At 43.0% G+C, this 72,089-nt stretch overlaps 1 protein-coding gene and 1 long non-coding RNA gene across 2 annotated transcripts; one reads left to right on the top strand and one right to left on the bottom strand.

The window, feature by feature from the left end:
* Positions 1 to 14,999: 14,999 nt before the first annotated feature.
* On the top strand, positions 15,000 to 44,915 carry LOC130387481 (F-box-like/WD repeat-containing protein TBL1XR1). The gene is made up of 16 exons (XM_056596584.1): positions 15,000 to 15,213; positions 16,465 to 16,531; positions 28,439 to 28,541; positions 28,777 to 28,922; positions 31,265 to 31,517; positions 32,327 to 32,459; positions 32,653 to 32,794; positions 36,238 to 36,301; positions 36,388 to 36,485; positions 36,755 to 36,815; positions 39,105 to 39,226; positions 40,418 to 40,492; positions 40,878 to 41,005; positions 42,559 to 42,724; positions 43,208 to 43,309; positions 44,697 to 44,915. Exons 3-16 carry the CDS (start codon positions 28,484 to 28,486, stop codon positions 44,721 to 44,723), a joined length of 1,575 nt encoding a protein of 524 aa, XP_056452559.1. The 5' UTR covers positions 15,000 to 15,213; positions 16,465 to 16,531; positions 28,439 to 28,483; the 3' UTR covers positions 44,724 to 44,915.
* A 6,796-nt stretch (positions 44,916 to 51,711) lies between these two features.
* On the bottom strand, positions 51,712 to 53,916 carry LOC130387485 (uncharacterized). Its single transcript, XR_008896297.1, has 4 exons — positions 53,779 to 53,916; positions 53,387 to 53,456; positions 53,205 to 53,245; positions 51,712 to 52,922 (listed from the first exon to the last, which is right to left on the bottom strand). It is a non-coding gene; the product is annotated as an uncharacterized LOC130387485 (long non-coding RNA).
* Positions 53,917 to 72,089: the final 18,173 nt, after the last annotated feature.

Below are 72,089 nucleotides of genomic sequence, written 5' to 3'. Positions count from 1 at the left end.
ATGAAAACTACAAGTCTCTGCCTGAAAGTAATCCTGCCGACAACGCCAAGATGTGACGGGGCTCAGGGGCTACAGTCAATATTAACGAGGGGAGGGGGAAATAACTAAAGAGGGACCGACAACGCCACCTGGGGAATTACACCCCAGGAAATAGAGAACAAAGAAAGTTAAACTATGATATTACAGAAATAATAAGGACACAGGTCCAAGAACTAAAGAGGCAGAGACAATAACTATATTAACCGTTTCTTTTATTACAATAACTAAATAAAGAAAACAGGATCAAAACCAAACCAAACTGCAAAACAGGGGTTAAGTAACCCAGCAAACCAAAGGTCAAACAATGAAACAGAAAAGGGAAAATAACACAAAAGCAAACTTAAGCAAAGCAACCAAAACAAAATAGCAAACGGAACCAAAACAAAACAAAACAGCTAACCAGAACAACTAAAACCATACAAAACAGCAGCAGGGGATCCTAAAAACAAGAGACACTAATTAATAAAAGTTCAAATGGGAACTCACAACTATTAAAAAGCGGGGACCCTACTCACCACCCTAGGAGGAAACCAACAGAGGCTGACTTTAGCCATCTTGGCCCTTTTATCTGCACCTGGGTGCAGGAGGAGGAGCTTAGATGGGGTTGCATTCACAACCCCTACTGAGGTTCACCACACAAGCAAGCCAAGACAATCGATCTATATCTATAGCCTACATGACAACACGCAGACACACACACACACACACACACACACACACACACACACACACACACACACACACACACACACACACACACACACACACACACACATTAAGCACACATTAAGCACACTGGTAAAGCAATAGGAGCCTGCATTGGCTAAAGTTGTTGGGATGCACCTTATTTTATAACAGGGAGGGGCAAAGTTGTGCATTACAATGCAAACACGACAATAATTGGCACCGTTCTTGCGCACTCAGAAGAACATGCAGTAGGACCGATCTTGTGACATTATTTAACCATCCATCTACAGCTAATACGATCAGACAGATACATCATCGATCACATAAAAGCCCACAACAAGCCCAACATCACCACGGCAGGTGCGCTCTCTCTCGCACATTCACACAATCACTCCAACTTCTCCAACTCCAAGGCAAGGCTGTTTCACTAAGACCACAAACAACCACAACTAACCAGCCTACATATCCACAATAATGCACAACAATCAGTTCTATACATTGCGTCTATCTTCTGTTTGGTGCACATGGCTAATTTGCATAGTTTGCACCGGACTGTCGGCTCCGCTTGTCAAAAAAATAGAACGTATTTGTGAATAAATGCTTTGAATTCTGAATACTGGACTTGGTGAGCTTGAATAGGCTAAATCTAAGTGACCTTTAGTGAGATGGCCTAAAACGGAATACAAATGAATTATTCTAGGACATATAGGCTTTCAGGATCAATTCAGAGGTTCAACTGTTCGTGATTAATTTTGCTTAGCCAGTGAAAGTGACCAGCTGTAGATTCCGCACTGTTAAAAAATACTTCACTACAAGTAGGCTATAAGTCCTCCAAATAATTCAGCAGAATTGCATTACTGCTTCACGCATAGGCAGCAGTAGTCATTATGCGCTGAAATGGTCCCTGCCAGTGTTTTTCTATTCTGATGTTTGTGGATGAATCTTTCAGCTACAGCTTTGTTACATTTCCTTGCGATGGTTTGCTGGTTTAACTATACAGCAATAAATCAAATGATGCAAGATGATGTGTCCGTTGCGTGGCTGTCATGTGAGAGCCGTATACGCATTTTAAAAACACCTGTAATCAGCGTGACTATGACTTTCCGAGCGGATCATGGGGGGCTCTTCAATCATTTATTTTTCAGGATTTTCTCCCGTCATCCTCCAGTTTATTGCAAACATCTGGAGATAAGTCGGTTTAATTAAATACTCAAGTGAAATACAAGTGTACCTCCAAATTGCACTTATTGTACAGTACTTCGGTAAGGGCATTTACAATCCATCACTAAAGTTTTAATAGAATATTCTGATTCAGCGGATTTAAAATGTATTTGTATAATCTTCACAAATCTTGCAGCAATGCAATGTTAATATATCATCATGGGAAATGAGTATTCTGATTCAGCACATTTACTATTTATTTGTATAATCTTCACAACTCACAGCAATGAAATGTTAATTTATCATCATGGGAAATAGCATATAAACAAGCTTCATAAAAATTCATTTCTAAGCAGTAGGCCTACTACATATTTCTCAACGTAAGCATCATGACCATAAGCTATCCCAACGTTTCACACCTTTCACACAGTAGGGCAGCATTAGTCATACATGATTAACAACACATCAAATAAACGTTATTGAGGGATAACAGTGAATAAAACATCTGCGTCTTGGGTAAAGATGGGCTATGCTTAATGTGAGGAGCAGAGCCCGATTGGAAGGAAGCCCATTCAGGACGAATTTTACCCGGAGAAGGCAGCTTCCAGGCAGATGAAGATGGGGGGCTGTAGATGGATGGTTAAATAATGTCACAAGATCGGTCCTACTGCATGTTCTTCTGAGTGCGCAAGAACGGTGCCAATTATTGTCGTGTTTGCATTGTAATGCACAACTTTGCCCCTCCCTGTTATAAAATAAGGTGCATCCCAACAACTTTAGCCAATGCAGGCTCCTATTGCTTTACCAGTGTGCTTAATGTGTGCTTAATGTGTGCTTAATGTGTGTGTGTGTGTGTGTGTGTGTGTGTGTGTGTGTGTGTGTGTGTGTGTGTGTGTGTGTGTGTGTGTGTGTGTGTGTGTGTGTGTGTGTGTGTGTGTGTGTGTGTGTGTGTCTGCGTGTTGTCATGTAGGCTATAGATATAGATCGATTGTCTTGGCTTGCTTGCATCCATGAAATATTGTAATGTTATGGCCGAGCTGGCTACTGCATATCGCGAACAATCTGGGGATGAGGGCATCCCCGAATAATGATGGGTATTTCGCACACTGCCATCTCAATATATAGCCTAACATATACAAATATATCACTGTACTAGACACAAATATATTTTCCACTAGCTAGTGGTGGTCATTACATTGTAGTGAAACTAGTAAAGACAACACAGCCTTATGTTACGGCGAAACATGGAGGCACTGACAGACTGCCGCTCTAGTTTCGACAATGCGTTACTTTAGTCTGGTCTTTCTCTTCACTGATTGGTTAGACAGCCTTCAAACTTAGTAGTCAAGCAAAGAAGGGGAGGGGCTCGTTCTGCATACCTAATAGCCGGAGTGAATAACTAATAGCCGGAGTGAATGACTAATAGCCGCGGCTATTAGTCATTCAAAACCGTACGGAATCCGTACGGAAACCGTACGGAAACCGTACGGATTCCGTACGGAATTCTTGCAAAACCGTACGGAAACCGTACGGAATCCGTACGGTTTCCGTACGGTTTTGCACTTTTACCGCGCCAATCTAGGTCCGGATTGTGGCCTTCTTGGCTTTCCATAATAGAATGGCGCGGTAAAAGTGCAAAACCGCACGGAATCCGTACGGAATCCGTACAGAAACCGTACGGAAACCGTACGGCTTCCGTATGGATTCCGTACGGTTTGGCAAGAATTCCGTACGGAATCCGTACGGTTTCCGTACGGTTTCCGTACGGATTCCGTACGGTTTTGAATGACTAATAGCCGCGGCTATTAGTCATTCACTCCGGCTATTAGTTATTCACTCCGGCTATTAGGTATACAGAACGAGCCCCTCCCTCTTCTTTGCTTGACCACTAAGTTTGAAGGCTGTCTAACCAATCAGAGCTGCAGTGCCTCGATGTTTCGCTGTAACATAAAGCTGTGTTGTCTTTACTAGTTTCACTACAATGTAATGACCACCATTAGCTAGCGGAAAATACATTTGTGACTAGTACAGTGATATATTTGTGTATGTTAGGCTATATATTGAGATGGCAGTGTGCGAAATACCCGACAATATTCGGGGATGTCCTCATCCCCAGATTGTTCTCGATATGCAGTAGCCAGGTCATAACATTACATAACATGAGCATGAACTGAATAAATGCCAGGTATATAGCATATCGGAGACGGGCACACAATCAGTGCATTTGCAAATGAGAGCCTGCAGTATGACCGATCTTGTGACATGTGGTCGGAGAGAGTCGTGTGTGTGTGTGTGTGTGTGTGTGTGTGTGTGTGTGTGTGTGTGTGTGTGTGTGTGTGTGTGTGTGTGTGTGTGTGTGTGTGTGTGTGTGTGTGTGTGTGTGTGTGTGTGTGTGTGTGTGTGTGTGTGTGTGTGTGTAGAGCAAGTTGTTGAAGGAAGTGTTTCTACTTGACGTTACAATATTTCATGGATGCAAGCAAGCCAAGACAATCAATCTATATCTATAGCCTACATGACAACACACACACACACACGCACACACTTTAAACACACTGGTAAAGCAATAGGAGCCTGCATTGGCTAAAGTTGTTGCGATGCACGTTATTTTATAACAGGGAGGGGCAAAGTTGTGCATTACAATGCAAACACGACAATAATTGGCACAGTTCTTGCGCACTCAGAAGAACATGAACTGAATAAATGCCAGGTATATAGCATATCGGAGACGGGCACCCAATCAGTGCATTTGCAAATGAGAGCCTGCAGTATGACCGATCTTGTGACATTATTTAACCATCCATCTACAGCTAATACGATCAGACAGATACATCATTGATCACATATAAGCCCCCATTACAAGCCCAACATCACCACGGCAGGTGCGCTCTCTCTCGCAGCCACATTCACACAATCACTCCAACTTCTCCAACTCCAAGGCAAGACTGTTTCACTAAGACCACAAACAACCACAAACAGCCTACATATCCAACACAATGCACAACAATCAGTTCATTGCGTCTATTCTGTTTTGCGCACATGGCTAATTTGCATACTTGCACATGACTGTCGGCTCCGCTTGTCAAAAAAATAGAACGTATTTGTGAATAAATGCTTTTCATTCTGAATACTGGACTTGGTGAGCTTAAATAGGCTACATTTAAGTGACCTTTAGTGAGATGGCCTAAAACGGAATACAAATTAATTATTCTAGGACATAGGCTTTCAGGATCAATGTAATGCACAACTTCGCCCCTCCCTGTTATAAAATAACGCGCATCGCAAAAACTTTAGCCAATGCAGGCTCCTATTGCTTTACCAGTGTGTTTAAAGTGTGTGCGTGTGTGTGTGTGTGTGTGTGTGTGTGTGTGTGTGTGTGTGTGTGTGTGTGTGTGTGTGTGTGTGTGTGTGTGTGTGTGTGTGTGTGTGTGTGTGTGTGTGTGTGTGTGTGTGTGTTGTCATGTAGGCTATAGATATAGATTGATTGTCTTGGCTTGCTTGCATCCATGAAATATTGTAACGTCAAGTAGAAACACTTCCTTCAACAACTTGCTACACACACACACACACACACACACACACACACACACACACACACACACACACACACACACACACACACACACACACACACACACACACACACACACACACACACACGACTCTCTCCGACCACATGCCACAAGATCGGTCATACTGCAGGCTCTCATTTGCAAATGCACTGATTGTGTGCCCGTCTCCGATATGCTATATACCTGGCATTTATTCAGTTCATGTTCACGTTATTTAATGTTATGGCCTAGCTGGCTACTGCATATCGAGAACAATCTGGGGATGAGGACATCCCCGAATATTGTCGGGTATTTCGCACACTGCCATCTCAATATATAGCCTAACATATACAAATATATCACTGTACTAGACACAAATGTATTTTCCACTAGCTAATGGTGGTCATTACATTGTAGTGAAACTAGTAAAGACAACACAGCTTTATGTTACAGCGAAACATCGAGGCACTGCAGCTCTGATTGGTTAGACAGCCTTCAAACTTAGTGGTCAAGCAAAGAAGAGGGAGGGGCTCGTTCTGCATACCTAATAGCCGGAGTGAATAACTAATAGCCGGAGTGAATGACTAATAGCCGGAGTGAATGACTAATAGCCGCGGCTATTAGTCATTCAAAACCGTACGGAATCCGTACGGAATTCTTGCCAAACCGTACGGAATCCATACGGAATCCGTACGGTTTCCGTACGGATTCCGTACGGATTCCGTACGGATTCCGTGCGGATTCCGTGCGGTTTTGCACTTTTACCGCGCCAATCTAGGTCCGGATTGTGGCCTTCTTGGCTTTCCATACATTCCTACCGGGCGCGTAACGGCAGCGTAGCGCTGCCTTGCGAGCCAGCCGTATTCACGCGAGATCTCAAGATCACGCGATAATCCTAAACCTAATGTACTCACCTTCCACTCCCAAAACGATTGCAATTAAATGCCACGCTTTGTCCTTTCTGATATTTTCCTTATAAAAAGGATGATTTGGTACATAAATGACTTCATGTTGCTGAACTTCGACAATGAGTCTCTCGTCGTCCATGTTGCCGACCCTCTGAGACCCTTTGATTGATTGACTGCTGACCTGAGCCCTGTTTCAGGTAGCTGGTTTTGAGGCAACCCCGAGTTTGTTCGCTCTGAGTTAGTGGAAACTCTGGGTTTTCCGTTTCAGGTAGCAGGTTCAGCGCAACCGAGAGTTAAGGCTGGTTTATGCTCGGTTACGTAAGCGTAAGCGCAAGCGCAAGAGGCCCTTGCGCGCCCTTGCGCCCCCCTTGCGCGACTTCTCACGTCTTGCGTGCATCGGGCGATTTTTCTAGACTTGCGTCATTTTTTACGTAAGCTTTTACGCGAGCCGCCCAGCCTGCAAGGCTGTGATTGGTTTGCTGGTCTGGTTACTACTTCCTGTCTGGAGTATCACCCGGCAGGCTCATATACAAAATCATTAACCTGAAGTGAAGTTAACTTTGCTGCCAACACATTATGTCGTTTTAAAATGTAGAGAGATATGCACATTTATACAACCCCAATGATCAACAACTTCATCACCCCTGTTCCTCTGTCTGTTGCCATCATTCACTGTGTATGGGGAGAACACGATCTGGCACATAAACAAACCAACGACTCCCACAGACAAAGACGTCATTCTCGAGGTCGTCTTCAACGAAAAACTTTCCTCCACATATTACTCCACCTACTGTTCTGGCGGTAAATTGCTTGGCAACACGCGCAACACGCGCAACCTAAAAGGGAGCATGAATTGCTTTGAGTAAATTTTGCGCAACAAAGTAACACCAACGCTGAAGCATGCAGCCGCCTTTAGTTGCTGCGGCAACATACGCCGTGGACCTAACCTGCTCGGGAGGTGGTTGGTTTATGCTCGGTTACGTAAGCGTAAGCGCAAGCGCAAGAGGCCCTTGCGCGCCCTTGCGCCCCCCTTGCGCGACTTCTCACGTCTTGCGTGCGTCGGGCGATTTTTCTAGACTTGCGTCATTTTTTACGTAAGCTTTTACGCGAGCCGCCCAGCCTGCAAGGCTGTGATTGGTTTGCTGGTCTGGTTACTACTTCCTGTCTGGAGTATCACCCGGCAGGCTCATATACAAAAGCATTAACCTGAAGTGAAGTTAACTTTGCTGCCAACACATTATGTCGTTTTAAAATGTAGAGAGATATGCACATTTATACAACCCCAATGATCAACAACTTCATCACCCCTGTTCCTCTGTCTGTTGCCATCATTCACTGTGTATGGGGAGAACACGATCTGGCACATAAACAAACCAACGACTCCCACAGACAAAGACGTCATTCTCGAGGTCGTCTTCAACGAAAAACTTTCCTCCACATATTACTCCACCTACTGTTCTGGCGGTAAATTGCTTGGCAACACGCGCAACACGCGCAACCTAAAAGGGAGCATGAATTGCTTTGAGTAAATTTTGCGCAACAACGTAACACCAACGCTGAAGCATGCAGCCGCCTTAAGGCTGGTTTATGCTCGGTTACGTAAGCGTAAGCGCAAGCGCAAGAGGCCCTTGCGCGCCCTTGCGCCCCCCTTGCGCGACTTCTCACGTCTTGCGTGCGTCGGGCGATTTTTCTAGACTTGCGTAATTTTTTACGTAAGCTTTTACGCGAGCCGCCCAGCCTGCAAGGCTGTGATTGGTTTGCTGGTCTGGTTACTACTTCCTGTCTGGAGTATCACCCGGCAGGCTCATATACAAAAGCATTAACCTGAAGTGAAGTTAACTTTGCTGCCAACACATTATGTCATTTTAAAATGTAGAGAGATATGCACATTTACACAACCCCAATGATCAACAACTTCATCACCCCTGTTCCTCTGTCTGTTGCCATCATTCACTGTGTATGGGGAGAACACGATCTGGCACATAAACAAACCAACGACTCCCACAGACAAAGACGTCATTCTCGAGGTCGTCTTCAACGAAAAACTTTCCTCCACATATTACTCCACCTACTGTTCTGGCGGTAAATTGCTTGGCAACACGCGCAACACGCGCAACCTAAAAGGGAGCATGAATTGCTTTGAGTAAATTTTGCTCAACAACGTAACACCAACGCTGAAGCATGCAGCCGCCTTTAGACCTACTCTGAGTTTGTTGTCGCTGAAGGCAGCTCTCCGACAGAAGGAAGTGTTAGAAATGGCATGTCCTTTTCTACGAGAGCCTGTGGACGTAGAGGCTGCGATCCTCAGAAGGAATCTCCGTGAGGAACGATTATTAAGACCCCGGTTGGATATACTTTATTTTCCTGATAATTTTCTTCACGAGCGCTATCGTTTTTCAGCGCAATCTATCATTTATTTAGACCACCTTCTCAGCCCCCATGTTAACTGTCAAACGCACCGGGGGCATGCTTTAAGTTTATTTTTTTATTTTTTATCGCAATTAACGCATGTGCAGAATGATCCGCCCCGTGCATCCCACCCGCTCTGTACTACAGTCACTTCAACGTTGTGGCTTTCCCATGATCAGAGTAGCTGACTAACCACGGACCTATAACTGCTGCAAGTCAAGAAACTCATTTTAAGAATGCAAGGCAGAAAAGACCCTGGTACTGCTTTTAACCAGATGCTGTTCTTCTCTACATGCACATGCTCAGCATAATCGTCTGCATTGTTCACTGAAGTAAAACCCTTTGAGTAAACTGTTCAACAAAATAACTTGTCCCACCACAGCCCGTGTTCTAATAAAGACAATCTACTTATGAGGATTTTTTTATTTCCTGAAATCACAAAAAAAAAAAAGTCATTTATATTGGGTATGTTTTTAGAGCAGGGAACAGTAGCCTATCCCAGTTTGCACCTCACCCACCTATAACTTATGTTCCAAAATGTGGATCTCCAAAGCATCCTTTTGCATCTTTTGAATTGTTACAATTGCATGGAGGTTGGTGAGGGCATCTGGTACAAGTAGGGCGATGACGCCATCAGTAACTGGAAGAAGATGATTAGTCAGTGCAATTATTACTTGAGCCAGAATATTGCCCCATCTAATTTGCAACGCGCTGGGTTGCGTGTACATATTTAATTATTTTGAATAACCAACCTCTTATACTGTAAAGGCACTTCTATCCTGGGGGGTGGGGGGGGATCAGAGGAGCTCCCCCCAGGGATGCCCTCAGCCACAGGACGCATACTCTGTTCGCTGAGGGCCATCCCCTCAGCCTCTGTGAGGGCCTCTGCTTTTTTTTCGATTTGCTAACATGGAGGAAAATGTTACCCTAAAATTCAGTAAGCGCTATTTTGAAGACATATATATATATATATATGTAATGCATTTTGCCTAGGTGTAGCCTTCTAATATATCTAAATCCTATTAACTATTGGCAGTGTTGGGGTGGCTGGGAAATGTACTACTTACATTTACTGCTTAAATATAGGCCCATCACATGTTGAAAATAGCTGTTAAATTAGGTAGAGCAGGCAAAACAGCACAATTGATTTGATTTCAATTAAACATTAGTTTACATTTTTGAACTATATTTTTGTACTTCATCTTCATTTGCTGCCAAGTCCTCTTGCGGCAACTTGGGGTTGCGTAAATTGACACACACACACACACACACACACACACACACACACACACACACACACACACACACACACACACACACACACACACACACACACACACACATACACACAATTTACATATTGAATGAGTGGAAGATATTAAACTATCCTCTTATTTTATTTTACTAATTTATTTTACACAGGCATTGACTTGTTCAGCTATTTCCTGCCAAGCAATCTCTCACGCTCTCGCTGCCGCGGCGGTATTGTTTTTTTTTGTTTAAAGGGGTAACTGCTCGGCATACGCGTTCATTAGAATTTCCACTTCCGTGGGGAAAAGTAAGTGGATCTCCGCTTTTGGTCCATGTTTGATCATGTTATCAGAGATCCATTGATGATGGCTCTTTATAGTCAACAGGCACGCCCCCAACCCAGCGTGAACACACTCCGAGTTGATTGAGCCAACGCTGATCGCCTGTTCTGAAACCGAAAACCCAGAGTTGCTTTTCAACTCTGAACTCTGAGTCAACCAACTCAGAGCGCAGGATTAAACTCAGAGTATGTTAAACCAGCTACCTGAAACAGGCCTCTGGTGCCACCGGTCATGACGTAATAATGTTGATGTGAAGTTACATGAGCTGAGTATTGTGTTTTATTTTTTTTATAAAATTGACGCGGTTTAGCAGCGGCTCGCGGCAAAAATTGAATTGGACGGAAAGATAGCGCCGCGGCGCGGCACGCCGCTCCTGGGACGCTGCTGAAACGTTCCGCGGCGCGCCCGGTGGTAATGGTCTCATTGATTAGAGTGGAAGCGATCAGCAGCGGTGACCGCGGCGCAGCCGTCCCGCGGCGCGTACGCCTCCGGTGGAATCAGGCCTTTAGCATTGTAGCATCATAAGCGAGAGGTCTGAGCGAGCCCAGTCGCATTGTTTACCGACCATGGAAGTACTAACCCCTCTGATGATTCTATTTGTCATCTTTAAATTACACTCCTCCGGCCATCTGGGCAACAATTATTATTCAACAATTATTATTTAATTTATTATTTTTGATTAGTTTGTGCCTTTTTGACCTGATAGAGAAAAACCTATTAGAAAAACCTTGTATATACATTTAATTTTTGTATTTTAAAACAAAAATCATAATTGCCACTCAAGAATTACACAAGAAATTAACGGAGCCGTGCACTGAGCCCTCTCGGATGCCGGGCTAAAACAACATTTGATTCACTAAGACTCCGCTGCCCACCCCTCCTTCTCCTGCAAACAACGCTAATAAAACGCTTGAGGAGGCGTTTTGAAAAGAGAAAACTTACATTTTATTAGTAGGCTACATGGTATAAAGATAATTATGAGCTTTTGAGTGATATCCAGAATTTTTTTGCGGAGACACACTCCTGTTCCCCACTTGTATTGGAGTGAACGGAGAATGAATCGAGTGACCCGTCCACAGCCCGCTAAAACAGCTGCAATACCAGGCTTGGCCGCTGAGCACTGGTGGATCACGGAAGTATGCAATGTTCCTGGGGCTTGGGGCCGTTTCTCAATTCGCGTACTTGTGCGTGCTCGTGTGCTCGTGGACTCGTGAAACGTCATCAGTCGTTGCCCGAGCACTGTTCTATGGCAAGCCATCCCCGCCAGAAAGCGGCATCATTTAGACGCGTATCACCTTCATTACGCCGTAAAATACGCCGTAAAATGTAGAAAAACTGCGTATTTTACGCCGTCATGCGCAATGCGTCATGGTGCTATTTCACTTCATTAATGTACCGAGTTTTAACACAAATCATATTTAATTGACATATCACTATAGTTAATAATTAAATCTTAATATAAATGCTTTTCTAACTTCTTAGGGGTTAGGGGCTAACGAGTCAGTTGTAACAGCAATGTAGTAGTCGTATGGCAAAGGTAGGTTTTTCCCTATCCAAGCAGTGGCACGCCAACCAGCAAACATTTCCTCGACCTGCGTCGAGGTGTATAAGTCAAGTAGATGTCGAGTCACAACCTGACTTTATTTCGAGCATTTGACGACATGAAAACATAATTTTGGAATTGGAGTGTTGAAACTGAATAGACACTGCCAGCAAGCATTTCTGCATTTAACAAGTCTAATATACGCCGGGTCACAACGTTACTTTATTTCAACCATTTGTCGGCATGAAAACATATAGGCCTAGGGAAATGGTGATTTAGAGGACAGCTTGTTTTACACTTTTGTAACTGTGGCTCCCTCTCACTCCTTTCCACTGTGTATTTATATCGATTGAACGAGAGGATGTAACGATAACTCCACGAAAATAAAGGCTCGATGGCTATAATAATTTAAATATAATTAACTTATAAAGCGTGTTACAAGACACCAAGATGATCTGGCTGGCTGACTAAAAAGGCACTGTCTTTGGAACTTATAACACAGGAGGTCTGGCTTGCCGACGAAAAAGCATTGCGATCATAAAAGCGTGACCATCTGACAAAAGCAGAAATACGGTAATAATTGGATTCGATCCGACAACCTCCTACCTACAGGTCAAGCGTCTCTATCAAATGGGCCACGGGAACCACACCGTTGCAATTGCATTTACTAATATATGTATCTAATTGACGCTACAACTAATGCCAAATGAGAGGAGAAATTCTCAAAGCAGATCTGTGCTGAACTGATTTTGTCTGCTTGTCTTGGTCAGGATTGGGCGCAAACACTTAAAATGCATTGGCTGAGAGAAAAGAAGGGCGGAGATTATTAGCATACTAGATGAACGCCGTATTTTACGCCCGTTTTGATGTTCAAAACGCGCGTATTTTACGCGCGTTTTGGTGTTCAAAACGCGCGTATTTTACGCGCGCTCTTGAAAGGCTTAATTGCGGCGTAAAAAGCGGCGCTTTTTTGCGCATGACGGCGTAAAATACGCCGTTTTTCTACATTTTACGGCGTATTTTACGGCGTAATGAAGGTGATACGCGTCTAAATGATGCCGCTTTCTGGCGGGGATGGCTTGCCATACTCCTGTATGTTACCATGCGCCACTGAGCAGTTTGCATAGGAATGAATGGGCGGCCATTTTCCAGTCCGTGGTCCGTCCTTTATTATAGCCGTTTCTCAATTCGCGTACTTGTGCGTGCTCGTGTGCTCGTGGACTCGTGAAACGTCATCAGTCGTTGCCCGAGCACTGTTCCAATTCGAAGCACGCATCAAGCGAGTACTGTCGTAAAACCCGGAAGTGTTCTGGATGCGTGCTCGATATCGCCGTTTCACCGAGCATGCATCGGAGGTGGCTCGTGTGTGCTTGCTCCCGCTATAAATCCCAGGATGCATTTCGCACTCGCAGCAGTACGAGGGCGGACAATACGGAGAAGACGCACAAGTTACAACTGTAGCTTAAGTTACTCTTAACTTATATATATATTTATATAATATATCATATATAGGCCTAATATAATAATAATAATATATAAATATATATATGTAAGGTCGTGTGTGTGTATAGCTTATACACATGACAGGACACTCATATCTTTTCAATTGTTATTCATTCAGAATATTTACATACTATTTGAAAATGAAAGAGGCTGGGATTTTGTTTTATATCATTTGTTTATATTGTTCAGTAGTATATGCCTAAATGAGGCCGTAGCACAGTTAACGGACGAGCAGAGGTGGTGACGTCATTGAGTCCGCTGCTGTTCCAATTGCAGGTACGTACTCGCGTGCTCGCAAGTATGTGCTTGAAGTACAGACTTGCCAAGTACGTGCTAGCAAGTCATCGAGTCCGTAGTATGCGTGCTACGAATTGAGAAACGGCCTATGTCCATGGCCACCTCCGATGCATGCTCGGTGAAACGGCGAGATCGAGCACGCATCAAGAACACTTCCGGGTTTTACGACAGTACTCGCTTGATGCGTGCTTCGAATTGGAACAGTGCTCGGGCAACGACTGATGACGTTTCACGAGTCCACGAGCACGCACAAGTACGCGAATTGAGAAACGGCCTATATTACATAACAAAATAGAGAAATACGCCTACAACCATATTTGGGTATATCCTTTAAGTAAAGGATGGATTTTCTTGATATGCTTCATTGTGTGATCTGAACATTTAGTTGTCAGAATGAATTAATATGTGTGACATTAATATGTCAAAGTAAAACATTGATCGCAAAAAATAAATTCCGCCAGTTTTGTCTGTCCAAGGGTGAAAGAGCCGCACAGGATTGGGGTGGAGTGTAGTGAGGATGACCAGTAAGGCAGAAATTAGCTCTAGTGGGGGATGGGCACGTTGTTATGACTGGTGCTTGGCTGGAGAAAAGCTCAAAAGGCCTGAGGCATGCATACATTTACATTGGATTTGTCAAGTTCGCTTAGACCATGGGACACAATTTGTATTACTTTCACGTGCAATCGAACAGGGTAAAAAACGGACTATACAAAGATAGTCGTTTTTATTTTTTATTTTATATTTCAGCTGGAATGCATTTGCAACGCAATGTCAGAGTAGATTCCTCTTTGGTAGAGGCCATGCATAACATATTTGGTCATTGCGCATCGATATATTGAAATCACATAAAATAAAATAAAATCATAACTATGGCAACCAGTTGGAACACCAATTGTGTTTTGGTGAGCTAATATCCCAATTGGTAAAAAAATGGAATCACTGTCAACCTCCATACAGTAGCCTACTGTCACTGCCAACCCCAATAGAGTAGGCTACTGTCACAGACAACCCCAATACATTAGGTTACTGTCACAGACAACCTCAATCCAATAGGCTACTGTCACAGACATCTCAATCCAGTAGGTTACTGTCAAAGAACACCTCAATACAGTAGGGTACCGTCACTGACAACCTCAATCCAGTAGGCTACCGTCACTACAAACCTCAAATCAGTAGGCTACTGTCACAGACAATCTTAATCCAGTAGGATACTGTCACAGACAACCTCAATCCAGTAGGCTACTGTCACAGACAAGCGCCATATAGTGTGTTACTGTAACAGACAACCTCAATACAGTAGGCTACTGTCAACTGGCAGCCCATTTCTGCGGGTTAGGTCACTCCTCTGTGCCGAGCATCTGAAGCCGTCGTTAGCTTCTTACCGCCTGGCTCTTTAGCTTTAATATTATCAATAGTTTTTATGAGAATACAATTAATTTCGCGATCGAACGAAATGGATAACATGGTTTGATGTAATAAAAAGGAGCACAGAAGAAATCGTCAATTTAAAGATCTTATGCAAGCAGGTAGGGGATATCAAAAACACTGTCGTTAGCTTAACTCGCTAGTATTCCCGTGCACGCTAGCTGTAAGCGGGCTTTGAAGGCTGACTAGTTAGTGGAGGATATTGTAGTTGAATATGTTGATGTCTTTGCCACCTTTTATTCTGAGTTTATCGCCTTAGAGAAGCGCGAATGGGCATAGCTCAGGTTTGTTAAAGGGTAGCGGTAAACGAGGTGTTTTGATGACGGGCGGCCTCTAGCTAGCAGCTAGCTGAGAACACGGGGCTACGGGATAAAGATACCCCGGACCCCGACAGTATCTGGCCAAACATCAATCATACATCGGTGTTCTTAGAAAGCATCCGAAACAATTTCTGTTAAATAAGTTTTCTTTGGATATAATAATTAATGAATTTGGTGTTTTAGTCAAACTGTTTTCCGGTGTAAGTTCCTCAGTCATTGACTCATCATATAGACTAAGTCTTATGACGTTAAGGCACATGTTTGTATCCATTGGCTGAATTTAAGATCTCTACCTCTCCATACGGCCGTTTCTACGACATGTTTCAATAAGAGACAGCTAACATAAACCTTCATCTCATCCGTCTATACAGGCTGGGAGAGCACGCTGGTTCTCTCCATTCACTCAGCCTTGTGCGGGGGATGGGCATTCGATTCGCTACTGTTAGCTCCATGCCACTGTTAGCTCCATGCCACTGTCAGCTCCATGCCACTGTGGGCAAAATAATGATAATTGGATGTTGGTGGTTATTAGTATGTTGATTACATCGTGGATGAATAAACTGCGCTTCAGTAAGATGGAACTAAAGCTCTTTTATTCTAAAACGCCGAATACTCATTCAAATCCCGACCTCAGTTATTAGATATGCTCCTGTAGTAGATATGAATCCTACTGTCCCTAGACGTTTTATTTGTTTTTAGCTTGTGCGCGGCATAGTAGACTTTGCACAACATACCATTGCCTTCATTTGAATCACCGCGTACCAAATCGGCTTTAACTTGAAGTTTGGATGACAGTCCAAACTTCATCCAAACTTCAAGGTACCCATAATAAACACAACATACAATGTAAATGGTATTTATTGCTAAATTGTATATGTTAATGTTTTGAACCGTCTAGAGTGCAAAATAGGGGATAGGCTACATATAACGGAATGTTATATCCTGACATATAGATAATAATGTACTATTGATAAGATTAACCTGCATAGGTGATCCAAAATAGTATACTTTATTTGAATTTATTTCTTCCAGGGCTCCAGAATTCCCGCACAGGACCACATGACACAAGATGGACCTCTGAAGAACTCTGATCACATGGGTAGCTTATTATCATTTCACGTCTTTGTTGAATTAATAATTCCAATGGGTCATAATATGCCGTGTTCCATGGTCTGTTATTTCAGAATAGCAGACGAATAACATTAGCTGTGAATAACAGATCGTTGCTATGGACACTAAAACCCAATATTTTTGCGGAACCAATGCAATACTTCTTAAATCCAGAGGCGGGCCGTCAGGGCCATTAAAGCCTTCTCTCACTTTCAGAACAATACATTATTTTTATTTTTATAAAATATATAATCTTTCTATCTATTTTAATAATTTTGTTCACATAAGTCTAAATACGTATTTATTTGTTTTTCCTTCAGTTGCGTTACCTCCAGCGCGATAATATATATATTAGAGCCCTTATCCAATCAGATTATTTCCCTGCGCTGTCTCCGGGTAAAAAATAATCTAGCCGAGGCCTTCAGAATCCTGAGAGAATCCCCTCGCTGTTGACGCTAATGGGGACTATGTTGTTGATTGACATGTTCTTCAACCAATCAGATTTCGAGTATGCCGAGTTGGGCGTATCTTTTTACACGTCTAGGCCTTCTGGCTGGCCTTGTTGTTTGGCGCCATCAGGAGGAAAACAATAGGAATTACAACTAGCTAGCAGCGAAATTATATAGATCAGTGGTTCTCAAACTTTGAGTACCACCTTAGAAATGATTTGGCTCTCCAAGTACCACCGGAATTAAAATAAAGTGTGTAGGCCTATAACTACATAGAGTTTACACAGAAGGCATTAATATTAATAATACGATTTATTATTCACATGACTTTACTTGACTGAAGCAGCCAACTGTCTATAACTCATGTATTATATTTAAACACTTGCAACGGGATAATACTAACAATTGAACAACTGCTTCAATAGGGCTACCCAATAAATGGGGATATCATCTGGCATATAACATACCAGTCTATCTAGTGAGGTTATTAACAAGTATACTGCATTAAAGCATTCACAGCACTGAATATTAATTTTAACAACTGCAGTCAACCAATCATGTGAGGTAAATTGTACTGCATCAAAACATTCAAAGAATTGAACATGAATATTTAAATACTGGAGTCAAACAATCCTGTTATAAGCAATCATGCACAGCAAAGAGAGAAATCATGTGTACTGCGAAAACACTGTAATCAAACTATCATGAGTAAGAACAAGCATATCATACAAAAACAACGTATTCAGTATTAAAAAATACTGCAGTAAGTGCCATAAGGTCAGAATATAAACTATGTTTAGGTTTGAAGGAGAATGTACTCAGGCACACATTGAAAATTAGGCCTATCATGCTTAGTGAGAGGGGTGTGATGTCTGGGTCGATTGAGGTTAGCTTTAGCCTCAGACTTGGTTCAGTATCCAACCTGTTTCCAGCACTCGAGATGAGGGGGGATGGCATCCCCCTTTGGAATTAATATGATCAAAATCATCCCCCTTCTGAAACAGCCATCCCCCCTTCCCATCCCCTGTTATTTTATCAATTAATGTGGAAATATTACCGCTATTTCATTATAGCGGTTTCCTTTTTCAATTCGGCGCAAGCAACGTTACTTTTCCCAGGGACAGATTTTACAGCGATACTGCATTCTCGGGCAGTATGCTATTGCGCAAGCACGCAGGCGTACTTGCGCAATAGTGCCTTTCACGAGCTCTCATTCCCCACCGTACGAAACTGACACTGGTAGCGTGAAGCAGTCTCTGCATCTCAGACATCGCTTCCGCAGGCAACTCTGTCCACTTTTCTCCCTTTCATTCCAACCCTCGAGCAACGCTAGTCTCCCTTCTCTTCCGAATGCATTTTAGAAAAAAAAGAATAAGAATCAGTTTTTAAAATCCTTAAATGTGATGCATGCCTCCGAATCGTGTGATGCGTCCGATCAGCTGCGTTTTTGGGGATAAAATAAGAGCGATGACATGACAGTAGTCATCGCTCTTATTTGCGACCATTTGCGACCAAGAGAAGCCTTGTCGCAAATGAAATGAGAATGCGCACAGCCTTGTCTGAAAGCGCAGGATATTCGCTGCGTCGCTGCATCCAAAAGACCAGAAATGTCTGGCCTCTGAAGGCAGACTTCAACGTCTCGTCACAGGACGATTTTGCAAAATATTTGCTTCCCCTACTCGTCGTCACAGCAGTTAGTCAATGCAGGTTTAAGATCATGCTTATGATGGGTACATGCACTTTTATTTTTTAACGCTTGCTTCAACTTCAAAAAATTGCTTCAAAAAATCGTTCATACTCCGCGTACCACTAGAGGGCGCTCGCGTACAACCAGTGGTACGCGTACCACAGATTGAGAACGGCTGATATAAATCATTAAGTTCGATTTTTTTAGATTAGATTCACTTTACAATGGATGACAGAGGAGGAGGACTGGATATAGCGGCCGACTTGTTGAAAAAGTCTTTTTCGAGAAAGAATTTCTCAGAAAAGCTAGAAATTGTGAAACAGGGACGACCAACACCGCAGCTAGCTGCTCTGACCCAGCCGGGCAAAGGATTTGTGCGGCACTTTCATCAGGCAACTACGAGAGGTATAGTTGGCTGACAGTGTCAAGTGGTCATTGTAATCTGTATTGCTGGGAATGCTTGCTATTTGCAACGGATCAGTGCGAATTATAAATATGTGCACTTTATTTTGGAAGTATAGACCGTCGCTATTCCCATTGAAACAAATGGCGCGGTGCTTATTCTTCAAAACGAAAGCTTGTAAATTGTAAAAAATGATTTAAACTGTAATCAGACAACGGTTTTCGTTTACAAATTTTTCCTAAACGTTTATGATTTACTAACCGGTTACACGTGTACCCCTAGTTTGTCTAGTGAAGAAACGAACGAGTCCGGTAGAATAAACTACCCATCCTGTCAATAATCGGTGGCCGCTTCATTCCGACCTGTAAGCAGACCAACTGCCGGTCAAAGCACACAAAACACTAGAGACAGGAGTCACACAGGCTATTTTTGCGCGCTTGGCCCACTCTGGATAAATGTCGTTCATATTCATATCGCATATGAGGACTTCGCAGGCTGTGGAGAAATGCAATCCTCCGTAGCCACGGAGAGCTGTCATCACAGAGCGGGCATCTCGTTGCAGATTTACGGCATCGAAAAGAGGAGCGGAGTCAGCAGACTATTATTAAAACAGATTATTAGCAAATTTCAATCTGACAATTTGACCGAAGGGATACAATTTTGTCTGACATTTAATTTTTCTATTACCGGACAAAGCAAACCCTGGCACTAACAGCTCATATCACGTGGCTGGATCTGGACTGGAAGGATAATGGGAGTTAGAAAGGGCATGTCGCGCTTCTGCCTTCTCACACCGCGAGACAGGTTCGTGGCTTGAGTGTTGCGATTTCGGTTTCGATACGCATATCGTTACAGCCCTAATATATATATATATTTTTTTTATATATATTGGTAGTCAAGGTGGGGCCCTATTGTTGTTAAGGCGGCCGCTGTGTGTTTGGAAATAGAAAAGCAGCCTAGTCCCTGGTGAGAGCCTCAATGCATGAAGTCACACGTTGCTGTGCGTGACTGGTCTTACTCGTGAAAGTCAAGCTGGGGTCAAGTTTGTCCTTACAATAATAGGAGAAGGGGAAGGGGAATACGCTGAATTGATGGCCTCTTAGATACTACTTATATATCCATTTCTTATTTTTATTTTATTTATTATGTGGACCAGGCTGCCCTGTTTTCTCACTGTTCGGGCTATTGTTGCTCGTGATGGTTGAGTGAATGGATGCATTCACCCTTTTACAAACACCTAAGGTATAGAACCGGTCTCATAAAAGTTGGCACTGGTCAACTGCCAACTGCTGATGGCTGATTTTGCCTTAGCTCTTGAGCAATGTGCTTGGGGTCTTCTTTCATGGATTTGTGTTCTTGGACTTACACTTTAGCAGTCAACAAGATGCTAATTAGAAGGAAGAATTAGAAGGAAGATAGCAGAGAGAGAGGTCATGTTTCCCGAAGCTCCGCTAGGCATTGGAAAAAACTACTTAATTCATCGTTCAGATCTACTTTATCTTATTTTATTTACCTAACAGTATATAGTTTGTTTCCGTCGTCCTCAATCGCTCGATTCAACAATACATTTTGGCACTTTTTACTCCCGGATCAGACCGAAGAAAAAGCCTTGGACTTTCCTATCGCCAACATGCCTCTGTATTCGGATATCTCAGGCACGGAGACTTGGAAATGCACAGACTGCGCCAAACTGAAACAGTCATTGGCTTTAATTGAAACGAGACTAGCAGCAGTAGAAAAATGCAAAGGACTATCACAGGATACAGTGCCGATGGGTGAGTTTGCTGAGCTCACTCAGATACAGCAAGGTGATCAAAGCTACACTGTATCCTTCCCGAAGCTGGACAAGAGAGAGACAGTTCCAGCTGCGTCTCACTGGCTCAGAGTCGGCGCTAAGCCAAAGCAACATACCAAAGTGAATCAGCAAGTTCACTCAACACCAAATGCTAAGCTACCCAAAGCTAAAGTTATCAGCCCGATTAGCCCGTCACTCAAATCAACCCTGCCACTGAAGAACCGGTTCCTGCCACTTCAAGAGTCCACGAACGCGCCTGCCACCGATGCACCCCTGAGCCCCGAGATGCGTCCGGACGGACAGTGCGGACAGAGACGGAACAACCAGTCGCCACGGAGGCGGGCTGCGCATGTGTCTGCCACCGTCCAACAAGGGCCCATCTCAGAGAAAGCAGATGAACCAGACACTCTGATTATAGGAGACTCAACTATCAAGGATATAACCGGTAAGAAGATCAAAACATGCATCTTCCCATATGGAATGGTTAGTGATATCAACCATAAACTAGCCAAAGTCATATTGGAGAACCCCAAAATCTCAGATTATTGTGCATGCAGGATTTAATGATGTTCAAAGAGAACAGTCAGAACTTCTGAAGAGGGATTACACTGATCTATTGGATACACAGGACAAAATACACATCAAGTCTTCCATCAGTGGACCCATACCAACAGTTGACAGGGGAATAAACAGATTCAGTCGTCTACTTGCACTGAATACATGGCTTTCCAGAGTCTGCAATGAAAGAGGAAGGGACTTTATTGACAATTTCAACTTATTCTGGGAGCGCAAATATCTTTTCAGAGCAGATGGCCTAGGGCTGTCGCAATAATCGCAAAAATGAAATATCGCGATATTTAGAGCACACTGCGGTAGATAATGGGCCATCGCGATCACCGCATATGACCTGGTGCGGGTTGCGCGTTCATGAAACTGACCGTGGAATTCTAGAATGAAACGTGCGTTGCCATGATACCCATTCATTAACGTTCATTCATTTAGTTACGCAGTGATGTTGCTAGGTACGCGTCCTGCGTCGCTGACGCATTAAAATCTGAAAGGACGCACTAAACTCACTATCCATGCGTCCCGGGGACGCATCTCATTTTCCCCATGAAAAACGAAACATTGTGAACATTAAACAACTCGTGTTTAATCACAGTAACTGGCCAAAGAAAGCTTCTTGTGAGCAGACCGGACAAGCGCTGTTTCAACCCTCTGCGCATCTACTCGGCGCAGACGTGATCCCCTGTACAAAGTATCGCGACATGCTAATTTAGCCGCTACCAAAACAACTAGCTCGTCACCGCTGATTTCATTTCAACAATTAAAAATACGAACTTCATAGTAAATAAACCCACGTTTCCACTGCTTGATGCTGTGCTCAATCGTGTTGAACGTTTAGGGGACGTGCTGTAATGAAATAAATGAAACATATTCCGGTGGTGGTGATGAAAACTACATTGAACGGCAGCCGCCATATTGTTATGCCCAAACGGCGCCTGCGCATACATCGCGCTTCCAACGAGATTTTTAATAACCTTTTTTAAATTAAGCAATAAGCCCCAAGAGGCCGTGCTTTGCGCCGATTTTAGAACAGGTAAGGGGAGTTGTTCGGCACTACACAAAGTAAAGTCATATAAATATAAATTTAGTAACAAAAGTACTGTTGGCAAAGTGGTGACGTATTCTCCATGGCAACTGGTTCCATACAAACCTTCAGCTCCGTTGTGTCCGAAAAGTTCGCTGACAGAACTCCGGTTACGGGTGTGTTTTGAATTTAAATGTGCATTATCTCGCTTAAACGGCATTTTAAAAAATTGTGCAATAATATTGCATACCGCGATATTGCGCCCCCTGTTTTCACCGCGGTGAAAATTCCTCAACCGTGACAGCCCTAAGATGGCCTACACCCAAACAGGTTAGGCTCAAAACTGTTGAGGGACAATCTTCTCATCTCGTGTTACGCACAGGCCACAATCTTGCCATGGTCTGACGCACAGGCCACAATCAGAGCACAGGTTGAGAAGAAGCGAGACTACAGCCTCCCCCACACAACTACTCTGCCACTATCTGACACACAGATAGCAGACAGCCCACAGACCTTGAAGAGAGACAACTGCCCGCCCGACGCCATCAACACTGTGCCCTCCCCCATCGCTGATGCTGGCTTGGCGAGGAACGGCCACCCCCCTCCTCTGCACTCCCCCATCGACGATGACCTCCAGCCTCATCTCTCCCATAGCCACAACAACAACTCCAGCTCCAATGACTCCCTTTGCGATTTTCCAGCCGAATTTAAGAAACTGGAATATGCTGGCATCAAACTTGCATCTGTGTCAATGATAGCATCGCCACGTCATGGCCGCAGGATGCTAACACCCAGGAGGATGGCGCCCCACCCCCACCACCGTACTGATAGTAGTCCTGACTATTACTGAGACAAAAAAGGGTTCAGCCGTAGACACAGTATAAAGGAAGTTTCTCATAATCTGCTGAACCCAAGGTTGCCTACGTCAAAGCAGGGCAACTTTCGCATTCATGCTGTAACCACTAAGAGAGTAAACAAAGGGAAACTTAGACACACTGCTAACCTTACAAATCTCATATCTATTGCCTCCAAACCAAAAACAACCTTAAAGCCTATCAACAGCACCATCAGGATGGCTCTACTTAATGTGAGGTCTCTTAATAACAAATCATTTTTAGTTAATGATCTTATTAACACTTCTAAACTGGATTTTATGTTTTTAACTGAAACATGGCTGGAACAAAATAACAGTGCAACCGTTCTGATAGAGACAGCTCCTGCCGACTATAACTTTTTTGATGCATGTAGATCTGGAAAAAGAGGTGGAGGGGTTGCTGCTATATTTAAAAATGTATTTCAGGGGAAACAGATGTTATTTGGTGATTTTCCATCGTTCGAATACCTTAGTGCTGTATTGAAATGCTCCTATTAATTATTTACAGGCCACCCACATATTCTGCAAATTTTTTCGATGACTTCACAGAATTATTGTCAAGCATCTCCACAGAATTTGACTGTCTAGTTATAACTGGTGACTTCAATTTTCATACTGATGATTTGAATGACAAGTGTGCAAAAAAACTTTTTACCATTTTGGACACATTTGAACTGTCTCAACATGTGAAAGAGGCTACTCATTGTAAGGGGCACACTCTAGACCTGGTTATCACAAAGGGCCTCAATGTTTCTGATCTCTCTGTGACTGATCCTTCCTTGTCTGACCACTTTTGTGTTTTCTTTAACATATCTTTTATTCCCGACATACAGACAAAATCAAACACTGTCAAAAAACGGTATATCAATGAAGATTCTAATGTACTTTTTAAAAGGGCCATCTCCTAGCTACCACCTCTAAACCCATGTTCTGCTGATGATCTTGTAGAAAACTTTAATTTGAAAATTTTGAAAGTCATAGATGTCATTGCACCTTATAAGGTTAAAACGATTTTTGGAAAGCAAAAGGCACCCTGGAGAAAAGCTGCTTCTGTAACAGCACAGAAAAAAGAATGCAGGAAGGTTGAACGCATCTGGCGTAAAACAAAACTTCATATTCACCATGATATCTATAAAGAGAGCCTCCGTGCCTACAATTTAGACTTAAAAAATGCTAGAGAAACATTTTTCTCCAATATCATTAAAACCAACACTAATAATGCAAAAACCCTATTTGCAACTGTTGACAGACTGACCAACCCCCCAACAGAAATTCCACCTGATCTCAATTCCACGCAGAAATGCAATGAGTTTGCAGCTTTTTATATTGATAAAATTGAAGGTATCAGACGCGCCATCAATATCTCCACGTCAAACAAAAATGTTGGACTACCACCCTGTTCAGGCAAAAATTACGTGGCAAGGATGGCATGCTTTGATGTTATAGACCAGGGGTGCCCAACCAGTCGATCGCGGTCTACCAGTAGATCGCCGACAGATCCCAAGTCGATCGCGAGGGGTGAAGAAAAAAAAAAAAAAATTTTTTTTTTATTTTTTTTATTTTTTTAATAAAATTAAATTTGCGCGGGACATATACGTGCGGTAGCGCATGTGCTGTTAACAGCAGTTGAAAGCCGTCAACAGTAGTTACACACTCCTAAACGTTGGCATGGCTGAGGGGAAACAAGCTAAGACCTACCACTTTCACCCTGAGTGGGAGGAAGATTATTGATTATCGTTGAGAAGGTGCCGTGCGCAGACGGAATGAAACCCCCACTGAAGTCCGTAGGTTCACGATACAACCCCCCCCCCCCCCCCCCCCCCCCCCCTCCCCGTCAACAATTGATCTCTACCCCCCCCCCCCCCCCCCCCGTCACAATTGTTTTCTACCCCCCCCCCCCCCGTCAACAATTGTTCTCTACCCCCCCCCCCCCCCCCCCCCCCCGCTTGAAGGTAGGTTTGCTGGTAGATCTCGGGAGGTTGGCTACTTGAAAAGTAGATCTTGGGTCAAAAAAGGTTGGGCACCCCTGTTATAGACTCTCAAAATCTTGTGGAAACTGTGACACAACTAAAGCCATCCACCTGTTGCCTTGATACTATACCTACCAACCTCTTTAAGAATGTTTTCGACTGCCTAGCAGTAGACATATTGCAGATAGTTAACAACTCTCTCCAGTCAGGCAAGTTCCCAAAAGCTTTGAAAACTGCAGTTATTAAACCCCTTTTAAAAAAGCGGAGCCTAGATGCCTCTATTATTAACAACTACAGACCAATATCAAATCTACCCTTCATAAGTAAAATCATTGAGAAAGTTGTCCTCCAGCAACTAAATCACTTCCTGGCATCAACTGGTTGCTATGACACCTTCCAATCAGGATTTCGACCCCTGCACAGCACTGAGACCACCCTTATTAAAGTTGTAAACGACATCCGTCTTAACACAGACTCTGGCAAAACCTCAATACTAATGCTACTTGACCTCAGTGCTGCATTCGACACTGTAGACCATACATTACTTCTGGAAAGGTTAGAAAACTGGGTGGGGCTTTCAGGCAATGTCTTAAATTGGTTCAGGTCCTACCTACAAAATAGGAACTACTTTGTTTCCATTGGCGACTTTGTATCAGAATCAACCAACATGACATGTGGAGTCCCACAAGATTCGATCTTAGGACCCTCTTTATTCAACATCTACATGCTCCCACTAGGGCAAATCATGCAAAATAACAATATTGACCATCATTGCTATGCTGATGACACGCAATTCTATGTATCGCTATCACCAAATGACTATCGGCCCATAGATCTGCTGTGCCAGTGCATTGAGCAAGTGAAGGAATGGATGTGCCGAAATTTCCTTCAACTAAATGAGGACAAAACAGAGATAATTGTATTTGGTTCTAAAACGGAAAGGCTTAAAGTAACCCAACACCTTCACTCTCTGTCCCTGAAAACCTCAATCAAAGCCAGAAATCTAGGGGTTATCATGGATTCAGATTTACATTTTGACAGTCACATCAAATCAGTTACAAAATCGGCATATTATCACCTTAAAAATGTAGCAAGACTTAGAGGGCTCATATCCACCGAAGACTTACAAAAACTTGTACATGCCTTTATCACTAGTAAGCTTGATTACTGCAATGGTCTCCTCACAGGTCTCCCAAAACAAACTCTGAGGAAGCTTCAGCTTGTTCAGAATGCTGCTGCTAGAGTTCTAACAAAGACCAAAAAATTTGATCATATTACACCAATTCTGAAATCGTTACATTGGCTTCCTGTAGGTCAGAGAATTGATTTTAAAATCATGTTGCTAACCTATAAATCCCTACATGGTTTAGGCCCAAAATATTTAACTGATATGCTTCCACTACATCAGCCTTCTAGACCACTAAGATCCTCTGAGACCAATCTGTTAATTATCCCCAGAGTAAACACAAAACATGGGAAAGCAGGATTTAGTTACTATGCAACAAATAGCTGGAATAAACTCCCAGAGGATTTAAGACTTGCCCCAACTCTGAGCACCTTTAAAACAAGACTGAAGACTTTCATGTTTGCTATAGCCTTCTGCTAAAATCTTAAATAATAATAATAATAATACATTTAATTTAGAGGCGCCTTTCAAGACACCCAAGGTCACCTTACATAGCATATAGTCATCATACATTTTTTAAAAAAACAAGACATTGTGGAAAAAATAAATAAATAAACATAAGCAATAAGAAATAAATAAAACAAAAACAAGACAAAACAAAACAAAGAAAAAAAAAAAATAATCAAAACAGTGATCAGTTAGACGTTGTGTGCGAGTTTGAACAGGTGAGTTTTGAGTTGTGACTTGAAGGTTGTAATGGTGCTGTAATACATTGTGCAAAATACATTGCACTTTCTAAAAAGCTTTTTAACTTTTCTATTTTAATACTAAAATGCCTTTTTCTATTTTACCCATTTCTTTGCATATGTTTTTCTTTTACTTATCTATTATTTTATTTTATTGTATGACAATGTTTATATGTGAAGCACTTTGAGTCTGCCTTGTGTATGAAAAGTGCTGTATAAATAAAGTTGCCTTGCCTTGCCTTGCCTTGCCTAAGCAAATATAGACCCAGGAAAGAATCGTAGTTGGGGTGTCCCAGCAGAAAGGTTCTGGGTTTGGAGCCGTGTCTCCAGTCTACCTGTAGGCATCCTTGAGCAAGAGGCCTAACCCTTAGTGGTTCCTGAATGGCCTGTCCCTTTTGATATAACCCTCTGATACATTAATAAAAAATAAATTAATATTTTAGTATCAACAAACAGCAGTCTAATTCATAGCTTCTCAAACTCTTCAATATTCCTGTTCACTCTCATCTTGGTATTATTGGCCTGATTCTCACCGTAAGTTTCCAGGAAAGCCGTAAGTAGTAGCTCCCTGCTGTTAGGAGGCAGAGTGGAGAAGGGAAAGTTCTGACTATCCAACTGTCCATTATGACGCTCCTGGACCTCCATTCAAACTCAGCCACTTGTTTATTTTCCACCAGTCCTTTTTAAACCGTCCCTGGTTCTGCCTTACAAAACACCAGGCTGTATCCACAGTGTGTTGGCGGACCGTGGATACAGCCTGGTGTATCCACTTGCTCCTCCAGCGCCCACTTCCTCCTTGAACAAATGGCCAGTAATTACTTCCAGTTGTGAGCTAGTAATTGTATCTCATCCCCTCCCCAGTGCCAGCATGGCCCCGCTATCCCCCACAACGGCTGCCTTCTGTCTTGACAGTGCTTTATGTCTTTAGTGTCTTCTCCATTAGCTTCAGTCGTTTCGTCCCGTTTCTCTGTATCGCTATGTACAGTTTTGTCTTGCATGTTGTATTTGTATACTCTTATATAATCTGCCACAGCAGCCATTTGTAATTCCTCGACTCTGTTTTAAGATATTGCAAATACCGGACACACAGACAGACGCATACACATATACTCACAAATGCAACATATGCACAAACACAAGGCAAGCCTCTGCCTTAAAGTATTTTGCTTGTGTTTAATACTATATGTCTAAAAATGAAATTGTATGTTTATCTGTATGTGTTCTAATTCTACTGCTTCTCTCTTTTCTGACCCAGGCTCCTATGCAGCGCTGTCACATGGTTTAACCACCAGGACTAACAATGAGCATAAGCAGTGATGAGGTCAACTTCCTGGTGTACAGATACCTGCAGGAGTCAGGTAGGAACCGCCTGCTTGGAAGAAGAATTGATCGTCGCTGTTCACCCAATATTCATACCGTCAAAAGATCAGAAAGGGGCTCTGATCTGCATTTCAACCTTCATATCTCATGTGTTCATGCGTCATTAATAATAGATGGACTTATGGGGACTCTAGATCATCTTTATCACAACCCTCTGTCTCCTTCTGCTTATTCCTGTCTATCACCATCTCTTGGCTTCCTTACCCCTCTCAGGCTTCTCCCATTCAGCGTTTACGTTTGGCATAGAGAGCCACATCAGCCAGTCCAACATCAATGGAGCCCTGGTGCCCCCGGCAGCGCTCATCTCCATCATCCAGAAGGGCCTGCAGTATGTGGAGGCCGAAGTCAGCATCAACGAGGTCCGTAGCTCCCCCACCCCCTCCGTTTCTCTTCTTTTGAAGTAGCGGCATACAGTGTCTATTCTGTGTCCAGGGCCCATTGTAGGGCCCTATGAAATCCGTTTTATTTTTTTCCAAATCCGTTTTTTCCGTTTTAATTTTTTATGAATTCCGTTTTTACACTTAAAGCAATTTAAATCATCAAAACGAGTGTCAAATAAGTGCGAACGAATACAATTCTTACAATTTAATCAGATAGAAGACTACATTTATAAAAACATCCCTACATTGCACTGTTTTTAGCGCTTCAAATGAAAACAACATGACATAAATAATAAAGTGCTTATAAAATCTTTTTTTATAAACTCAAATTGTGGTTTGAAGGGGCGTGCCCTGGCTACGGCGTTCATTGTTTTTTATATGGATTTTGGACTTCAAGTGGTCATCGCACGTATCTTTGCGTTTCCAATCGATAGTATGTTGACATATTCTACAAAACAGCTGATCACCTGAGTTAGGGCTGGGCGATATATCGAATATATGCGATGTATCGCAAGATGTTCTCCAGGGGATGTATAAAATGCCCCTATCGCGAACATCGAATATAAATTGGCAGGCAATGTTTCTTTTTGCCGCCGCCGGCATACTCGTTGTGCTTTCACGCGACGGGGCGACAAGATCTCATACAAAGTGAACGTAGAGACACGTATCTGCCAATCAGCGTTCAACCGTCAAACTCGGTGCAGTGCAGTCCGGGGTGAACTGCGGCACGGAGGAGAAAGTGATTGTTGCCGTTTGCGACTCCCGGGGCCCTATATATAATAATATATAATATAATACAATTGTTTATATAATATCACGGCCAAAAGCTCTGTGCGCCTCCTGATGGCCGTAACGTGGGGAGCTCTCATAGGGATTGGGCTTCTCGGGGTTTGTTTAACGCACAGCGTTCCCTTCTCTCGCTCTTTCCTGTGGCTCTCTAAACACACTCACTCCCCCCGCCCATTGCGAGTCCACGAGATTCTCATGGACGCGCGTGTGTGACGTAGTCTGGAAGGCGCGCTGCTGTAGGTGTGTGTACCTCCGACCGGTGAGTGAGAACAGCCAGAGAGAGAAAAAAGGATGGAAACTGAGGATTTGGTTTCGAAAAAGAATAGCACTGGATCCTTCGTCTGGCAGTGTATATATAATAATTATTATTCAAACTGTTAATAAATAATTAACGGTTTGAATAAATGCTGTGTTGGTAAATCTAACTTGCTGTGATTTTCCTTTTCTTATGTGCAAGTTCTAAATTGTTCCAATAGAAAGCACTAATGAGTTTAAACAATATGTTGTTTCATGTAATCTACATGCAGACTTATGTTTCAGTAATACTAGAATTATTACTCACGTAACATTATGCCAGACATGGTTGAATCGAGCATTTATGATGTGCTCTAGAGGAGATTCAAAATATATCGAGATATATATCGTGTATCGAGATATAGTAAAAAAATATCGAGATATTCATTTTGGCCCATATCGCCCAGCCCTAACCTGAGTGATAGAAGTGTTTTGGATATTGTTCGGCTCTGAATTTGGGGGTTAGAACCGAATTACGGGCGCTTCAACTTCTTCTTCGGCTACTTGTTAGGAGCGGGACCTATTGTATGCATTCCAGCCACCTAGGCTGGAGTGGTGGACCGGGGATTTTTTTTTACATTTTTGTGGGAGTGACTGCTAAACATTCAGTGACGTTAATGTCACCTGTGTTGTTTCCCTTTTCCCTCGAAAATGAATATTGTAAATGTGACGCGTGATGTGCCTTGTTCCTGTTACATGTTATATGTGCTGCAGAACAGGAACCTGCTGGAAATCAGTTATTTTACTGAGACAGGCCCGTTTTAAATTGTAACTTTGTTACTTTTAATACTTTCCTGTATAATTAAAAATAATAATAATAATAATTATCAGTAGATTCCGTTTTTATTGTCAGATTCCGTGATTCCGTCCGCGCTTTCGTTATCGCGGAAATCATAGGGCCCTACCATTGCAGAAAGGCCTTTCCTGTCAATGAAGGCTCCCAGGCAAACCTGTCTTTGGTTTTAATTAGAAAAGCAGACCTGGATGTGTTTTTTATGCTCAACTTGATTAGCGTTTTGTTACTTGGCCCAGTTAGCGGAGCTGAAACATTCTTATAATGGAGCTTGAACTGCCACAGGCTCCAGGATTCCTTTCTTTAACGCCAACCGCCCCACATTCCAACTCATGACTTCACAGCAGTTATTAAATCATCACCCAGTGATGACCTCGCCAACCAGAAGAAGACTTTGTACACTAACCCCGCCCACCTTCTTCTTCTTCTAAACACTTGGGCGCAGGATGGGACGCTGTTCGATGGGCGACCAATCGAGTCGCTGTCCCTGATTGATGCGGTGATGCCCGACGTGGTACAGACGCGACAGCAGGCCTACAGGGAGAAGCTGGCCCAACAACAGCAGCAGCAGCAACAACCCCAGCAGCAGCAGATGTCGTTGTCCGCAGCCAGCGGGAGCACCGCAGGGAGCCAGCCGGCCGCAAAGAACGGCGAGGGTGCTCACAACGGGGAGGAGAACGGCGGCCACGGTTTAGCCAGTAAGGAAGCGGCTTGGTGTGGTGGGGGGGGGGGGGGGACTTAATTCTTATCCTTGGGCTGCTTAGTCCCATTGTGGAAAATGTTGATGAGGCCATCCAAAACCAACCATTCATAATTAAATTACGATCAGATTAAGTAGTTTTTGAGCAACTAATCGTTTCAGCCTTATATTTCTATAATAATAAATATTATTATTTTAAATTATAAATTCCACTGAAGAAAACAAGATTTCAGATGGGGATTTTAGTGCGTATAACAGTGTTCATTTACAGTGGCCAATCTACACAGTATTTATAGATCTCAGCCCCCAGCAATGATTGGTCCAAACCGATATGATGACACCCTGTTCCCCCAAAGCCTGTCTGCCTTCAGACTAATGTCTTCTTTTGGCAGCTGCCTTGAAATGCAAAAGGGAAATGGGAACAGATAAATGTCCCTCTCCCTGTTCGTTATCTGAGGCGGATCATTATGTATAAGCAGCATTTTAAAGAGTGTACTTTGTTTAGCAGACTGTCGTGTTTGCCAACTTTACTATTTATTATAGTCAAAATTACAATTGATCACACACACGTTTGTTTGCATCACAATTTGTAAGGACAAGGTAGAGTCTGTAACTGCTCATGGTCGACTCCCAGGCGACTGTACTGAGTTTGATTCCCACCGTCCACACACTTCTGTAGTCATCAGAGTGCTAGATGACCATACCCTGCCTGCTCCATAATGCCTGTCTCTGAATTCCCTGTTGGATGGCGTTTGATTGATCACTGAATGCTGGGTGATGAGCAGTATACCCTGTGTGTTGGCGCAGACCACCACGGGGAGATGATGGAGGTGGAGCGGGACGTGGAGATCCCCCAGAGCAAGGCCATGGTGCTGCGGGGCCATGAGTCGGAGGTGTTCATCTGTGCCTGGAACCCGGTCAACGACCTCCTTGCCTCGGGGTCAGCATCCTGTTTCATCCCCTCACTTCCTCTTTATTCTCCGAGTATTTTCTCGGGCATGCTGTTCTGTTCTTCTGAATTAGATTTCCAAATGATGACTCAATATTTTTCCCCCTGTACTTGGCAACTTGGCAGAAGCAGACAAAGTTGGCGTCATTTTCAGCATGCGTTTGTGTTGTGGTTGTGTGAGCAGCTCTGGAGACTCGACGGCGAGGATCTGGAACCTGAGTGAGGCCAGCACAGGGGGCTCCACCCAGCTGGTCCTTAGGCACTGCATACGGGAGGGCGGCCAGGACGTCCCCAGCAACAAAGACGTCACCTCGCTCGACTGGAACGTGAGTGTGTGTGTGTGTGTGTGTGTGTGTGTGTGTGTGTGTGTGTGTGTGTGTGTGTGTGTGTGTGTGTGTGTGTGTGTGTGTGTGTGTGTGTCCCTGTCGATTGCGAACGACTGCACTTAAAGTTGTTGTTGCACAGTATTGCGTTGACCGCTTTGTTGCTCTTATTAGTTATAGGCCTTGCCAATGTCGTCCAGAAGCATTGGGGTCTGGGGCCGTTGATGACGCCCCCTGGAAATCTAAAATGATTATTTGATTAGCTTTTAATAGGATGGTATTCAACTCAAAGGCTTGCCAGCAGCGCCACTCAGCGGCCGTGGTAGGAATGGTTACATGAGGTCTTATTTGTCATTGAATGGATGTTACTGGTATCAGGGCTCTAAACTAACATTTTTTACTGGTTGCACTGGTGCGCCTAATTTTTTTTCTTAGGTGCACCAGCACAAAAGTTAGGTGCACCCAAATTGTCGACCATATCGCATTCAACACTGCAGTTTTACAGGTTCACGTTTTTTAAATAGCTGTCCATGTAGGCAATATTGACTTGTAAATGATGAACTAAGAATATGGTCAACCTAATGTTCTTTATTTGAATATTTGCACAAGAAAGGTAATTTCACTGAAACATTTTGGTGCTGTAAGTGCTTCACTGAGCTGCAATTTAAACTTAAAACATCTGAAGATAAATGAAATAAAAAGAAAATCTAAATTAAAAGTGCAAGTGTTTTAAACTGAAACTTCAAACTGAACATCTCATGGCTCCAGGTCTTATGGACTATCCTCAATTGCAGTCACATGCCCCTCTGATGGCCAACTCATGTAGTTTGGCCTTCTTGATCTTTGGCAATAGCCCGGGCTATTATTTGTTTTCTATCACTGAACTTTCGAACAAAACTCTTGCTCAGCAACGATGGGAAATAGCCTACTATCAAATGCATTATTTAAACCAGTATGAATACTACCGTAGGCCTATATGTTTACCAGGCAATTGAATAACGCCTGCACACACACACAGGCACGCACGCACGCACGCACGAACACGCAGAGTGGTAATCGGGAGAGTTGGGAGAATTCCCGGTGGCCCGTTAACGTTTCGGGCGGCGCCGGGTCAACGTCGCAACCAATTCCGTTTTGTCTAGAGGGGAGTAACTGAGCGCCCCCTCCCGAAGTGGAACAGCCCAGGTCGGCCTTAAACTGCGATGGGTCAGAAAGACGTAACAGCTAATGACAACATTGAACTCTCATGCAGGCTCGAACAGAGTGACACACAAACACACACACACACACATAGTTTTTCACCAACTCCGTATCCAGCTTATTCCATGCTTAAAGCACCCAGGCTACTATGCGGCGAGCTGGGGCTCTCATGTTCTCCCCTGCGGTGTATACCTTGTCCGCATCCCCTGCCATCCAGTTGTCATACGATTCATTCATCAGACTGGTTTTGAACGGCTGATTCCATGGATGTAGCCTACTTTGCGTGTGCCGTGTTTTCCCGCCGATGTGGCGAAGCTGTATGGTTATGCTGTTGAGAGCTTAAATAAATGCACGATATAAGTTGACTGAACAATTATTGAAGTTTAACATTTTGTTCAGCAAATTTGACAACTGACAGATGCAATATTGTAGCCAGTGAAAATCGCAAAATTCTGACGAGCATTCTTAAATGAAGTAGAATAAACAGGAATATCTGGACCACGGCCAATCAGAGGGGGGTCCCGCTCTTCATTATCTCTGATTGGTTTGGACCATGATATGTGCCTTTCAGAGTCGCAGAGTTTTTTTCTTTTTGAACGGCTGGTTGCACCGGTGCGACCTCAGATTTTTTTTAGTCGCACCATTGAGAAATTAGGTCGCATGTGCGACCAAATTGGTCGCACTTTAGAGCCCTGGGTATGGTAGGCTATTTGGAAAAAACCGCCAGTGTATGCTTGATCTTTAAAGAATAAAACCGAAGGAATCCCAGCCAGTGTTCACGTTAGCCGGCTATAGCCGGACATTGGCCGATTGCACACACGCATGGCCGGTATAATAAAATGTAAATGGCCCACATAAAAAAAAAAGAAAGAAAGAAGTTCGCATTTATGTATGAATTAATCAGTAGCATATGAAAACCAGTAGCGGTTCCTGGCCGAGCTCACCAGGGAGGAGAACACGAACGTGCATTCATGAACGCGCGCAGTGCACCCGCACATGCATACACATGTCACTCAGTGGCCACGCTGTGGAACGCTGATTGGTTGTCGTCACACAAAATTTGCGTCAAAGTTGAAATATTTCAACTCGAGCGAATTTGACGCGGCACAAATCCTCGTGAACGCGCTCGCCTGTGCACGGCGAAAGTGTGGCGCGACAAATCAAAACTTGTCGCCGGTTTTGTCTCACGAAAAATTCGCCCGATATGCGTCTCTACGTTCACTTTGTATGGGATCTTGTCGCACAGTCGTGTTCGGTGTGAACACACAAATCTTTCCCGACTGGGCAAAGCTGGCCAAAATCGCCAGTACAATCCCCGTGTCCAGTGTTCCTGCGGAACCAGCCTTTTCTCTCCAAAACAGGATTAAAACATCTATCAGAAACCGCCTAGCTGAGGAAAAGGTGACGAGGCTGATGCGCATATCGAGCATTGGGCCGGGGTTGAAAGACTTCAACTTTTCGCGAGTAGCGGGGCACTTCCATGCCATGAAGTTGCGCCGAAAGTAGCCTGCAAGAATTGCAATTATCGAATTAATTATTCTTTACCCGTTTACCATTTTTGCCGAGAATGGCTGTTATGTTTTTTTTGCCTAGGCTAATTTTATAAATGGCATTTATTGAAGCAACTTAGTTTGTGTCGTTTGTCGTTTAAATGTGGACTTTTGGTAATTACTTAATTATTAGTGAATAACGTCCGGAAGATATTCCAAATGTCCGATATTCTGGATTAGTGTCTGACATATGTCCGCCCAAGAAAAAGTCTAGCGTGAATGCTGATCCCAGCCCTCCTTTCAGGCTTGCCTCCTGAGCCTCTTGCCCAACATGATGAGCTGGCTAGCTTCAGCAGTCGGCCTGCCTAGCCTTTTGGAAGACTGCGGTCATGCACATGAGTAAAGGGCAGAGTCCGCACAGGTAGCTGGGTAGGGAGTTAGACAAACACGGAGGGGAGGCCTTCATTAATTTGATTCATGCTGCGAATCATATCGCTGAAAAGATGCAAAGACAATAAATAAATTACAACATAAATTGATTCCCTGTCTAGCTTTAAATTGTCATCACAGCCGTATTGATTGAACAGTAGAGCTAGTTCTTTAGTAGATTTTCAGGTCATATAACTAATAATAATAAAAAAAATCGTATATTATTTTGGCCCAAAATGTGAATGATTAAATATGAATATAAAAGTGAGCTGACCATGTCAGTATTACGTTAAGCTGAACATTAATCAGAAGGTTCTCTGGTTCTAGAGCGAAGGTACCCTGCTGGCCACGGGATCTTATGACGGCTTTGCCAGAATCTGGACGAAAGACGGTAAACCCTTCCCCTCCCGTACTCAGACCGTTCAGTTGAACCAGTGGCATGGGGAGCAGAGGAATGACCTGCTGTGTGTACCGTAGGGAACCTGGCCAGCACATTGGGACAGCATAAAGGGCCGATATTCGCCCTCAAGTGGAACAAGAAAGGAAACTTCATCCTCAGCGCAGGTGTAGACAAGGTAAAGGGTACAAAGTGTTATTTTTTATAATTTCTTTACATTTTAAAGCCTTTTTGTTTTAAAGCCTTTTCTAAACAAAATAAAACTGAATTACATTGAAAATTGTCTGTTAAACTAAATAATTGGGACATAATAGATTCAACAGCTGAATAGGATTGGTCACATGCTAGTGTGATGTGTTGAGGTCTGTGACTTTCTGCACTTAAAACGAAGGCTCATGTTATTATTAAACGTGTTTATCACATCCAAGTGTTGTTGGTCCTCTCCAGACCACCATCATCTGGGACGCTCACACTGGGGAGGCCAAGCAGCAGTTTCCTTTCCACTCAGGTGAGAACCCGGGGTCGAAGTAGGGCTGGGCGATGTGGACCAAAAGTCATATCTCGATATTTTCCAGCAGAAAGCCGATATAAGATATACATCGATATTTGTTGACACAATAACATAGTTGCCTTTGCCGCGCTCCATCTCGTCATTCTACATCGGGGGCGCTGCTGTGCTTTAATTTCTAGCCTGCCTGCATCGCTGTGCTCGTTAACCTGCCTAGTTGAAGCAAACTCAATCCTAAATGTGGGTGTAGGCCAGGGTAGCTAAACATTTTTTAATGAATCAGTCAAAAACAGTCGGAGCAAGATGTGGCAAATGCATTTGACGGACTCCATGTTTTACGCTTAAGGGGATTTAAAAAAGGGACGTGAGTGGAAGAGCGGGGCCAGGGCAGAGTGTGTGTGAGCAGCATGCCAGATTGGGCAAGATTTCCCGCCCAATCTGGCAAACCTGGGACCAACCCCGCTGCAGCCAGTATTGCCAGATTTTGTGGGAATTTGACCAAATCTGGCAACATTGTATTTGAGCCGAAGGCAGAGCGGGACGTAGAGATAAGCAGAGTGAGGAAATAGCAGGCTGCAGGTGCGGCTTGGAACTTTTCTTTGGATTCTTCTGTAATTTCAACACAAATGAACTATTTAGATGTTGACGATAGCGTCTTGTTCTTCTTTGAAAAAATATTGATATATTTAAAATACCGATATACCACCCAGCCCTAGGTTGAAAGTCGTTAAAGTTATTGGTCACCCTCTTGTGTAAAGTTTAATTTCAGCGAAAATTGAGGGATGAAGACCCATAAAATAACCCTTCCAGACATTTTTCTTCGTTGATAATCGAGTATTGAGCTTGCCCCGAACAACAAATTTAGCTTAACAATCTCGCCTCTTGATACTTGGCTGTTTTAAATTTGTTCGCGCCGCTATTATGTTATTTACGGTAGCTGGTAATTGACTTGTGTGGACTTCCTGGAAACATCGACCTACCGGTAAGGCACAGATTAGTGCCGCTTTTCCACCGACAGTATCAGCTGAACCTGCCTTTTTTTGCGTTTCCATTGCCAAAATCTGGTAACTGGTACCTGGTACTTTTTTAGTCTCACCTCCGTTGAGGTTCCATGAGAGCTGAACCGGTACTTTTGTGTGACGTAAACAGGCTGCTGGCCACTGATGGGCCAGAGAGTGACGCCACTGGACGAGCGCGACGTCCGAGCCTGACACCCTACACCAGGTGTTGTGCCGTCTGACATCGCAGCCCCTTTCCGGGTTATGGCAGTGTTTATATCCTATCATCACAAGATGAGCAACTTGTCACAGAAAGCGATGTCACATTTTATAGGCGACCCACAACGTAAGATATCTCATTCACGATAATGAACTACAAGGGCACTATAATACGTAATAGTTTACAAGTCAAACATGTATGCACGATGTGACACACAGAAAGCGCAGACGAAATAAGAGACGGCGCGTTCACGCGGAGAGGGTGCGATTTCAGACGGGGATTCCATTTCCACCGGCATCTGAAAATACTATCAGCGACGTTCAGTCCACAATAGTGATTGATTATTGAACGCTGCAAGATCAGTGCACAAGAACACGCTGTGGACCGAGACAGAGGTGGAGACGCTCCTGTGTGTAGCCCTGTCTGTTTATGTGTCTGGTGAATAATCATGCGAATCTTCGCGCATGCATGCTTTGTGAATCATGCCCACGTTGTAGAGGTACTTTTTGAGATGGAAACACGACGTGCCTGGAACCAACCCAAGTCATGCCTCTCTATGTCCTGGCGAGTTGAACTTCTACTGTGGAAAAGCGGCATAGGAAAACAATATTTTTTAATAACCGCCCGGTCGCTAACTAAGTTGTTGACGCTTAGTTTTATGTGTAGGGACCATAGTCATGGAACTGCGCTGGTTTGGTGCTATTTCAAGCAATATTAGTGGTTAAAAAAAAGGTTTGGAAGCGTTCGCTGTGCCCCTAGCCAATAACATTGAAGCCATTTGGGCTGTTACATTGCTCCGGGCACGCTGTATACTTGATTATTAACAAAAAAAAGTGTCTGGAGGGCTTATTTTATGGGTCTTCATGCCGAAAACGACCCTGGGTTCAATTTTCGCAAGAATTAGACTTTAATCTGAAGACTGTATTTGACACGTGTCCTTTAAATATTTAATATTTACCTAGCTTAGCATATCTGTATTTCAAAGTTGTAGCACGATCTTTCTCTCACTCAATCACTCACTCACTGTCACTCACTGTCACTCAATAACTCACTGTTTCCCCACCCCATCAGCGCCGGCCCTGGACGTAGACTGGCAGAGCAACAACACGTTTGCCTCCTGCAGCACTGATATGTGCATCCACGTGTGCAAGCTGGGCCAGGACCGACCTGTCAAGACCTTCCAGGGACACACGGTGAGCACCCTCTGGGTGATGGTGCTGCCGACCTCAGGCAGTGGGAGGAGGAGTTTCCTCTGTGTTGATTTTTTTTTCCGAGTCACTCTGGGAATGAGCAATATACTTGTGTATATTCTGGGCCTCCCCTGGCCCAGAACATTAATCAATCACATCGATGTATCAATATAGGCGGGCCAAAAGCGTTGCTGTTTTACCGACCGGATACGGCAAGAGTCTTACCTTTTGGTTAGCTCCACTGGTCTGGATACGTCACCCCTTGTATTATTCTGATTGGTCATAGTGTTATCCAATGTGTGTTATCCAGTGATATTTTCAAATGCACGCTTGGTGCTGCCCCTCGAGTTGGGCCATTTTCATTACTCGTTGCCAGCCTCCCTCAATTTACATCATAAAAATGACACAATGATGATAACCAATGTTACAATGTCACAATTTAGATAAATTAACATTTATTGAACTGTCTGTAAATCACGCCGATACACGTAAAAAACGCAAATATCGGCCGATAATATCGGTCGATCACTAGTCCTTTTCCAATATACCACCAAATGAACTGGAACGGCCCCTCCTTTACTCACCGTGTGCGGAGCTTCAGCCCTTGAGGTTAAGTTACTGAAGTTCACCTGACGTCTCCACACCTTGAAGACCTTACAATCAGATCAGGCCTGGCTCTTTGGCAAAGTACAGCTGTTGAGAAACCAAATGTTGTGTAGTCTGTTTTGGCTCATTTTGGACCTCTGCCTGGATGGCAGCTCGACTCTAGTTTTTATCAACTGATTGTTTTCCTTTTAATTTCTACAGTTATGTATTTATTTTATAACACTAAATGCTAAACGATAATATCCCCTAGGATTGCTCATCAAAGATTTGATGAACTTGCACTTCGGGACTAGCTCCATTCACCCGAAGAGAAATCACACAGAGTGGTTCATCTATCAGGGAAGAGATGATTGGTCAGAAGGACCCAGGAGCCCTTGTGATTGGTCTGAAAGAACCCAGAGGCCTTCGGGATTCTAGATTGGCTCAGACAGGCAGAAGCAGTGCATCCATTCTCAGTGCAATTCACTCTCTCAACTGATGGATGGCTCGGCCATTTCTTACAAATAACACTCAAACATCAGCTCTTAAATCGTACCTACTTGTTCATGTACCTATCCTCCCATTTCTCCCTCCATCTTTTCTCTGCAGAACGAGGTCAACGCCATCAAGTGGGACCCCACCGGTAGCCTGCTGGCGTCCTGCTCGGACGACATGACCCTCAAGGTGTGTGTGTGTGTGTGTGTGTGTGTGTGTGTGTGTGTGTGTGTGTGTGTGTGTGTGTGTGTGTGTGTGTGTGTGTGTGTGTGTGTGTGTGTGTGTGTGTGTGTGTGTGTGTGTGTGTGTGTGTGTGTGTGTGTCCGCTTTGGCTCGGTGTCATGGGACCATACTCTTAAACACTTTAATCTCACACGCACGTATGTACGTTCATAATAAGTCATGTGGCAGACGCTTTTATACAAAGACGCTTACAAGTGAGGCACAATTTTAATACACACGCACATATATATTTTTTAATTTTTTTAATTTTCTTGTGATAAAAAGTGTAGGTCAGTGTGCCATACAAGCCACCAGGTGGCGCTGTAACATTACCTTGTCTGCTACTCCACAGATCTGGAGCATGAAGCAGGACATGTGCGTTCACGACCTCCAGGCCCACAGCAAGGAGATCTACACCATCAAGTGGAGCCCAACGGGCCCCGGGTCCAACAACCCCAGCGCCAACCTCATGCTGGCCAGGTGCAGTGAAGCTTGCTGATAGGTAGTGGGGAAACTGTAGAGTCTTCCAGGAGCTCAGGAACACTGACCTGGAAGCCATCTTTTTCCATAAATTGGTTTGGTGGAGTGAACTGAAAGCCTCGGTCACCTGTCAGCCATCTTGAATGACAGATGGCCACGAGGTGAATACGGCCCATGGTGAAGTAAAACCAGCCTTTTTCTAGATTCCATTATTTATAACTAATAATCTGTTGTGGCCCATGTCCTTCCCAATCCTTATCGGAAGTGCTGTGTTGATATTGATGAGGGAGATTGATTAGTGGAAAGATTCCCTCACTTTGATCAAAAATAAAAAAAGTGCATACGAACAAACATCTACTCCCTACTGGTTAGGGGTGCAACGGATCATCATTGATCCGTGATCCGTTCGGATCATCTATTTCGGTTCGGCACACGCATGATCCGCGGATTGATTTATGAAAAAAAAATTTGCGCATGTTCAGTCCACACACAGCCGTAACCATTCCTGCTAGTTCCAGGGACAGAGCTACTTAACACGCTCTGGGTAAAAGTCCGCAACAGTTCCCTTTTCAATAAGCAAACAGTCCTATGGCTCGTTGTGATTTATTGTCCTCAGCGTACAACATGAAGAACAGTGGGCATGGAAAATAAAAGTAGGCTAGACTTCGGTGACTACTGTAACGATAACTGCTGCCTCCAGTGCTACGTATGTTTCCATACTCGCGCTGCCACACAAACCTGTCGCCTAGGTTACCACACAGACGTAACACGTAGCTGACATAGCTATTGCCAACATAAAGAAAAACACATCGAGCATGGCCACGCATTTACAGCGACATCACCCCGGTGTTTCACTGACAGGAGTGAAACCGAAAGCGGCTCAACAACCGCTCATCACCGCGGCATTTTAGCAGCCCCTTCTTCCACAATCAGACCGGGCTAAAGCAATCACAAACGCTATTTTTTTATTTTTTTTGCTGATCCGAAAAATGATCCGATCCGTGACTCTTGATCCGAGGAACGATCCGAACCGTGAGTTTTTTGATCCGTTGCACCCCTACTACTGGTGGTGTCAGACAGTGGAAACACAAGTCTGATTTTCCATCTCTGTTGAAATTCTCCGCTGGGAGTTCAGCCCCCCACCAACCCGTCTCCTCCTCTTCCTCCTCTTACCCGTCTCCTCCTCTTCCTCCTCTTACCCCTCTCCTCCTCTTCCTCTTCTAACCCGTCTCCTCCTCTTCCTCCTCTTACCCGTCTCCTCCTCTTCCTCCTCTTACCCGTCTCTTCCTCTTCCTCCTCTTACCCGTCTCCTCCTCTTCCTCCTCTAACCCATCTCCTCCTCTTCCTCCTCTTACCCGTCTCTTCCTCTTCCTCCTCTTACCCGTCTCCTCCTCTTCCTCCTCTAACCCATCTCCGCTTCCTCTTACCCGTCTCTTCCTCTTCCTCCTCTTACCCGTCTCCTCCTCTTCCTCCTCTAACCCATCTCCTCTTCCTCCTCCTACCCGTCTCCTCCTCTTCCTCCTCTAACCCGTCTCCTCCTCTTCCTCCTCCAGCGCGTCCTTCGACTCCACGGTGCGTCTGTGGGACGTGGAGCGCGGGGTGTGCATCCACACCCTGACCCGCCACCAGGAGCCTGTCTACAGCGTGGCCTTCAGCCCCGACGGGCGCCACCTGGCCAGCGGATCCTTCGATAAGTGCGTCCACATCTGGAACACGCAGGTAAATACGCCACCTTCCACATCTGGACACCAGCTGCATTGACCACCGGATCTGATGGAAAGAAGGGAAACAATCCTCTGACTCTCCAGTGCTCATAAATCACAATATAACCTTTGACGGTCCATCGGAGGATCAACAGACCATATGATGTCATTAATAAAAAGATAAGTCCATTGGGAAATGCTACTCATGAACCTTGAGCCCCAACAGTTCAAGGTTCAGGTTCAAATTTGGTTGCAATGAAAGGGAATCTTTTATATATCTGCTTAAGCTAATGCATTAATTGTCACAGGGGCCGCAGTGTCTCCATGTCTTTCTATATCGGTCTCAGTCCTCAAACACTGCCCATGTCTCCTTACGTGATAAGACGTCTGTGGTTTATAAACCCATAAGTGGTTAATCAAAGTATTGCAGCTCGGTGCATCAGGACCCCCCTAGCACCGGGTGGTGCTAACATTGTGGTGCCGTGTGTGTTGCCCTCAGACGGGGGCTCTGGTCCACAGCTACCGCGGGACCGGGGGGATTTTCGAGGTGTGCTGGAACGCCATGGGGGACAAAGTAGGAGCCAGCGCTTCAGACGGATCGGTTAGTCACTCCACATTCTGAAAACTTTGTCAAAAAAAAAAAAAAAATTGCCTCTAGAAACCAGAAACTCTTCAAGAGATGATATAACCTCTGAGAAAAATGACATTCATGAGATGTCTGGTGTGTAGAATGTAGCAGCAACTAGAGGTAAGGTGGCAGATTGAACCGAATTACACCCACCTCAACCCCCCCTCACCAAGGACTACTGTGGCCTGTACTGGCCTGTATTGTGGAAGGTGCCAATAGGTATTTCCGTTTTGAAAAAGCAACATTAATTATAATCACACAACGTCGATTTGACGGCTCTAGCCTGCAATTAAATCAGTTGAACCAATAATAATGGGGTATGTTTGTGATAGTCACTGTAAATATTGTGGTCCAGGTCAAAGGTAAGAGCCTGTTTCCGTTTCTCAGCAAAGAGTCCTATTGTATCCATTGCAGTGAGATGCATTCATAGACCTATAATTATTCATTTTTCTATTAATGTTTAGAAACTAAATAAATGAATGGGTAGAAACTGTAGGTTGATGTTAATAGTTAGGGTGGAGTGAGGTTTGGCGAGCAAGCAGAGTCTCGGTCAGAAGACTGTGATATGGCTGATGGAGGAGGCAGGGTTTGATGCAACACAAGTCAGTTTATTTTCTTATTCTTCAGGTTGATTTATGCTTTATTTTGCATCCATTTCCCCCATTATATGTATGTATCATTCATCTCAATAGCATTCAGTACTAGAGAACAGCACTGCGGTATGTAATAGGTTGCTATTAATAACACGAAGGTGTGCAATTGTATCACAACTGATTTGTTTTGGATTCAAACTTTCTCAATATCAATAAATTAGGTCTCTATTGTTTGGTCATCTTTCCAACAAGGCTAGGGGGTTAAGGGGAATGACGTCATTGACATGCAACCTAATTAGTATATGTTTTGTTCCGTTAACTTAAATAAAACTACGGATTTCTCTGTGCACATTGTTGGGAACAATTGCTAATGTAGGAATGCGCCTCAACATTATATATATATGATGGATATATTTATGCAGGAATAATACATACTGTATATACCTTTTTAAAAAAGGCTTATGAATATTCTATTCAATTTCTGTCTTCTTCCGCTAGATGCTAATACATTCTACACACTGCACCCTAAATATTACTATTGTTTTATTCACTTCTGTTTTTGTCTGACATGTGTTGAACATTTAAATTGCCTTTGACATGTAATTTATAGATTCATTTTCCGGTAATTTCTTCAATATTTGTAAAAGGGATAAATAGTCTAATTGAATGGAACCAATGGGCTAAAAGGCACTAGATATCAAGGCTGGTTGAAAGCGGTCAATGCCACTTGTGGGCGACTAAGGCTGTTTCTCCTCCTGTCTCCACAGGTGTGTGTACTAGACCTGAGAAAATGACGCTGGTCTGAGGGAGCCATGGACCGACTGTGAATGTGTACATAGCCAAAATGACTGTCTCTCTCCCTGTCCCACACACTGCTGTAGTGCCATCAGCCGCCAAACACACACACACACACACACACACACACACACACACACACACACACACACACACACACACACACACACACACACACACACACACACACACACACACACACACACACACACACACACGCACACACTCTTCCCCCCAAGCAAAGCAAAGGACTCCTACCAAAATAAAAAGTTGTCGAGTCGTGGTGTACATCAATATGCGACTCCACGGATATACGTTTGTGTTTGGTTGGCCCTGACGCGTTTGAGATCCCATCAATATCTCACAATGAGCCGAATTTAAAAATCCATACCAAAATGTAAGGAATTTGTAATCCTTTGTAAAATAAATGCTATGTTATTTCATTTTTTTGTATTTGTTCTGTGTTGGCATGAGCATATTGCACAAGCCAACTTGTCCTGTGGATGTTGTTGTTGAGGAAGTTGTCAGTCGCTGTAGTTAGTGGGGGGGGAAAGGGGGTGGTCATCTAATGACATTCAACATTATTTTTTGGTAGTTTTAAAATTATCATGCAACACGGAAAAAGGTTGTTTAGAATTTGTCCCTTTTTTGTTCTTTAATTTTGATTTCTTCTAACCAATTTAAGAAGGCAGTGAGACCATGTGCCATGGGCCCTTGTTTTTTCTTTTCTTTCTCTTGCCCGGCTCAAACAAGACTGCATTTCAGGTGTTTCAATATCGAACAGGTTAATAAACAGCTAAAGAGCTAAAATCTCCCAAACCAACCGATTATCTCTGATGGTGTTCATATATATCTCCTACGGACGCACACAATCACATGAATAGAACGCACAAACAGACATCATGCTGCTGGATTGGGGGTGGGGTAAAGGGATGTCTCATCTGGCGATCTGTCTGAAGCCTTATTTCCACCCCTGTTAGCAGGGGCGGTGGCTAGGGGTGTATCTCCTGCTCTTGCACACAGAGGGCTGTGCTGGAGTCCACCTCAATACTGCTTCTCTGAACTCGAGGGCAACACAGCTAACCACTAAGCTAAAATGTGTAATCAGTATTGGGTAGTCATTAGTGCCCTATCTCGCCACTACTTGCATCTTGTTGCTTGGGGTGCAGAACGATAATCAGACCTATTCTTTGTTGTCGGCAATCTTCTCACTTTTAGCTTCTTTTTTTGCCCCGTTGTTTTATCATTAAATCAGAAGCGTTTGACTCCCAGTATTGTGCGGAGGGTCGCCATAACACTCTTTGTGTTAGGAAGAGCCCTAGCTGGAGTCGCCTTTCACTTCACACATCTTACATCTGGATGGATGACATCGTCATTTTCAGTGCTTTGACAATGCGTTTAATGACTTTCAACTCCTTGCATTGAATTCCTGTCCGTCTTGTTTGGCTGAATGACTGAATGTCTAAATGTTTAACTCTGTGAACACACCCAAAATAACCTTAGTTTGCTTGCTTTTTATGAGGAGAAAAGTTGTTGCTCAGCATTAACAAGCTCTAATAGACGACGTTTAGGACATTTTGAGGACAGATTTATTGGCTACTTCTAACTCCAGAGATTGTGATTTGAAGCAGGCTTGTTTTTTTTTGGTTTATGTGGGAGCAGACTTGTGTTTTATTACCTTAAATGTGACATTTGTATGTGTGTGTGCACACATATATACTACAACATGGCATCCTGCATAACTCTTCGAAGAGAGCAAAGCTCTCTTCGAAGAGTTATGTCTGTGTTATTTGGATCCATCAGTCATGTGGGATCTTGACCATGTCGAATGGTTCTTTATAAAATACCATTATACAGTCATTGCTTAAAAAAACCTGAGCCTTTGGTTAAGTTATGGTGCAGAACTACATGAGTGGACACCTCTGAAGGCCACATACTGTCTGAGCTGCAGGACAAGATGAGACAGAAGGAAGGTGAATAGGCCTCTGGGATTTTCCCACCTTTTATTTTGGGGTTGGTCATGCTGGACTAACCTCGTCTTGGGCTGCTGCAGACCTAGCTTCGTATCCAACATCAATCATAGAATAAATTGGTCAATGCGAGGAGTTTTCAAACATTCAGAAGTTTTGCTTGCAGTCTTTTTAAAGAAGGTTAGTTAAAAAAATTATGCATCAAAAGTTTTTTCTACTGTGTTGAGGTATTTGGAATTTTTGCTTTGAAATGGTCGCTGGTGATTTAGACCGTACCACAGAGGCACTACTTCATAAGTATATGGCAGTGGAATGGTATTTTATAATGTACAATTTTTAGATAAGCCTTTTACACTGCATTGAAGTGCGTTTGCTATTATTTGTTCCTACCTGAAGTACTTATTCTATCTTTGCTATGTCATAAAAATGGGCCATCCAAATTTTGTACTCTTTACACAAATAAGTTTGTATCTCATTTCATTTGTAGTTATGTACTCAAATATATTAAATCCAAATTTCAATGGATTTATAACACGTCGATGTAAATACAAGTTTTCTGATTTTTTTTCTATTTCTTTGCCCTCACCGATATTGTATTATTTTCCCTTGACATACATGGTTGCAGAATCTGCAGTCTGCTGATCTGACTATTCCTCACTCAAGTCGCCAGTTCTAGAATAAAATTTATTTTGATAATATCAAAAAGTTATTCTTGGCGTTGCGTTTTTAATCCATGCATCCAAAAATCTTAGCGCATCATTATTGAACGATTATTTTATAACCTAACGTTATAAAATAGGATGAGGTTATAGCAGGTTATGGGTTGGGAGCACTGGGAGCACTGGGAGCCAATGGATGACCCCTGATTATTAATGGAAAAAATGACAAAATACCTAGGTCTGCTACATACACTAATTAAATGTAGGGTGGGCAATCTGGAGAAACCAACCAGAGTTAAAGGAAAGAAACTGGTAGGCCATTGAATCATTTGATTTAAGTTATTAATTTACAGACAGGTAATGGTCATGTGGGCAGCAGTAAAAATTCTTAACCCTTGCAAATCACTGCCATCAGCTTTTTTTCTCTCTTTTTTTTATGGTCAGCCTCGGCTGCTTGGAATCCCCGGCTGGTCCAGTTTTTTTTAATTAAAAAGCTTGAAACTTTTAAATATGAGTATTGAATATCGTATTTTTTCATACCTGCAACTTGAATTAGTGTATCTCAAGAAGTCGACATTGAAAAAGAATGAATTGAAATCGTATTTTCTTTCTACAACTTCAAATACCATACTTTAATTTAAAAGGTTAATTCAAAACAAATACATTCAGTTGACCTGGTTTTCACAGTATGATGAACAATGTTAGGATTTCAAAGGTGTTTATATTTCCCTATACAAATTCAATGGCTTTTAAAAATGGCTTTTAAAAATATATGGCACTTATTTATTTAAACATAAAAAAATTAATACGTTTTTGTTAAATAAAAAAAAGGTATAGAAGGCCTCACATCCGATCCCGATCATCTTTCAAGGAGAGCACCTTCCTTGAAAGAAGGTGGTAAAGTGCACCAAAGACACAGCCATGTTCCGACTGCGGGATCTGTTTGCGAGTGGTGGTGACGTATATCATACACGTCGAGAGCAGCGGGAGTTGTAGTCCACAAAGCGCCCCACACAAAAACTAACCGTATCAAACTCCTACCCGCTGAATTATAGTTTTCTTTGCATGAGTTCAAAGTGCGTGTGTGGTGAAGTATATCATATGCGTCGAGAGCAGCGAAGAGCTGTAGTTCACAAAGCGGCCTCACATAAAACCTAAAATTATCAAACTTCTTCACAAAATTTTTTAGTTTTCTTTGCATGAAAAATTATCATTTAAATCCACCTACAACATATGTGTAATCCAGGGCATATAAAGACTGGGACCAGAAAATAATTATTTTCTCTCCATTGACACCCATTCATATTTTTCGATCTCATAGGTCCCATGAGCTCTACCGGAAGGGGCGTGACTTCGCCACTATTCGCGTGCCGTGTTCCAATACCCGTACTTCCATGAGTATACTTAAAGGAAGTATACTATCCGCACTATCTACTACGTTAATTTTTTAGATGTGAGTGCTGTTCCAAATCGAGTACTCCGTGGTGCACTAACCGGAAATTACGATCACGACTGCCGCCGTGGCTCCTCCCCCGCAATAAACATCCCGCTTTGAACGGTGAACTCTTTACGCCTAGCAGCTATAAAAACTACAAAATGACTCTATTAATGCAGGCTATGTGGAAAATGCGCCGACTTTGGCTCAGCCTGGCTCCGCCTCTTCCGCTACGTAGCTAAGATGGCTGCCGTTGAGTACGGGGAGTGTCCTTCGATCCACACTTCACGATTAGCCCGTTTTGAGTACGGCATCCGGGTCCTTGAAGTATACTTCTTTTCGCCGGATCTGAATTGGAACGTACTGTGTACTCAAATTTTGGCTAGTAAGTGCGTACAGTACGGGTATGGGAACACGGCAACGGTGTGGACCAGCAGAGCCCATCTACGAAGAGCCTGGGCACTTCCTATACGCCCCATTGTACCGATCTTGGTTGTAGTTGCATTAGACATCCACTGGGTGTGATCGCGGGCGAGTCCAGAATGAATGGGAGTCAATGGGGCTAGACGGCTAAATATGTCTCTTTCACCTGCTTGTCGTTGAAATATCGCAAATTTCATTGTAGATTCCGCAAGTTCAATATAGATTATAGTTCAAAAGTCGAATGAATGAGTACTTATGTCCTTTCGATTTCTTACAGTTTGGGCCGTTGTTGGCCGTACACGCTAGCATTCTGCTAATGAATGTTGATTGGTCAGGGACGGACTTGCGACTGATTACGACCAGAGACCCCTCTTGACGGCATCTGAAGCTGAAGCACGATCAGAAACATTCCGCGTACTGTATTTATATTTTCCTGCAGGCCCTTTTATTTTTTATATAGTTATGTATGTTGAAAGTACATGGGCATAATGGAATTTCTTCCATTTCTTGTGTTCAATGTTCAATGTGTTATATACATGGTAGGTACGGTATGACCACCTTAAATAATAGTCAATGTCCCGCTCAATATCATTTCATCTGTCATTGTCTATTTTTCGAAAATAAAGATAGTTTTAAAAAGAAATGCCTCGTAAATGTGCAATGATAAACTGCTCTAACAGTGGAAACGGATTGTCCGTCTTTTCGTTTCCCAAGGACAGAAAAGGGTAACGTTCTTGCTTGCTCCTGTATGAATGGTCCTAGGCTACCTGAGGCTGCACCTGGTAGGGAAAGTTGCGCTGGAGCCCGGGTAAAATCGCGAGTGTCGAGTGTCGAGACTCAAGCACTTAACTTACCTTGACCGATTGTTCCATACAAATTGTTTGTTAACGATTTAACAACTTCAACATCTGCTATTACTGTAGTTCTTTTTTTTGTAGGACTTACTTGGGCTAATGACCTTGCACAGAGCGAAAACCATCTGCACCACTGGTCATTGATTGCTATGCATTCACTGATCTTTACAGATGGGTTTGTATTAAGCCATTGAATATAATTGCTCTGCCCTGCAACACATTATAAGCTACGCATGTTTGTTAAATGAGAAATATGGTCTGGGTCACATTGAAACAGTAACAGTTGTATAACAGTAATTATATCAACATTGCAACAGGCAAGTTTATTCAAACATCACAATAACAAGAACACAATAAGAACAGTAACTAATAGTAAATAATAAAAAAAAAGATAAATGATTTAACAACACTGAACATACAGAACAGAGGCAGGGAAAAAGGAAAGAGGACGAAGACTTGTCCATTGTCACAGCATCAATGTCCAACTGTAGAGATCAAGAAAGGAAGAGGCATGAGGAGGAGTACAACAGAACACTGCTCTCTAGGAAATTGTTTACTGATGTAAACTTAGTTGATGCAGTCTTAAAATTATGATTCTAATCCAGGTTTCTATTTCAGGAGAAAGAAATGGCTCATAATCGTTACTAAAAAAAAAGCTTTATCATCGGCACTAGTGAGGATTAAAAAAAAACACTCTGTAAATTACATTCATATGTAAAACATTTGCGCATTTCTTTTTTTTTACATTAGCTCACTAAAACTGTGTTACTAGCAAGCAAGAAAAAGCCTTACCTCCAACAGCTGGTATTATCGTTGCGGGAAGTGCTTCAGAAACTGCCGTAAAGCAGTACCTCTGACAGTATGACAATGTGTGACGTCATCGTATTTTTTTAACACCTTTTTAGAACAGATACGTGACCTTAAAAAATGCAATATTCAGCTGAGATTATTATTTTAGCCCCACCTTTTGAACGCAACTTTCAAATTACTTGACAAAAAATTACATCGTGAGAAAAGTGGATTCTGAGGATAAAACCCCATAGGCCCCCATTCATTCTGGACTCGCCTACGAGCGCCCCGCGTGGACAGAGATTATTACTGCAACCATTCCAGAAAACCGGAACTAACCAGCGAGTGCCCATTCTCCTCATATTAGACATTCTCTGGCTATAGAGAGAGAGAGTTGCGACACGCTATGATCTCTCCAACAGGGTGGTCACGTGGTTGTCACGTGGTTCATGTAAGCCTCAATAGTTCCAAACACGCCGCGCAGTCAATGTTATTCTATGGGACGACAGCAGAGATTTCAATATTGAATGGATAATATGAATGAAAAAAACACATAGTATTTGTCTGACTGTTATGGCATTATTGCATATTTGTTAATGTCAGTTTTACATTTAGAGTGGTAGGGGGACAACTGAAAGCTATCTCTAAGTATTACTTAGATAGGTTTTTAAGTTTGAGGGAAAGCTTCACGTTCGTGTTAGCATACTGGCTTGACCTTAACTTTTACCCTACATCTCTATTGGAATCAAAGTAATCAAGATGTTTCACTATGATCGTTTTAAGATATGAGCCACACAAAGTATCAAATATATTTAAGAATAACAACTCATTACGCTTGGATGAATGAAATAGTTTTTAATAAACAATTAGTGTGACAAGAACAAGTGAGTGTGATTGTGTGAACAGATTCAACAATGGACACAGCAGGGAACACTATATAATATACTTAGGGCAAACCATTAACATATAACGTTGCAAATATACTATACTTTATGCCATTACAATACTTATAATAGCCCTGAGCAAATTCAAAATTGGTTTAGATCAATGGTCATACCATGGTTGGCTGTGCAGCGTTTCGATGCTCCAATCGGTCCGAGAAGGGTTACCACATGTATGGCTTCCCCAAGGACCAAGAGCGCAGGAAGAAATGGATGACAATGGTCAGCCGTCAAAACGTACAAGTGACAGGGGTCAGCAACCGTCAAAAACGATGTAATGTAAGTAATGTTCACATCACTTGATAGTATTTCAAAGGGCATTTAGGGATGTTTGAAATGCAATGGAAACTGATCTTACAAGCCTACCTATAAGGTACACTTTGAAGATGACCAATTCACTGCCACAAAAAGAGAAGGGATGTTGAAGCTGAGGCCCGATGCAGTCCCAACAGTTTTCATTCGTCGCCCTAAGCCGAAGAGGAGGAAACCCCCTTCTGTGAGGGTTCCTCCAGAACCAAGTGCAACGGACCACACATATTTCACCAAATTAAACTTCAGTATGATCCATGCAGCTAACAATATTCCCCATTTCATGTAATTCAAGGATAGACTACACTCCTAATGAGATTGCATAATTAATATTTGTACATTCAGTTTAAAAAACAACCAGAGGTCAGGGATTCTCTGAGGATTTGCACACAATGTAGATAATCGACACATTTCTACCCAATTAACAATTGCTGGTAGATCCATTTATACATTGTATTGGTTTCTGATTGTGGCAGATGATTTAATTCACATGACAGAAATGATTAGCTTTAATTAATTTTCTTACATTGGCTTACATGGGAGATGACAGTAGTTGCAAATGCAAAGGCAAAATACATATAACAGCAACATTACCTTGTAATTATTACAGAGATTGAGGGAGAAATTGAGGTGGATTTCAAGAGCGATGAAAAGGACATGACAGGAGACACAGAGAGCAATCAAGAGGCCACTTTGCCAGGGCCAGGTGATTCAGGGGCAGGTGATTCAGGGCCAGCTGCTCCAGGGCCAGCTGCTCCAGGGACCAGACTGCTCCAGGGACCAGACTGCCAGGGACTGATGGGGCGACTGTGGAGGACCTAATAAGGCAAATAGAAAAGGAAAAATTAATGAGAAGGAGAGCAGAGAGGGCTCTTGTAAAACAAAAAAGAATACATTTGGCACCAAGAAAAACAATTCAGTCAACAAGAAGTTAAAACAAAAAAGCCATACAGGTTAAATTCACCGCCCATCATAATCCAACCCATAATCAGCATTGTTGAAGCGGCGGCATCTGTAATTATAATAATAATAATGGATTGAATTTATATAGCGCTTTTCAAGACACTCAAAGACGCTTAACAGTGAAGGGGGGACCTCACCTCACCACCATACTGTAGGGCTTCATGTGCTGAACATCACCCTTTCCAGGATATAATTAAACAAACACACTGTTATTTCTACTAGCTATTGCATCATAAAACCCGTCCTTAAATCAACCTAAATGATCCTAGTAATCCAACATAAATAACTAACTAAATAAAAGTTAGATTCACTACTGAACTTCGTAATTGTTGGTGTAGATACCTTCACATGGCGAAGTCGAGCTCACAAACCAGCAGGCAATCGGTCGTCTACCAAGATAAAAATATATATAATTACGCTGTGCATATACAAATAAATGTCAGTATATGCATCATAAAAGGACCTCTAATACAATAGACAGTTGACAATTCAAGAGAGGAAGCTATTTAATCAATTTACCCCTGGAGATACCTTCACAGATGGCGAAGTTGAGCTAAAAAACTAGCAGGCAAACGGTTGTCTACCAAGATAAATATATATATAATTACGCTGTGCATTTACAAATAAATATCAGTATATGCATCATAAAGGGCCTCTGATACAAAATAGACAGTTGACAATTCAAAAGAGGAAGCTATTTAATCAATTTACCTCAGAAGTTACTCGACGGCCAGCAATGGAAATGGATGATCTCCTACGCCGTAAAATGGTTGTTTGGAACTATTCGAGGCTCCATACCCCGGAAGTAGGCGCTACAACGGAGTCCAATGGAAGTGTCGCCACTCTGTTATATCTACCACTCTGGTGTGGACCAGAGTGGTAGATATAACAGAGTGGCGCCTACTTCCGGGGTATGGAGCCTCGAATAGTTCCAAACAACCATTTTACGGCGTAGGAGATCATTCATTTCCATTGCTGGCCGTCGAGGAACTTCTGAGGTAAATTGATTAAATAGCTACCTCTTTTGAATTGTCAACTGTCTATATTGTATCAGAGGCCCTTTATGATGCATATACTGATATTTATTTGTAAATGCACAGCGTAATTATATATATATTTATCTTGGTAGACGACCGTTTGCCTGCTAGTTTGTTAGCTCAACTTAGCCATCTGTGAAGGTATCTCCAGGGGTAAATTTATTAAATAGCTACCTCTTTTGAATTGTCAACTGTCTATTGTATTTGAGTTCCTTTCATGATGCATATACTGACATTTATTTGAATATGCACGGCGTAATTATATATATATTTGTCTTGGTAGACGACCGTTTGCCTGCTAGTTTGTGAGCTCGACTCGAGGTATCTACAACAACAATTACGAAGTAGTGAATCTAACTTTTATTTAGTTAGTTATTTATGTTGGATTACTATGATCATTTAGGTTGATTTAAGGACGGATTTTATGATGCGATAGCTAGTAGAAATAAGTGTTTGTTTAATTATATCCTGGAAAGGGTGATGTTCAGCACATTAAACCCTACAGATGCCGCCGCTTCAACAATGCTGATTATGATGGGCGGTGAATTTAACCTGTATGGCTTTTTCGTTTTAACTTCTTGTTGACTGAATTGTTTCTCTTTCTTGGTGCCAAATTTATTCTTTTTTGTTTTACAAGAGCCCTCTCTGCTCTCCTTCTCATTAATTTTTCCTTTTCTAGTTGCCTTTTTATTTTCCTCCATAGTCGCCCCATCAGTCCCTGGCAGTCTGGTCCCTGGATCACCTGCCCCTGAATCACCTGCCCCTGGCAAAGTGGCCCACTTGATTGCTCTCGCTGTCTCCTGTCATGTCCTTTTCATCGCTCTTGAAATCCACCTCAATTTCTCCCTCAATCTCTGTAATAATTACAAGGTAATGTTGCTGTTATATGTATTTTGCCTTTGCATTTGCAACTACTGTCATCTCCAATGTAAGAAAATTAATTAAAGCGAAACATTTCTGTAATGTGAATTAAATCATCTGCCACAATCAGAAACCAATAAAATGTATAAATGGATCAACCGCAATTGTTAATTGGGTAGAAATGTGTCGATTATCCACATCAACAAGTCCGCAAAATTTTACGACCGTATAGGTCGTTCGTACTGCCACGGATTACGACCCACTGGAGAGTATCAAAAACGAGCGCCTCTACAGGTCGCGGGAGGTATGTATGCCACATATATGTTTTTGCTCTGTGCATTTAGGGTTTTAGCCATTTTATTCAGGTGTAAATGATTTAAGATCAAAACTCAAATCAACGGTTGGAAAAAATAACTCAAATTTTTTGCTAAATCTATTCATTTGATGAGTAGGCTAAAAGGATACCGTATTTTCCGGACTATAAGTCGCGTTTTTTTTGTAGTTTGGCTTGCCCTGCGACTTATATTTCGAAGCGACTTATATGCCAAAATTGTGCGTACATAATCTTCGGCCGCAAGATGGCACCGTCATTCATTAGGCCTACAACTGAACGCTGCAAGCCTACTGCACCACCGAATAAATTATATTCTCATCGTCATCGTCCTCAATGTCCTCCGGTTCAACCAAAGCTACCCCAGCCTTAGCTGCAATGTTGTGCAACATAGCTGTCACACATATCACAGCGCATGACTTGGCCGGCGAAAACTGGAGCCCTCCGCTGGACTTGTGAAGGCATCTAAAGCGCAACTTCCATCTCCCGATCGTGCGCTCAGGTTTAGGACCGCGGCGCATACGCGTCCGGTGGAATCCCGGTGTCACTGAATTCGGTATACTCTCAGAACTACGAGTGGGACCGACACACCTATATTGCTATTGCAATTTTATTCAGTCTCTCCAGACTAAACGTTCTTGTTTAAATGTTTAAAAATAAATGCGACTTATACACCGATGCGACGTATATATGTTTTTTTCCTCGTCATGGAGCATTTTTTGACTGATGCGACTAATACTCGGGAGCGACGTATAGTCCGGAAAATACGGTATAAGGATACAACCCGGTATAAGGACAACGCCCATACACTTTATTATACTTACATTACATACCCGGTATCACGCCAAGGCGTAAAATAGATACGTCTGTCCACATCGCAAGGCATGTTCAGGTTCACGCTTTGCCTGACCAAAGCATCACCCTGAACACGCGTCCTTCTCCATTCGAAATGAATGGGGGAATAGCACCAACAGGGGCTACGTTCTCCTAGCATTAGGTGAAATTGTTACGTAGCCATATTAATCGTTATTATCTGAATGGGAAATGCAATATTTTAGGACAGATACACCATTAAACGTGTTTCTAATGACATTTCTAGCGAGAAATTTACATTTTCCTTGCATAATCTTCAGTCAGTGAATGTGTATGGTCTTTATTAATCTTTATTATCTGAATGGGAAATGCAATATTTTAGGATCGATTCACCGTTAAATGTGTTTCTAATAGCATTTCTAGCGAGAAATATACTTTTTACTTGCATAATCTTCAGTCAGTGATTGTGTCTGATCTTTAGTTTTATAGTTATTAGGAAGATTTAATCGGCTCGCTCTCATGTTTCAACGACGTCAGGTTGCTAGGGACACTGCTTTCGCTAAACTAGCAGCTCACGTGTTTCCTGCGTTTGTGTTATTAAACCGTTACTTTATGTAACTTTTAATGCTATTGTAATAACAACAGGCGAGGTATTGAGCGAAGTAAGCTTGATAGCAGGTTTATTGGATTCCACAATCGGACGGGCAGGCACAGCTCCACCGGAAAACTACAACAACCAAAACTCCCGCCCGGAAGGAAACCCCCGGAACCCCCTCTCAGAAGGCCCGCCCCTTCCTCCCAAACCCTGTGACGCTACCATCTTGTTAGAAACACGTTTATCTGAGAGCCAACCCAGTCGCCAAAAGCATACGTTGACAGTGTACGTTTTCGTGAACACTGGATTACGTCGCATTTCAACATCAAATAGCGTGCTTAGCACACACACACACGCACGCAGCACGCACGCACGCACGCACGCACGCACGCACGCACGCACGCACGCACGCACGCACACACACACACACAATGCATTTCATACCTGGGTTTCCCTTGACAAAAAGCCAACGGGTTTTTCCATTGGATTTTGGATTATTGCAGAAAAATTAGCATCTTTGAAGCACCTCCACAAAAACTGAAAATAAATAAATAAATAAAAATAACTGTGCTCGAAAGAACGAAATGTAAACCAATGCATTCTGAATGGGAGTGTTTCTCCGATTTTTCCATGCTACACAGAACGACATGTAAACCCATGCAAATAAAGACTTCATGGTCATAATAATTTAAATATCATTATTCTCCTCAGTGTGTAGGGTGGTATTCTATTTTTTTCAACGGGGTTGCATCAAGTCACTTGACCGTCATGGTTGCTATGGTGGTTGCTATCGACCAGCCCCTCTAATCCTTACTTGGCTCTAAAAACAACGCGGCAAAGGAGCTGCCGTCCATTGTGTTGTTTTTGTCGTAAACTAGGGTCCGATGGTTAAAAAATAGACAGATATTCCAAGGTATCCTTTAAAGGCAGCTTGGATGTTTTTATTTTCTGCAGTTTAGACTTCTTCTTTAACCTATTTTTGAAAGCAAAACACCAAGCTCAATGATTTAACGAGGCAGGGTTATTTGAAACAATTTATTAAATATATATTTGTGAGAGGTCATTCCTTCTCCTGAGTTTGCTTCCTATTTATGTCTAGATAATGCCTAGCTATCTCGAAAAGGCCGGAAAAGGGGTGTGAACTCCAACAGTACAGTAAATGTACATAAGACAGAGGTTAGTTTCTAGTCCCCATTTTTTGTGGGATGGAGGTGTACATTTGTGGCTTAAGGTGTGTAGACACAGCTGGCCTGTGGCCACGTTTTTGAAGTTTGGGGTCAAAAGGTCAAAAGGAGCCGGCACCACGCCGCTTATGAGATAACAAAATGTTAATGTGTATTTCTCTCGTAACTTTTTGTCATTATTGAAGAGAAGCCTGATTCTCACATATGCGTGTTGGATGGCTAGGGTGTAGGTCTGGGAAGAACTTCAGGCCAAAATCTTGCAAGCGAGCCACTGGGTGCAGGTGCAACGAGATGGAGCACTTGCTGAGTCATTTCCTGTAGGGCTGGAGCCACAGGTTGAAGCGTATGCGTCCTTTGAGACCCCCTTTGATATATAAGAGACCTCAAAGTACAGCTTACTTAAATGTTGTCGACCTGCAGTCACCTATTGCATCACTTCCTTTAGGGCTTCGGCCTCCTAATTGATCATTGTAGTATAATTGAATGCCCTCTTTCATATATATGAAACCTCCACCACTGGGACGTGGCAACAATTCTCCAAATCCATATGGGGAGGGGGGGGTGATGCTTGTGGACAGTAGGGTTGTACACTAGACATAAATAGGAAGCAAATTCAGGAGAAGGAATGACCTCTCCAAATATATATTCAATAAATTGTTTCAAATAACCCTGCCTCGTTAAATCATTGAGCTTGGTGTTTTGCTTTCAAAAATAGGATATAGAAGAAGTCTAAACTGCAGAAAATAAAAACATCCAAGCTGCCTTTTAAGGATACCTTGGAATATCTGTCTATTTTTTAACCATCAGACCCTAGTTTACGACAAAAACAACACAATGGACGGCAGCTCATTTGCTGCGTGGTTTTTAGAGCCATGTAAGGATTAGAGGGGCTGGTCGATAGCAACCACCATAGCAAACATGATGGTCAAGTGACTGGATGCAACCCCGTTGAAAAAAATAGAATACCACCCTACACACTGAGGAGAATAATGATATTTAAATTATTATGACCATGAAGTCTTAATTTGCATGGGTTTACATTTCGCTCTGTGTAGCATGGAAAAATCTGAGAAACACTCCCATTCAGAATGCATTGGTTTACATTTCGTTCTTTGGAGCACAGTTATTTTTATTTATTTTCAGTTTTTGTGGAGGTGCTTCAAAGATGCTAATTTTTCTGCAATAATCCAAAATCCAATGGAAACACCCGTTGGCTTTTTGTCAAGGGAAACCCAGGTCGACGCTCACTTCCGGGTTGGCCAACATACGTCATCCCTCCACCACTCTATACTGTAAAAGACATGTTCAAGTTGAATGATAATGCATGAATCTATTCATGCTATTCATGACAATTATTTTGGCCATGGTGGATCCAGATCTGTTCCGGAGCATTTCTGCACCTCGGGCAACAGCGCAGGGTTGCCAGGTCCTGCCTGCAAAAAACGTCCTGCCCACATACCGTTCAAAATCCACCCAAAATGTCCTAGAAGCAGCCCAAGTTGTTGTTTTAGCAGCGAAATGCATTGTGTGTGTGTGTGTGTGTGTGTGTGTGTGTGTGTGTGTGTGTGTGTGTGTGTGTGTGTGTGTGTGTGTGTGTGTGTGTGTGTGTGTGTGTGTGTGTGTGTGTGTGTGTGTGTGTGTGCGTGTGTGTGTGCGTGTGTGTGTGTTAGCGTGCGTGCGTGTGTGCGTGTGTGTGTATGTGTGCTTAGCACGCTATTTTATGTTGAAATGCGACGTAATCCAGTGTTCACGAAAACGTACACTGTCAACGTATGCTTTTGGCGACTGGGTTGGCTCTCGGATAAACGTGTTTCTAACAAGATGGTAGCGTCACAGGGTTTGGGAGGAAGGGGCGGGCCTTCTGAGAGGGGGTTCCAGGGGTTTCCTTCCGGGCGGGAGTTTTGGTTGTTGTAGTTTTCCGGTGGAGCTGTGCCTGCCTGTCCGATTGTGGAATCCAATAAACCTGCTATCAAGCTTACTGCGCTCAATACCTCGCCTGTGGTTATTACAATATCATTAAAAGTTACATAAGGTAACGGTTTAATAACACAAACGCAGGAAACACGTGAGCTGCTAGTTTAGCGAAAGCAGCGTCCCTAGCAACCTGACGTCGTTCAAACATGCGAGCGAGCCGATTAAATCTTCCTAATAACTATACAACTAAAGATCAGACACAATCACTGACTGAAGATTATGCAAGTAAAAAGTATATTTCTCGCTAGAAATGTTATTAGAAACACGTTTAACGGTGAATCGATCCTAAAATATTGCATTTCCCATTCAGATAATAAAGATTAATAAAGATCATACACATTTACTGACTGAAGATTATGCAAGGAAAATGTACATTTCTCGCTAGAAATGTCATTAGAAACACGTTTAATGGTGTATCTGTCCTAAAATATTGCATTCCCCATTCCCATTGGTCAGGCAAAGCGTGACCCTGAACACGCCTTGCGATGTGGACAGACGTATCTATAGGCTCTGTGCACAACTCTAGAAGCGAACTTCCGGTGTCGCCAGGTGTCGGCATACTAGTTTCCGGTCTACTTCCCGTATCAGTTACCACGGCAACTATAAATGGTAAAAAGATGGAAAACCCAACCAAACAACGGAAATTTAATGTTAGAAGACTTCACAAGCTTCAACGGAGTGAAGGCGGATCAAACCAACACTGCTGTGTACAGTTGTGCTCAGCTTCCAGCCGGTAACACGGGCTGGTGTGTGGGAGCGAAGAGAGAGACCGGCGAGTCCCGAGCCTTGCTCCGACCCCGAAGAGCCTGAGCTACCCGTTCCGATGGTCTTAGACCATGAGTACAGTGCTACTAGTACAGTGTGTGTTGACCGTGAGCACTACAGTGCTATACAAAAAGAGACATTTGTGGAGTTTGAGGCAATGTGAAGCTGGTGTGTTTGTGTCTGTGTGCGGCTCGCGTGCTTGCACTGTGTTGGGGCCGTGGTGGGCGCTCTCGGCTGGAGCTTTCTGCGTGTTGTGGTGGCTGACGAGGAAAGTGCGCTTGTGTGTACATTTGTGCTGTTTTTTTAATTATACATGTTTGTATTGATTAAACATATGACCTCAGCTAAATCCCCCCACGGACACTGTCATAAAAGAAACAGGCGTATAACGGTTTGTTTATAACGGTTGGTTTATCGCTAGCTTTAACATACACTCAAGCTGTGAGGCTTCTCTGATTTCTTCATGGACCTGTGGCACAATGCAGGGGAACTAGCACCAACAATGCGGTGAACATCGTTAACATTTATTGTCGGTAGGTCTTGGAGACATCTAGAAAAGCCAGACATGTTCACGCTATGGACTGGGTCAGTAAGTAGACCGGAAACTAGAATGCCGACACCGTCAGTTGACTTCCGGGTTCTAGTGCACAGAGCCTATTGTACGCCTTGGCGTGATACCGGGAGAGGGTTAGGACGTTGCCTAGCGACACGCACAAACACGCCCCTTTTCCTCGGACGGCGATATCGCCATCTCGGTTGAACTCAGTGGTGACCGAGCGAAATTCCAAGACAGAATTCAAGATGGCTGCGCCCATTGTGGCTTGAAGTATGAACTGTTTTCATTGTCCTTGGACCACTTTGGTGGTTTAAATGGTAATTTCAATCACTCGTATTACTGCAATACCTTACTGCGTCCGTATCTCTGCCTATGTACACAAATATATTGTATTTGTGTACAGCACTTTGGTCAACTACTGTTGTTTTAAATGTGCTATATAAATAAACTTGACTTGACTTGACTATGGCCTATAGCCTACTTATATTGGATCGCCAATGCTACCGCGACAACAGCTTTCCGGGTGGCGTCCATGTTTTCCTCCAACGAACCGAGAGAAATAATAAAACGCTTGAAGCGTGGGCGTGGCATCAGATCCGAGATCCGAGTCGGTTCGCAGAGAATACTTGAACGCACCATAGCTAGGCGCGTCCCGAGCAACCACGAGCGTCCACGAGCGGCCCCGAGACTTCAGAATGTCGTTATTTGCATGACCGCTAGAGGCGCTACATTTTGATACGCTCCAGTGGGTCGTAATTTGGGGCGGTACAAACGACCTATGCGGTCGTATTTTCTAGGAGGACAGGCTGATCCACATTTTGTGCAAACAGGGCCGTTGCTACGATTCCTGGGCCCCTAGACAAGATTTACTGATGGGCCCCCCTGCGCTGAATTGTTGACGGGGGGGGGGGGTGTTAAGGAGCAATTGTTGACGGGGGGGGAGGGGGGTGGAAGGAGCACAATTGTTGACGAGGGAGAAATTGTTGACGGGGGGGGGGGGGGGCGCTATGGTAGTACTATGGGCTGGTAGTAAAATAAAAAAATTAAAAAAAAAAAGATTTTTTTTTTTGTGGGCCCCCCCTGGGCTGTGGGCCCCTAGAATCGTCATCACCTTTCACCCCTTATCGACGGCCCTGTGTGCAAATCCTCAGCGATTCCCTGACCTCTGGTTGTTTCTTAAACTGAATGTACAAATATGAATTATGCAATCTCATTAGGAGTGTAGTCTATCCTTGAATTACATGAAATGGGGAATATTGTTAGCTGCATGGATCATACCGAAGTTTAATTTGGTGAAATATGTGTGGTCCGTTGCACTTGGTTCTGGAGGCACCCTCACAGAAGGGGGTTTCCTCCTCTTCGGCTTAGGGCGATGAATGAAAACTGTTGGTACTGCATCGGGCCTCAGCTTCAACATCCCTTCTCTTTTTGTGGCAGTGAATTAGTTCAAAGTGTACCTGTAGGTAGGCTTGTAAGATCAGTTTCCATTGCACTTCAAATATCATTGAAAAGTCACCCTTCTCGGACCGATTGGAGCATCCAAACGCTGCACAGCCAACCATGGTATGACCATTGATCTAAACCAATTTTGAATTTGCTCAGGGCTATTATAAGTATTGTAATGGCATAAAGCAGGGGTGGACTGGGACAAAAATTCAGCCCTGGCATTTTCTGTCCAGACCAGCCCACTACATTATCAGCACTCGGGGTGGGACGAGACGAACGGGAAGAACCCTGTATGTACTTTATTAAAACAATTGAATCAAGTACATACATCCTGCTATTTGCACTGCAAATAGCAGTGCAAATTGCTTTTTTTTGTTTTTCAAGTTTTTGTCTCTTGTGCTGCTGACAAGAAAGGTGTGCAACATGAACAGGAAGTTAACAGACATCCTGTGGTCGCTGCATCTCCATCCTCCATATCTACATAGCTACAAAACGCTTGTTAAATATCACACTTGATCCAACGCTAATTTCTCTCTTGCAGTTTTTAGTCTGTGAATGGGAAAATCTTTTTGCGTAAGCCCAGCATTAGTTAAAACCAGACTCGGACAATAATAACAAAATATCCTGACAAATAATCTAAATAGAAACATATTACAGACAGTAGCAGCATTAGAGCTGAAACGCATTTGTTTCAACTGTGACTCAGTCATTGTGAAACCATAAATAGAGAATTACATTTTTTTTATCTGTAGCTGCAAGAAAAAGTCTAAGACATGAATTACTTACTCGTGGGAGTCGCGGACTCCCACGACTCCGGCCCATGCCATGAGGTCCAGCCCACCCTGGTTTCTGTTGTGATTGACAGCACTGCCAGGGCTCTCTGAGCATGTCAGCCCATGATTGATTGACAATGACAAACATAGACCAATAATCTGTGTCGATGCTGGCCACACACTGCTAGCCCTCTGTTGCCCATTAGCCAGCCCAATTGGATGGAATTTAGAGAGAGAGAAAAAAAAAAAACATAGCGGACCGGACCGGCCTACATTGGGTCAACGGCCCACCGGGACGATGCCCGGTATGCCAGATGGCCAGTCCACCCCTTGCATAAAGTATAGTATATTTGCAACGTTATATGTTAATGGTTTGCCTAAGTATATAGTGTTCCCTGCGGTGTCCATTGTTGAATCTGTTCACACAATCGCACTCACTTGTTCGTGTCACACTAATTGTTTAATAAAAAAAAATACTATTTCATTCATCCAAGCGTAATGAGTTGTTATTCTTTAATATATTTGATACTTTGTGTGGCTCATATCTTAAAATGATCATGGTAAAACATCTTGAATACTTTGATTTCAATACAGATGTAGGGTAAACGTTAAGGTTAAGCCAGTATGCTAACACGAACGTGAAGCTTTCCCTCAAACTTAAAAACGTATCTAATACCGATAAGTTTCCACCGCACATGTAGCTCGACTCGACTCGACACGACTCGACACGGTAGCAGCACGGGTCGTTTTCCACCGCAAATAGTACCTCCTGGACGTGGGCGGGGTCGGCTGCGCGAAAGGGCCGTGACGTATTTTTGTACGCGACGCAAACAACACCTACGCTGCAACCCACACATGGACAGAACCCACATAACAACAATGGAGGACATCGATGCGACGTCTGCCGTCGTCACCTTTTAGCATCGGCTCAGCTCGCTTGGAACCTAGAGTGAGGCGGTACTAAAAAAAGCAGCCACTTCAGGTACCAGATACCATGTTTTCGCGGTGGAAACGCCAAAAATGCGAGCTGAGTCGAGTCGAGTTGAGTCGAGTCGAGCTGGTACCATGCAGTGGAAAAGCGGCATAAGTAATACTTATAGATAGCTTTCAGTTGTCCCCCTACCACTCTAAATGTAAAACTGACATTAACAAATATGCAATAATGCCATAACAGTCAATTACTTGTACAATACTTGTACAAAAAAGTATTTAATACAAATACTTGTATGTGTTTTTTTCATTTATATTTACCATTCAATATTGAAATCTCTGCTGTCGTCCCATAGAATAACATTGACCGCGGGGCGTGTTTGGAACTATTGAGGCTTACATGAACCACGTTACAACCACGTGACCACCCTGTTGGCGAGATCATAGCGTGTCGCAACTCTCTCTCTCTATAGCTCTGGGGCCGTATTCACAAAGGATCTTAGGGCTAAAAGTAGGTCCTGACTGGCGAATTTAGGAGTAACTCCTAAAAATAATGGGCGTGTCACTCTTAAATTTAGGACTCCTAACTTTTTTCACTAAAGGTACGGCCACACCAACCGCGTTGCTCACGTTAGGGGCGTTGAAAATCGGCATTTTTGCATAGGGAACCATTGGTCTAGGCGCGGTACACGCGTTGAAGCGTTGAAGCGTTGCGTTGGGGGCGTTAGGCGCGGCAGTTGCACGTAATTACGCACGTAAACGCAGTAACGCGCCCAACGCACCAACGCCCGGAGTTCAGAAAATTGAACTTTCAACGCTCCAACGCGTGACGCTTAGCCGCGGTAGCCAATCAGCGTGGAGCTTGACCCGACGTCACTGGCAGAGAGTAGTGAGCTTGCACAGAAGCATACGGCCGACATCTTTCTTTTTTCTTCTGGGTGGAAATAGTAACATAGTTACGCCATTAAATGCGTTTATGGAAACATTTCTAGCGAAAAATGTGCATTTTACTTTCATAATGTTCGCTCAGTGAATGTGAAGGATGTTTGGTTTGATAGTTATGACGAAGAGGGAACGCTCCGTTCACTTGCATGGACAATGGACTCATCTAGCTGCGTTGGCGCGTTGACGCGTTGGAGCGTTGAACCACCACACACTGGTCAAGCGTCAGGTTAGGCGCGGTACTCGCGTTGTCCAACGCGAGTAACGCGGTTGGTGTGGCCGCACCATAAGAGCAATTCACAAAGTATTTTAGGCCTAAAAGTAGCACCTAAGTCTAGGAGAGCTTAAAAGTCCTCAAGAGGACTCCTAACTCAGTAAGTAACCTATTCACAAAAAATCGTAAAATGCCTGCAAGACGAAATGTTAGAGTTAATGCGCGATGCAATAACATCCCCGACTAACAGGAATAATCAGATTAGTCCCGAAATAAAATGTTTGGCCACACTACGTTATTTAGCAACAGGGGAAATGCAACTTTGCAATGCCGACGATTTAGAATTATCGCAACCATCAGTCAGCCGTGCCATAAACTTTCCTTTGGACATTCAACAATTACACAGGATCAAAGCCAACTTCATGGCAATTGCAGGTAGGCCTATGCCCGGTGTGGTCGATGCTATTGACGGGACGCACATAAAAATAATTGCGCCATCAAAAGACGAGGACGTGTTCGTCAATAGGAAGAAAGTGCATTCCATCAACACGCAGGTTGTTTTTAATGCAAATTTTAACATAGCCTACTGGATGTTGTTGCAAAGTGGCCTGGATCTTCAGCTACCCATGATTCGCGCATTTTAATGGTGAGCGGTCTGAGGCACGTTTTTGAGATGTACCAGTTGGGTGTCACTTAATGGGTGACAGTGACTATCCATGCAAGACGTGGCTCTAGACACCCTACCTCAATCCACAACCGGGAGCACAGTTAAAGTATAACATGTAAATGATTACGCAGATTACGCTTAAGGTACGGCCACACCAACCGCGTTACCCGCGTACGACACGTATAAAATCTGCAATTTTTCCATAGGGAACCATTGGTTTACGCGCGTATGAGCTGCGTAGATGCGTTACATGCGCCAAAGCAACATTTTAGCCGCGTTAGCCGCGTATGAGCTGCGTATATATACGCACCTAACGCACCTCAGGTGCGTTAGGTAACGCACCTCAGGTGCGTTACTCATGACGATTAGCCGCGTTGCCCAATCAGCGTTGAGCTTGACCCGACGTCACTGGCAGAGGAGATAGCTTGGACAGAAGCATACGGCCGACATCTTTCTTTATTCTGTGTGGAAATAGTAACATAGTTACGCCATTAAATGCGTTTATGGAAACATTTTTAGCAAGAAATGTGCATTTTACTTTCATAATGTTCGCTCTGTGAATGTGAAGGATGTTTGGTTTGATAGTTATGACGAAGAGGGAACGCTCCGTTCACTTGCATGGACAGAGTCTCTGGTTGCTAAGCAACCTCCATGTCTTGGCGGACTATATATCTGCTGATCAACACTACGAATGCTGGAAACACACCAGACACACCATGTGAAGTTATTTAACCCGATTATTGTTATTTATATCCGAGATTATTTAATCTAACCCGATCTAAACTCTATCACCCAAACACGGCGGCGTTTGGGTTTCCTACCTCGGACTCCAGCGCAGCCACGGCCGACAACTTTCTTTATTCTGGGTGGAAATAGTAACATAGTTACGCCATTAAATGCGTTTATGGAAACATTTTTAGCGAGAAATGTGAATTTTACTTTCGTAATGTTCGCTCGGTGAATGTGAAGGATGTTTGGTTTGATAGTTATGACGAAGAGGGAACGCTCCGTTCACTTGCTTGACACAAAATGATCAAGCAACATTTTAGCTGCGTTACGCGGGTTACGCGTTTGGTGTGTTCGTACCATTAGTCCTATGCGTAAAATACATCGTATTGGCTCTTTGACGTTTTTTATTTGTTGAATCCATATTTATTATTGTTTACTGATTTCTTCCATGTATGCTAGAGCACACAAACATACACGAAATGTTGTGGAGAGAGGAATTGGGCAGATGAAACGTCGGCTTCATGTCCTCCACGGCGAAATACGCCTCACCCCAGAGAGGGCAAGCACAGTAATCACTGTATGTGCCATTCTACACAACCTCTGCAAGCGGAGGAACATTCCACAGCCAGACGATGATGATGATGAGTGGACAGGAATTTAGGGATCACTTTGAAAACACATTTTAGGTAAACAACTTGGCACAAATCAGTCAACACTTGGGTAGTTCATAACATTTATTTTCTTTTAAATTTTACGTATTTTTATTGTTTGCTCTCTCTCTTGAACGTGCAGGCTACAACGTCATTATCGTGGTCTGCACAAATTTGTCATCATAAGTGTATTCTGCTAACTGCACTATAACTACTTAATAGGAATTAATTTCTAGCCTACGCTATTTCCTTGTTTTTCGGTGATTCAGTGGGCTCGTCTGAACAACCAATCACCGAACTGACCGCTCCTTAACTCGTGCACGAGAATTGACGTAATCCATAGCATCGGCGCGTCACTCTTAGTTCACTCTTTGTGATTTATCCTTAGTAAGAGTAGGTCTCAGCGGCTTTGTGAATAACTTTTAAGAAAAAACTCCTACGTAAAATGTTTAGGAGTTAGGAGCACTCCTAGCGGTAAGATAAAATGCTTTGTGAATACGGCCCCCGGTGTGGATGTACAGTTATGCAAATTACTATGACGCGTTTCAGCGTCATAGTAATTTCTCTCTACTTAAAGCAGCGCCGCCATTGCTGAGTTGCTGGAATCACCAGACTTGCCGTGTTTTGCTACGGAAGTAGGGTGTTGGTCCCCGTAGGCGGTTCTTGCTGATGCGAAATGTTCTCCTTTTTCTTTAGTTTTTTTTAGTAGGCCTACATGAGCTGTTCAATTATGCCTGGAAAAACATGCTGTGTCTGTTCAGGCCAGGCCTGTGAACCCTCTTGCTGTTGCATCTTTAATTTTGTACAGTAAATAGATGTGGGCTGGCTTAAACATTTAAGCCAGCCCACCCACATTTAAGGAAAATTCCTCGCAGTATCATGGACTCAGACGGAAATACGTTCTCCCGCTTTCTGCAGAGTCCATGATACTGCACGCTTTTCTGCCTAGAGGTAAGTTGCCGCTCTCTGTTCGTGTACATTATAAACTAATGTATGGATAGACCAACAAGTTGATCATTAAAATATTTATGGAAGTAACATGCATAGGCCTCATGTTTATGTCATGAGGTCGTTTGAAAAATAGCCTTTAGGCAGTGTTTTTCAGCTTTTTTTAACGCCATGCCCTCGTGCATGGCGTCCACATATGAGGACAATTAAATAAACTCCAATATTTTGCTTATCATGGTAATATTCTCCAAACCACATTGGTAAGATATGTTTCGTGAAACATTGAAACCTTATTTTAATTTTGCTTTTCCACTCCAGATTTGCCTGCACACTGCACCACGACATTGCACCACATAACACACACATTACAAAACCAACAGTTATTTTAAGAACTCCTCTCTGTCTGTCTGTCTGTGTCTGACTGACTGACTGTGTCCTTATTTTCTCTGGTCAGGTAGGTTCACTGCAATGCTTAAAAAAAAATCATATTTCATATCCAGGTTTATAAAAACAGTTACTAATGCGCTATATTTGTGTGTGTTTCTACCCTAGAGTATGTCTGAGAGAAATAAAGAAGGTAATCAATAAATCATTCACTTGAATTAGAGTATGATAAGGCATAATAACAGGATTTGAATATCAACATTTAATGCATGGCCTTACTCTTTGCATATTGCATTCCATTTTGATATTGGAATTCTGCGTTGACAGTGATCAAAATAAATGTAATGAAATACATTCATTTATTCATTCTTTGTGTCCATTTGTTACCCACAGCTACTTTGATTGACCTTGTGTTGCCTTCGTACATGTGCTTTTTTTTTTACAACATATTAACATCTTCCTGCATTTCCTTCTTCAAAGGAAAACATGCTGCAAATTAGGAGATGGTGGTGTCTCGCTCTCCTGCAGAACTTCCCCATACCGTAAGAGCCCTGAATATCACACTTTTGAATCAAATGACAAAAAAAACTGTTTTACGCACTGCCAACAGACCAACGTGAATGTTTTCATAGTTACTGTATGTTGTCATAAAATCACTAAGGTCTGAAGAAGACAGATTGCAGGACAGAAAACGGCGACGAGTGCAAGGAGGGCTACAGGGGAGAGGTCATGTGATTAATTAGTCTTGTAGTCAACTATTGCTAGGATAAAGCGTAATCCCTCCACTTATTTCAATTATCTGTTTCACATCTTGCATTGTTATTGTGCCTATAAGAACCACATCTGTTTCCTTACTAGACGCTGGGAAATTGACAGAACTGGAAACCGGGAACAGGGTTGCTTGCTATGGGCCAGAAAAATACCTTGATACTTGCCTTTGTTAAACATTTATGGAAGCTTTATTTTTTTCTTCTTTACAGATCAAACATTTTTTGCCTGGGGTGAAAATAAAAATCAATGATGCAAAGTCTTCTGTCTTTGGTTTATTTGACTTAGCTAATATAATTGAGTGTACGAAATAATATGTGTATAATACTCTTATGGAAATGCTATGGTTTATTTATATATATATATATATATATATACACATAATTTTTTTCATGGTAAAAAAAGACATTTGAAATGACAAGTTAAAAGTAGGAATGTCTAAGTCTATCAAATGCATGAACCTTTTTCCATATTGCCGGTAAGTCATTGTGCTGTGCTGTGCTGTATTGACGTTTGAGAATGTGCTGCCGGATCTCCGCCACCAGATGGCACCCGCGAAGGTGAAACCATGGGTTAAACGTTTAGACCAGCCCACATTTAGGGAAAATTTAAGCTCCTCCTCGATCTGCGGGCTGTGTCATGCCAAATTTGTACCGGCTGCCAAATTTGTACCGGGCGCGTCATCCATACGTAATCCATTCCAAACCTGCCTGGCAACAGATGATCGCGTCGTCCGTTGCCTGGCAACAGACGATCGCGTCGAACGACGTGAAAGGTTCACGGACATTCGCGAACCTTCTATCTAGCGATCCGTTATCTGTATTGTGCTATTTCGTCCTTGACCTGCTTTAAACACTCAGTTTACTTGCTAAATTTGATTAAACAATTAAATACAATACAAATATAAAGTAAAAACAAGTGTTATCTAGCGATCCGTTTTCTGTATTATGTTATTTCGTCTTTGGCAACATGAGCACGAATGTTTTTTGAAACCCGCTTTAAACACTCAGTTTACTAGCTAAATTTGATTAAACAATTAAATACAATACAAATATAAAGTAAAAACAAGTGTTATCTAGCGAGCCGTTAACTGTAATTTGTCTGTTGTTTCGTTATTTCGTTATTTCGTCTTTGGCAACATGAGCGCAAATGTTTTTTGAAACCTGCCCGGCAACGGACGACGCGATCATCTGTTGCCAGACAGGTTTGGAATGGATACGTATGGATGACGCGCCCGGTACAAATTTGGCAGCCGGTACAAATTTGGCATGACAGCTGCAGTCAGGGGCACTTGAATCCATCCGGAGCTCATATAATTCTGACCTTCAATCAGTGCCCTGAAGTTTGCGTTCTGAAGCTCATCGCATGCCAGACGATTAATAAAATAATCCTGAATACTTGCAAGGACATGTATTTTATTGCTACAACTGGTCGTAGTTAGCTATTTGCAACTTGTGAAGCTTGTGAACATATTAGCAAACACAGCCAGTAATGGCAGCTCGGTTTTATTGTTGTCATCAATTGATACACATCTTAATACATTACGTTTTCAATAAATTACCTACCTCGGTAAGTTTTGTCCAGTGCCTGACATCATCTATCCAATTTTCCATGTTGTTGTTTATACCTGTCACTACGAAAAGTCCGCGAGCAGGATGCTTTTCACTGAAAAACCATTAGAGGGCAGCGGCAAGTAACATTTCAGCAACGCAGCGATGGCGACAGGCAAAGATGCCGGTGTCCTGCCAATTTCTGCTCCCTTGTCAGATTTTGCTACCGTAGTGCGGCTCGATAGCGGAGTCTATCAAATCATGCTACCCATCAGAAAATGCTACCTTACGTCACAAGCGGGACGTAAGGCGCGTGTGATCTGTAGAACAATCGCCTCTATCAAATAATGCTCCCACAGCAGAATCATGTTATTTACACCACTCAACCTATGTACACTGTAAGAATATGGGGAGCATATTTTGATTCTTGCTTATAACGTCTTTATTTAAGATAGAAGGGGTAAAGTAGCCTATGTGTATAGCAACCCGGTATCACGCGATTGCGTGCTCATGCGCACGAACGTTAATCTATTGAAGCGTGTTCCAGAGTACGATAGTCCGACTTTTTGCGTGCTACACAGAACGAAATGTAAACCAATGCTTTCTGAATAGGAGTGTTGTCAGACAATGAACGTGCTCCACAAAACGGTACGAGAGAGAGAGAAAGAGAGAGAGGGAGGGACAGAGAGAGAGAGAGAGCGAGAGCGAGGCTTCAGAAAGGGTGTGCGCAGATAGTACTGTGCACCCTAGTTATGTTTATGCCAAAACCACAAATGCTATATGTATATATATATATATATTGCCTAATTATAGATATTGCCTATATATATGTATAGGCTATATATATAATTAGGCTATAATTATATTATTTAGCGTGTAATGAGACAATCTATAGCCAAATTGTC

The sequence above is a fragment of the Gadus chalcogrammus genome, chromosome 8 (genome assembly GCF_026213295.1).
Source record: "Gadus chalcogrammus isolate NIFS_2021 chromosome 8, NIFS_Gcha_1.0, whole genome shotgun sequence".
NCBI classification, from domain to species: Eukaryota; Metazoa; Chordata; class Actinopteri; order Gadiformes; family Gadidae; genus Gadus; species Gadus chalcogrammus.
Note: the sequence above shows the minus strand (reverse complement) of the source record. Positions and strands in the feature narration are given on the sequence as shown.

Excerpts from the sequence above, each read along its gene's own strand:
- LOC130387481 (XM_056596584.1), top strand. The coding sequence starts at position 28,484 with ATGAGCATAAGCAGTGATGAGGTCAACTTCCTGGTGTACAGATACCTG. Across the intron at positions 28,542-28,776 it reads CAGATACCTGCAGGAGTCAG|GCTTCTCCCATTCAGCGTTT; the intron begins GTAGGAACCGCC and ends TACCCCTCTCAG. Across the intron at positions 36,302-36,387 it reads CAGAATCTGGACGAAAGACG|GGAACCTGGCCAGCACATTG; the intron begins GTAAACCCTTCC and ends TGTGTACCGTAG.